A 53,762-nucleotide genomic window follows, 5' to 3' on the forward strand; every position below is an offset into this window, starting at 1 on the left:
AGAAAATAAAGGAAGAAAGAAAGAAAAGCAGGTCAGTCGTGCCCATGACAAGCTTCGCTTGCCCCTTTTCCCCGATATGGGAAGGGCTCCTGAATTTAAAAAAAACGGTAGTAAAAGCTATCGTTACTTCCTGTTTTACAGCGATTTAAACGATACACACAAACTCGATATTCAAAGACAGTTTTTCTGCCTTAGTCGTATTCTATTCGTAGTCGGAAATCGCGCGCACCCGTGTTTAGTAAAAAAGATTGACGATTCAGAGTACTGTGTACAAAGAACCGTAATCGAAAACAACAAATATTAGCTTCAGAACAATACTTTTGGAAGTTACCCTCACTAATGATTAGCAACCCGAAGTACTTAATCCCTGGCACACATATCAGATCCGACGGACCTTGTTGTTGCGTCAAAGAGCTGGCTTTCACCTCAATTGCATTTTCTACGACTGCGTTTTTCGCTATGACTTCCAAAAAAAAGGCTCTTGAGCCATGACTTCTGTGAGCGCACCATGGAGCCAGTATACCTTCGATTCAGGAAACAAGCCCTGTTTTATTTTTGCTATATATACTGCTTCAACGCAGCAAAATGGTGCTCGGATTCAGTCCCCAGAGCAAAGATCAAAATTCGTACCAGGCCCACCTTCTGCTCGCCGTAGCCCTCGGCTGGTGTTGCGTGTTTGTCTGCGTCCACAATGGCATCAGGTCACTGGGAAAGGTGAGTCGCCCTATAGTAGCCAAGATGAGAGCTATTCTGCAGCAATAGATTATTTTCCTCGCCTCAACCTCTCATCCTCGCCGGGAAGATTGATACGCAGTGAAATAGGCAAGCTACTACTTATCATGACACTTCAGTGGCTACGTTCTCAATAGTGTGTATACTGGTTAAGCAACCTTTTGATATGTTCGCGCGTGTGCTTGTATGTGTGCGTATAATATACGCATGCAAGGTTGCAAATATACACTCCAATGAGTGTATATAGGGCGCATCGCACACAATCCTAAGCTTCGTAATATCCAATGTAACATAACTGCTGTACTGATTTTGATGGCTCACTTTCGGGACTTAAACGCGGAAAACTTAACACAAAGTCCATAGTCGTGATTTAATGCACTGCACATGAGTTTCAACTGTGTACATGCAACTCAATAAACCAATGACTAAATAAGCGTTACTGCTTTCTGTGTATTACTTTTTAACTCAAAGTATCATATTGTTTTTTTTAATGTGCTTACCATGGCTTAAAGTCAGCGAGGAAAATTTATTTAGAGAGTTTTCTCGAAGTAGAACTGTGTTTGGGCATTACAGAGCTATTTGAACAATTCACAGAGCTATAAATATATGTTGCACTCTACCAAATTAGCATAAAACTGTCTGCGTTTTCTCGCCTTGCGCGCCGCTTCTGCCTGCTATCTCTCTTTAGATTCAGAGATCCTCGCATGTGTCCACGAAAAGTCATCGTTTTATTTCTACGCGCATGTCGTCAAGGTCATCTACATAACCACCACGCTGCCGTTCGGGCTACTGCTCATCATACTCTCTCGAGTGCTCGCGTTGCCAGGAGCGTCTGTGGGGCTGAAGTTTTTCATCGTGCCCAAGTGGAGAGAAGTTCTGTCTGTCACGGTACGAACCTCAGCGCTTTGTATTGCCTCGTTAACAGAAAACATGCGCATTCTCGTATTCTGTACATTTGTACACTTGTGCAGTTTGGAAGCTAATAAGCAATATTATCTATACAATTGCGCTGAGAACAACATGAAGTCGCAGGCGTAGCCTATACTACGCGACACCTACAAGATTTTGAAGCACACCACCGCACGCAGAAACCGAAGGAGACGAAGAGAGGCACACACAGTGGGCAAACGCAGCGCCAAGCTATGTTGAACGAACAAGCCGAATTGGACACACTGCAAGATTTTATATAGCGTGGTAATATCTTCAAATAGGCCATAGAATGCTAACGTACCCTTCATGCGGTACTTACATAGCAACCTTTGATATGAATTCTTTCGGAGGCACACAACATTCGAGATAGCGAAAGCCTTTCGACGTTATATTTAACCCCTCTAAGATGCGGCGAAACAGTGAGCAAAAGTGTCATGTTTAAGTTATCCGCTTTGTGTGTGCTCAAGCTTATAGGCATACCGTAGAAACGAAGTTTCTCGTAGAAACAAAGTCGGAGCGCAGCTTTTCATGCTGTGATTGTTTCGCGGCCGGCTAACTTATAATAGTTCACCGGTGTTCACGCGTTGTTTATTCATTTGTGTCAGATTGAAGAGTCACGAGATGCTGCTGATGAGTGACGTGCGTTCCGTTCTTCCATGCAGCTTTGGGGGAGAGCCGCCGAGCAAGTGATCCTGTCGCTAGGCCTGGGCTACGGCACCGTCATATGCTATGCTGGCTACGGCAGGATTCGGAACAAGCTCATAAAGTATGTACTCCCTCACAGGTGTCAGAGGGAGATTGGGACTGCGAAACAAAGGTTCACTGCTTTAGTATAGCGGAATGAGAAAGCCGTGAGATTGGGCAGGCAACCGCAGCGTAGGTCCAATTAATAGAGTGTCCACCTCTAATGCAGGGAAGTACTAGGTTCGATTTCCAGTGCCGCCAGGCGCACACAGGCATTTCAAATGGGGAGAAAGGTACCTCGGCCTGGCACTCGGAGGTGTGGGTACCACCCTCTCGAAGCTGCGCCACGCTCTTTAATGGTTTGCAGAAATTAGCAAGCTTGTTTTCTGTTGGTCGATCGGATCAACCCGCTTCGCGTCGGAGCGCTGCTCGTTGATCCGCCTATGGTCGGTTACATCCTAAGAAAAACAATAAGCTCCGCCTACAACCATTACCGTCCCACGCAAAAATGATTTGCATAGACGTATTTATAAAAAAGAAAAGAAAAAATGAGGAAAGATTTAGAGCACTATGCACTCTAGAGTGCATGGGAGAGCTTTTCTGGGCGTCCATATATTCCTCCATAAGCCAGCCGCGCTTAGAAAAAAACTGGGACGATTTGGCATATACTGAGTACTCTATAATGAAAGAGCGCTAAGATGTATCTACAAAACAGTCAAAGAGCGTACTGAATTAGAGAAGGCGTACTTGCAGAATATAACAATATCTGGGGTTTCACGTCCCAAAACCATATGATATGATTATGAGGGACGCCGTAGTGGAGGGCTCCGGAAATTTCGACCTCCTGGGGTTCTTTAACGTGCACCTAAATCTAAGCACACGGCAGGGCTGGGCAAAGATACTTTGAAATTGTATCGCGATACGATACAAGATACTCAGGCAAGAAGTACTGGAGATACAGATACAAGATACTACCGCAATAATTGTATCCGATACGATACTAGCCAATTGTATCTTAAAATACTTCGATACATTCGCAAATTTGTTATTATAAACTCCCTAATGTAGTAGCGAACGCCTATGCAGGAAAAGGTTTGCTTGAAAATTTCGTTAATGTGACCAATTTCGTTTCATTTTAATAGATAGATAGATAACTTTAATGAAATGTGCGTTTTTCAAAAGTATTGCCCTTCTTGCTCCAAGTGCATTAGTTTACTTCCGACAGAACTTATTTGGGTTTGTTTTGGCTGCTTAACAGGACAGCTCTTCACTGATAGCGGCTCTTGCTTGTCATTTTTGTAATTGATAGGAGTCGCTACTCAGCTTGCCGACCAACTAGCGGGTAATCACAAGAACTTCAATGCGAAGCCTTCGCACTATGGCGCAAATACCGGTGTGGAGTTTTACCTTGCCTGTATAAGACCGTTCACTCAATACCGAATCACCGGTGTACAGTAGCAAGAACGCTGCTCGCGATATTTTTCGTGACGCACTGTGTATGCGTAGAGCTCATAAAACTGCAATGACTTTTCATGTTCTACTTATCTGCTGGCGTAAAGCGTTCGTTATCAATATATCCACTAACGTGCAATCTTCTTACAATTTTTCTTCAACGAGAGGATATGTTCACCCCAGAAATGCCTAATACCTATTGTATTGTCACGTGGTGGTAAGGATAAAGAAGGCGGCAGTCACTCTGGTAGAAACGAAACTGCTCATAGGGCAAAGTTGTGCCCAGAAAACTAAGGAACTTATAATACAAGCAAAGTACTCTGTACACTGATAGAGGCAATAAATGTCGTTGGTCTTTGGTATTCCGATCATAGACGGAACGCGTGGTCACATCAGCGATCGAACCTTCCAGAGTTACCGATGGTGCTCGCGTCCTGCGCGTAATTTTAATAATAATTGTTGTGGTTTTGCATCCCAAAATCACGACATGATTATGATGGACGCCGTAGTGGAGGGCTCCAGAAATTTCGACCACCTGGGGTTCTTTAACGTGCTCCTAAATCTAAGTACACGAGCCTCAAGCATTTCGCCTCCATCGAAATGTGGCCGCCGCGGCTGGGATTCGCGCGTAATCTTAACACAACAATCTGAAACAACTGCGAAGCTTCCGAAACATCGCAGCGTGGCTTGAGCTGAGCGCTGCTAATCATGTTTTTGCAGTTTAAACCCGATCCCACCAAAATAAAGAAATGAGAGCGCGTGGCAGTATAGTTGCACAAATCGTCGCAGCCCATCGCTGATATTCACGGTATTGCCACCTATATGTCCGATTAACTGGCGATTAGCAATAATAAAAAATTAGGGAGGCCTAAAAAAAAGGAAAACAAATCAAATATATGTAAATAAAATAGAAAAGTCCTGTATTGAACATTCATCGTGAATAAGTATTGAAACACAATAGAGGCGGCACCCTTAATAGCTATGACAATTAATCATGAAGTATCTTGATCTTACTTGTTAATGTAAGACAGTAGAAACATTTGGTGCCTATCAAAAATTGACTGAAACGGCTCGTTGGGACGCTCATGAGAAAAACAGATCATTTGGTATCGCAACGTTTCTCGAATCCCCTTCCTAACAACTTTAAGATGGCTCACAATTATTTCCATAATTATAATGCAAACTCAATTTCGCTCTTTTACTAAGCAGTAAAAAAAGATGTTTGGTACTGCATACTCAGTGCGCGCCCACATGATTACATATTTGTTTTCAAAATCACCTCGCAGAACAGTAAGCTAAAGTGAAATATAAATGTGCAATCAGTAGCAGAAATAAAGCAGACAGTTCAATGTAAGAATAAAGCAGAGCTTATTTTGGCAGCACGTTACAAGAGGCATATTTGTGCGACCAGACCGGAAAAAAAAAGTTCAGAGCCCCCTGTAATGTAATGGATGCAAAAGAAGGACAACTAAGAAAGAACTTGTGCTAACAATCAAATTATCATTTCAAAAACTCTTTGAATAAAGATAGCAGGAAGATAATAATAATTGTTAGGGTTTAGCACCCCAAAACCACGATACGATTATGAGAGACGCCGCAGTGAAGGGCTCCGGAAAGTTTGACCACCTGGAGTTCTTTCACGTGCTCCTAAATCGAAGTACACGGGCCTCAAGTATCTTCGCCTCCATCTAAAATGCGACCGCCGCGGCCGAGATTCAATCGACAGCAGGAAGAAAAAAAAGATACGGTACACGAAATACCTTCTGTTAGACAAACGCTTCATCTAGCACCGGTACTAGAGGTGCTATCGTTAGGATCTTATTTGCACATAAATCAATCGCATGTAAGTCGAACTTACATCGACAAGATCCTTCAAATCTCTGATCTGTGAAAGCCACGACAAGCAACGCAACCTTATAGGCTCCGTGCAGATGCAACTCCGCTCGGCGTCCCTAGCGGCAAGAAGCGCAGATTTGGCGGGATGCTCTCACGCGCTCGCAATGCGGTGAAGTCGAGGAACTATGCCTTTTACGATGACTACACTTTTCGTGCTTCTCGCGCTTGGCTAGTGACCAGGGGTGCTATCGCGGAACGATTCTATTTCCGATTCCAATGCCTTTCGTGCTTTTCGCGCTTGGCCAGTGGTCAGAACGACGGTCCGTCCGCGTTATCAACGCGATCAGCCAGCCGTGAGTGGTGGTTGATAAGAATAGCATAGAATATGGCATGGAATCGGAAATAGCATCGTTCCGCGATTGCACCCCAGAGCGACGGTACGTCCGCGTTATCAACGCGATCAGTCAGCCGCAGGTGGTGGACGATAAGAATAATATAGCATACAACATCGCTCCGCGATTGCACCCCTGCTCGCTCCACGCTCCCGCTGCGACGGCGCGAGGTATTTTCGCGGGCAGTTCGTTTTGTGCCGGTTCCGCTGTTCGTAGAAATGCCGAACTCCAGGAATTCTCCAGGAATTCTCTGGGCACGCGTTTTTACCGGTTTCCATTTAGAGAATATGAACGGAATCGGCGTGAACGGTGGATCGCACTCGTTCGACGACAAAAGTGAGTTTTGTAAATAGATGGTTTTTTTTCTGGGGTTGCATTTGCCCATGACTGTTGATCTGCCGAGCAACACCTCTTCCACGACGCCGTGAACGTGCCCCGCTTCTGGGAGGTCCCTGCCCTTCTTCAGATTAGCTCCTCGGAGGAAACTATATCACGTAGCTCTCTCAATCCAAACGTAATAATAATTGGCACGCTTTGCAGTGCCATGGTAGCAAAACACGAGCCACGACGACGAACTCGGCTGCACTGATTAAGTCGGCGCCTGCCGCTGAGTTCGCTGCCGCGTTAGCCCGAGGGTGACAAGCTGTGATTCTTTAGTGAGCGAGGCGGCCCGCGTTATACGTGCGCAGTTTCGCTCAACGGGCTCGTCACCTCCGTTGTCTTCCGCCAGCTCATGCATTTAATGTTGCCGCGTTCGGCTGAGGATACACAAGGTCTGGCGAAAAGAAGCACCCGCGCTAACGCTACGTTCTCGGACAGCTGCTGACAATTTGACGTCTTTTGGAAGCAAACGGGAAAGAAAACGCCTCAAGCGAAGCACCAAAGCACGGCGCAGTGGCTTGCCGCCGCCTGCGTTGTCTGCTCCCTTATCCCGCCAGATCTGCTGCCGTGGCCGCTTTGGCGCTGGAGGCAGCGCGCGACTGTGGCGGCTCCTAACGTATGCACGGTGACCATACTTCAGATTTCGTAACGAAGCGCTACGCAGGGCAGCGGCATCAGAATTTGCGCGATAATCGTCGCACGCATTGTGGTATGCGGCGCTGGACAGTGGATGAGGGTGTCATGGCACTGACACAAGTAAAGAGAAAAAAGATCGAGAAAACGAAAAGCACGTGAGCTAAGCTAGACGTTCGCGCGCTTGTTCTGTCGTGACTCCGCGAGCGCTGTCAAGTTGCTCTGCTCCACCAAAGCGGACGCACACACTTCATTGCCTGCCTTCACTGGTAGACTTTGCCGGAAAAATAAAATTATGTCACTGCGCTGAGTTTTACTGAGACGGTTTAGTAGCACCAGTACCAGCTTGAGAAGCGGAGTTGAGCCAGCGATTATTGTTTCGTACGCTGGTGTTCCTATAGGAGTATCTTGTATCTTAAGATACACGATACATTATTGAATGTATCGGAAATACAGATACAGATACTCGTCTTGCGAGACGTATCGCGATACAGATACAAGATACCCAAAGAGTATCTGAGATAGTATCTAAGATACATGTATCTTCGATACTGCCCAGCACTGGCACACGGGCCTCAAACGTTTTCGCTTCCATCGAAAACGCAGCCGCCGCGGCCGGGATTCGATCTCATGACCTTCGGGTCAGCAGTCGAGCACCATAATCACTAGACCACCGTGGCGGCCGGGACTGGAGAAGACGAAGAACGATTTGGAGTACTGTACCTACTCTACCTTGGGATGTACGACGTCGAGGGCAGCGCTTAGAAAAAATGGTTTGACGATACAGAGTACTGTGTACTCTGCCGTGGGTGAGCGGTAAGCCGCATCGGCGAAGAAAAAATTCACAGCATATCCACGGAGTGAATGATGATGAGTGGGCGAAGCTGCGGAGGTTCATCGGAAAACCGTGAATCTTCCATGAATTCTGCCGAGTACATCATCACCGACGTGAGATCGGGCGCGTTTATACTAAAGGTTCGATGAGTTATGACGACTTGCAGCTCAATTTAATTTCACATCTACGCTGTGAATTTTCATTGTTTAGAAAACCATTGCTTTAGAAAACATCTGGCGTCTTTCGTTAAGCAGCTGGCGTCTTTTCGTTTTGCTTTAGAAACATCTGGCGTTCTTTCGTTTTGCTTTTAGAAAACATCTGGCGTCTTTCGTTGGTTTATTTCATCAATCAACGGCGTTTTGAACAAAATTTTTATTGTTTAATCATGCACAGGAGAAATCTCACCAGGCACTACCTTGGCGGTAAACAATGGCTGCTAATGGGAATGAGAGACAGAAGAAGTCGGCTTTTAGCTAACACTTACACTTCTACTTCTACTAACGTTTCCTACTGGAACATGCCAATGGCTGCTAATGGGGAATGAGAGACAGAAGAATTCGGCTTTTAGTTAACGCGCACGCTGCGAATTTTTTTATTGTTCAACAACGCACAGGAGAAATCTCCCACCGGCACCACCTTGGAGGTCAAGATCTGGTACTAGCGTTACGACTGATTACGCACTACGACTACGAGGGACGAACGGGTGCCGCTTTAAGGAGCTTCGCCCCTAAAAATTGCTCCTTTTGCTGTGCGTTTACAAAAAATTGCAGGCGACCCTAATCTTTCACCTAGTTGTCTGGTGATTGTGGCATTCGCACGTCCGCGTTCGTGTGCCCATGTGTTGTCTTTCGTCGCGCTGCCAAAGCGGATTATGGTGTAAAGCGCAAAAAACGGACGAAAACAGAAGTCAGCAAACTCACGAGTGAGTTTGCTGACCTATGGCTTCAAAGCGTTTCAGATCGTCCAAGTTTACCATACAGATGCACGTTTGCGTCGCTTGTCTTAGATAGAAAACTTGAACTTGCCGACAAATCTTTTGAAAGATTCTGACATCATTACTCAATCGAAAATAGTATTTTAATCACAAAACGCAAACTTTTATTTTCTAGTATAGCTTACAGTATTTTACAATAGCAGAAATAAAGTGATTGTGCTTCGAACGAAAACCAGCTGGCGCGACTTTCTATTAGGGGTAAACGGCAGGTGCCGCCCTTTTGTGGATCTTATACGTAACCGACTTCAGTAAAGACAGATTTCGCCGCGTAACTCCGGCTATAGTTCCTGTCTATAACAGTTCACTGTAACTCCGGCTACAGAGACTCTGGCGACGCTTTGCCGTCATTTAGGGGCGAAGCTCCTTAAAGCGGCACCCGTTCGTCCCCGTCGTAGTGCGTAACCAGTCTTAACGCTAGTACCAGATCTTGACCTCCAAGGTGATGCCGGTGGGAGATTTCTCCTGTGCGTTGTTGAACAATAAAAAATTCGCAGCGTGCGCGTTAACTAAAAGCCGAATTCTTCTGTCTCTCATTCCCCATTAGCAGCCATTGGCATGTTCCAGTAGGAAACGTTAGTAGAAGTAGAAGTGTAAGTGTTAGCTAAAAGCCGACTTCTTCTGTCTCTCATTCCCATTAGCAGCCATTGTTTACCGCCAAGGTAGTGCCTGGTGAGATTTCTCCTGTGCATGATTAAACAATAAAAATTTTGTTCAAAACGCCGTTGATTGATGAAATAAACCAACGAAAGACGCCAGATGTTTTCTAAAAGCAAAACGAAAGAACGCCAGATGTTTCTAAAGCAAAACGAAAAGACGCCAGCTGCTTAACGAAAGACGCCAGATGTGGTGGGCGACCAGCGAAGCTGTGTGGTGTGGCACCACTGGCACCACAGGGGGGAGGTCCCCGGAAAATTTTAAACTTTGCACACACACACACACACACACACACACACACACGCACGCACACACGCGCGCGCACGCACACGCACACACGCACGCACGCACGCACACACACACACACACACACACACACCGAACCTAAATAAAGGGTGGTTGACTCCCCCCCCCCCCCGAAAAAAATTTCTGGCTACGCCTTGGTGTGGAGCAGCAGTATCGCTGCAATTTTCACACAATCACATACAAGAACAACCACATCGATAGTTGGGCCAGCTTTGTCCTGTCGCCCTGTTTCCTTGTTGGTATTTCATCTCCAATCACATACAAGAAGCATCGTACCGTCATAACAGTCTCCAATAGCACCGCATAACTGTATCCGATCCTGCGTTTTGTTTCTTTATGGAACACTTTGCACTTGCTACTTTCTTGACAGGCCCCGCAGTGTAGTGATGAGTCACGTTCACTTGAGCACGTCATGTGTGTCCGAAAAGTACCATGAGCGCAGCATTAAAAATGTAGAGAAAACAGGATTACCGCACGTCATATAGATGACAAAAGATAAGTTCCCAAAATGGTGCAATTTTTTTCTTAGAGCATGTCTTTACGCCTTACGTGCGAATCATGCGCGACGCAGAATAAGCATCTTGTCATGAACATGAACTCATTTCGCTTTTCTTCGACCTCTCTACAGCGACCTAGAGATTATCATCGCGACGCAGTTTTTCGCCAACTTTGGCTTCGGCCTAGTCGTCTTCTCCGTGCTTGGGTTCCTGGCGTCAGATCTACAGATACACATCGAAGACATCATTACTTCCGGTAGAGTTCACAAATACGTTTCATATTTTTTTAATAATGTTCCGAAACAAACCGGTTCCTAAACCGAGGAGCGCAGAATTATACGTGCTCACTGTGATTGATTGATTGATTGATTGATTGATTGATTGATTGATTGATTGATTGATTGATTGATTGATTGATTGATTGATTGATTGATTGATTGATTGATTGATTGATACGCTTTCGATGGCCGCTCAGTTTGCATAGCACTTGTTCTTGCTGCTATCATTCGGACTTCGACTGCGCGATGCCGTTGTAGGCGAATATTGAAAGTGCGTGAAATCTGCACCTGATCAGTGGGCTCGGCTGATTTACGGGATATCTGCTGATCTGCCGCTAATCTGCGGGCTCTAATATACCTGCGCAAAACACCTGTCTCACGAATACTTCTTGTACTCTTTTTTTTTATTTTGTGCTGTTTCTAGTTATGAATTAGTACCAACTATAAGTAGTAAAATATAAGTACTAATAAATACCAACATAAGTACGACTTCAGGCACTTTAAAAATCACGTGTAGTGTACTGCTGTGTTCCCCTCTCCTCTCTCCCATAGTGATTCTCTATACTGACACTGAAAATTTAAAAAAAAATGTTCACGTGTATTCTTTCCGCCTAGCTCTCTGCCTGGTTTCCTTTTCTTTCTTTCCTTTTTCTCACCAGAGTTCACTTATGATAAATGCGTGTGGTAAGCGACAGTCAGCGACACGGAAGCGTTTTTTTTTTTAATTTTTTACGCATATATACAGCATACTGGGTAACGCTTGTTATAAAACGTGCCACCAGCTAGCTATAATGGCGGAACGGTGCTTAAGCGTGCAGTGTTTCTCGCAGGCTTCGACCTTGCCTTCGTGGCCTATCCGGAAGCCGTGAGCCATTTCAGGAACGCTTCCCTGTGGGTTGTCTGCTTTTACGTGGCGCTGTTCTGCATGGCACTGAATGCCCAGGTACATATGTGTATGATCTTTCGGCGCGTTCAATAGACAGCTAGAGGTCGCGGGTTCGGTTCCCGCCCACGGCGGCCGCATTTAGGCGGCGGCGAAATGCAATCCAAGCGCCTGTGTTTTGATTTAGGTGCACGTTCAGGAACCCCTGGTGGTCTAAATTAATCCGGAGTCCCACCGGCGTGTATCATAATCATATCGTTGTTATGGCACGTAAAACTCCTGGAATTTACTACTACTACTACTACTACTACTGTTATTATTATTATTATTATTATTATTATTATTATTATTATTATTATTATTATTATTATTATTATTATTATTATTATTATTATTATTATTATTATTATTATTATTATTACGGTTGACGTACTCTACTGTGACCTGAGCAAGGCTTTTGACGTAGTCAGCCACACACTGCTTATGGTTAAACTTGCGCAATTTGATGTTGACTTGTCGGTTGTGAATCTCCTGCAGAGCTATCTGCTCAATAGATATTGTTATGTAGCGGTAAATGGCCAAACGTCTTCTTTGTATAAAGTGACTAGTGGGGTCCCTCAAGGGTCAGTATTAGGCCCACTCCTATTTTTAATTTACGTTAATGATATTTCTTTTGCCATTCGTAATTCTTCTTTCCTCTTGTATGCCGATGACATCAAGATTTTTAAGGAAATTCATTCAGTTAACGACTGTCGCTTGCTGCAGTCAGATTTGCGCTCTTTTTCCGAATGGTGCAACGCTAATAACCTTTCTCTGAATGCCTCGAAGACAAAATTCATGTCTATCACTCGCAAAACATCTAGCGTGTCATTTCAATACTTTGTCAATTCTGTGTCCTTATGCAAGGTTTATGAGATCAGTGATCTTGGTGTTGTTGTTGATAGCACGTTAAACTTTTCTGCTCACGCTAAGCGTGTTGCTTTGCGGGGTCTTGGCACCCTAGGCTGTGTTTGCAGATTGTCTAGAGAATTCCGTTCTCCTATGCCCTTCCGAAAATTGTACACCGCGCTATGTCTTCCTCAACTGGAGTATGCGTCCGTGATATGGAATGGCATTGCTCAATCCAGCGGTAACACCATTGAACGAGTCCAGAAAAAATTCCTTAGCATATATAACCATCGCTTTGCTAAAAAATCTCGTTCAAATACTGCTGAATTATTATCACTGCCATCACTTCACTGCCGACGAAATCGCTCTGATCTCTTATTTCTTTACAAGCTAGTCCACGGTATCATATCCTGCCCTGTACTTCTCAATTGTGTAAATTTTCGAATTTCGCGTAAGTTGACCAGAGAGAACAGACCGTTTCATGTACCCGCCTGCTTCTTCCAACACTCTACCGTTCACAGAATACAAAGTCTCTATAATGTTAATTTTCTTGATCTTGACGTTTTTCATAGCCCACAATCATTGTTTTTATCCGAGCTTTGCACTGTTTTGACATAGTGTGGCACAATGTACAAAGTCATCCCTTCTCAGTCTTTCCACATAGTTGTATATATGCAATCTAATTTGTTATGCCCCGTCAATATTTCTCGTGTTGTCTTATTTTACTCCTCCCCTTTTGTGTTCATTTCTCTTTGTCTACGTGTTTTTGCTCTTTTTATTTCTGAAAACTGTCTGTATTGTATTGTTTATTTTTATTGTTTTTTTTTGCGTGCGCCAGCACAAAGACCTTACGGTTGTTCCTGGGCACGTTAAATAAATCATTGATTGATTGATTGATTGATTGATTGATTGATTGATTGATTGATTGATTGATTGATTGATTGATTGATTGATTGATTAATTGATTGATTATAGTGATAACGCAGTTCTTCCCCACTGAGCAGTCGTTTATGCTGCATTAACGTAAAGAAAAAAAAAGCACCTTGGCGCCTGTCTACGACGACTCGTTATAAAATGGTGCAACGTACAAATAAGTAGTTTTGTTTGGAAGATCACTTCCTATATGCATAGACTTTTATTGTTTATTTTTTTTACGCATTATTCGTTGTGCCACCCGTGCACGCGCTTATACAATATATCTGTCAATAACCACATCGTGCCGTGGTTTTTGGCGCGTAAAGCACCGCCATTTAGTCAATTTTTAATTTCGGCAATAGCGACCGAGACGTCGTGGAAGGATCGTGAAGGGCAGGGCTTGTGCAGCTTTAAAACCATGCACTAAAGAAGAGCTCAATGCGCGAAAAGAAATATAGCATCGGGAAAAGGCATCACGCGTCATTACAAGATCGTGTCCTCCAGCGTATAAGACAACCACCACAGCGGCAACGCCATTGTGGCGAAGCGCACTAATAGCAACAGAGTTTGCAACACTGGATGAGTGTCGGCCCCATTTCACTCCTTACGCAGTGCGCCACCGTTCAGGCCGTGCTCAGCCCCGTGCGTGACGAGTTTACCCCCACCTTGAGACCTCGTCGTTGGGTGCTGGCCGCCACTGGGTGCCTGGCGCTCATGTTCTTCGGTTTGCCCATGACACGACAGGTGAGTTGGATGCGTGTGCACTGTGAAGGAGAGTGTGTTCCAATTATGGCCAGTATTGGGGACAGTCTATATTGACAGCTATAGGAATATACTGCAGCTTCGAGCCTCAGCACCGCGCCCGAGTATAATCGAACGCGTTCTGAAAGATGGTACGTGCAGCGTGATGTCATCTGAGCGACTTGTTCCGGTGACCCAAGTAAGCCAGAAATTCGGGGTAAGATGCAAACTTGAAGATGATGAGAAATTCTTGAACAGTTGAGGCGTTGCTTGAGCCAGCGTTTCGACAAGCAGACTCGTCTTTGTTTCTGCCTCGACAAAGACAAGTCTGCTTGTCGAAACTACGGCTCCAGCGACAAGAATTCGACAAGTTCAAGAATTGTTCTGGTGACGCCGTACAGGTGACGCCATACGAGAGAAGGCTAAGAAAACACGCATAAACTCATTATTTGTTTAGCTTCTTTTCGCGCTGGAATTGACAAAAAAACTTAAGGTAGCTTTCATGAAGCGCGTAGGAAAGCGTGACGTCGTTTTCTTTTGACCAGGTCCATCCAATCCAGTTTCTAAGCCTTCTGCTCAGCAGCCATCCTGTTTAGCCAGCGAAGCTTCTTGTGTCGCTTATTGGCCGGGGAGTTTTCATAGACAAACACACTATATACATCGCTATAGCGTCTCTGATTCCCTAACCCACTGCGTGCGCCCATGCTGCCCATGAGTTCGCAGCCGGTGCCGTGACAGCACGGCGGAACGGTACCGACTGCTCAGAAGTTGTATAATATGCGCAGACAGAATAATTGCATGGTTGCTTCATTGACGCATTGTATAGCCCTTGTTCATCGAAGAACACGTGTCCCAGGTTTTTTTGCGATTCACAATTATTTAGCCTGCACTCCGTGTTTGGCGCCTCGAAACAAGTATAGGCCTATAACGTACGAGCTTGCTATCGCAGTGATAAATTATCTACTAGAAATTAATAAAATGTAAAATAAATGGTATTGGGCAGGGAACGTACAGTCAACCACAAAAGTTTACGGACCACGTGATCGCGTGGCCAAGAACCTCTTCGCGACATTTCCGATACCTCAGCGGCGATCGACAGGAGCGCTACGCCAAAGACGCATCCCTCCTTTAATCGATGGCCTGTCAGTCTTCTCAATGGGCACAAATATTTTCCACCTTTCACTTTTTAACGCGACGCGCTCTCTGGCAGCCCCGGCTACGTGCCTTTCTCGAGCAGTACATCGGCATAACGGGATTAACGGTTATCAGTCGCAATCATTCTCACAAAGTGATATCTGCCCAATGGTCACATACCGTTAGAGGCATGCCGTGATAGCTTTGATTCTGCTATCAAAGAAGTGTAACGGTCATACTGCAGATAAGCGCTTTACGTGAATGCTACGAACCAACGATGCGCCACGCGGCAGTAGAAAATTTAAAGACCAGGGAATAACAGATTGATTTCCAATCTAGCTCTGTGGTCGACGGTAGGTGGCGCGGACGGGCAGTTTAGCATAGAGTCACTGTATATGCTACCTTTAGGTAGCAGAGTAGCGCATAGGTCAGGCTAGAGCACTGCACGGGCCCGGGCCGGCCCGAAAGCCCGGGCCCGGCCCGGCCCGCGGGCCGGGCCGGGCCGGGTAAGGGGTTCTTGGATCGGGCCCGGGCCGGGCTCGGGCCCTTGGTCTTCGGGCTCGGGTCGGGCTCGGGCCTGAGCCAGGCCCGTATTAGGCCCGGGTCTCATACGTATAGGTATAATTGCGTGTGTACGTTGTGTGGCTTTGTTTTTGTTGTTTTGTGGGGTTTAACTTCCCGAAGCGACCCAGGCTATATGAGACGCCGTCGTTGAGGGCTCCGGGTAATTTAAACCACCTGGAGTGCATTGGCGTACATAGAAATTGCACAGTACAAGACGTCTACAATTTTGCTCCATCGGTATGCTACACGGGATTTCAAGAAACGCCTAATATAAGTTTCCGCCATTATAGTGAGTGAAAGACGTTCTTGGGTACCGTGTAAGGAAAACAACGGTAAACTGCCTAGATTAGTGTGTATAAGATGTGCGCGTTTGTATCTAGGGAAACATTTCGAGTATGCAGCTACGCTCGCATGCTCGTAGACTGGCCAACGCGACTTGTGAGTCATTAATATCTCAGGAGCTGTTTTTCGTGCATTTTAAGTGCAAGATGCGGAGCGGCTCTTATCCCAGGGCAGACGCCGTTGTTGATTCTCTCATTACTAAAGGCGATGCGCCAGACCATAGAGACACTCGTTTCCCCGAGTGGCGGTGACGGTGGCGGTGACTCGGGGAAGAAGGGTGGGACAAAGAACCTTGTTGTTTTGAACACGAAAACGTAGTGTAGGTTGGGTGCAGTTGCCTGCCGAGGAGTCAACACGACAGCTTTAATTAATGTAACGCTGCACAGCCTGGCGTATTCCTCCCAGAAGCAGATAGAGCACGTTTTTTCCCCCATTGCGTTGTGCAATAGATGAGGTTTGCAGGAGACTTGCTACTTTTACTCAACAGCCCTAGCTCGTATGCAGTTGATGTAGACTCAATTTAAAAATGTCTGCCATGCTTTTTTCTCCACTTTATGCAGGTATTATATTTTGTAGTTGTTCTTTGAAATGCAAAAATGAGATTGCGTGGTTAGCACTGCGTGCGTACATGAAAGAGCCAGCTATGACTCCAATTATATTTTATATTGCCCTGCAATCATTTCGCAAGAGTGTTACGCGCGTAGTTCACCGAAAGTATACACAGTACCGGTGAAAGTTGTGACACTGAAAGAAGTTCCTAAAACAATCTAGAAAATATCTTGTGTGCGGCAGGTATCTTCACAATAACCGAAGGCTGGACAGTGCCTCCTTTATGCTCAAGGCATAACTAGCTGAAACGGGCCGGGCCGGGCCGGGCCGTGCCCAAACCTTTCGGGCCCGGGCCGGGTACGGGCCACATTTAGGAAATCCGGGCCGGGCTCGGGCGGACCGGAGCATGGCGTTTTCGGGCCGGGCCGGGCCCGGGCCGGAAAAATCGGCCCGTGCAGTGCTCTAGGTCCGGCTAGCAACCACGGCTATGCAGTGAAGTCGCACTTCGTTTTTGCAGGCGACATGCCTACCGTGTCGCCGATTAACCTGTCTGGCGTGTCGAAGACGGGCGATAAACATTGGCTGTCGATGGCTAGTGTTAATTCAGTTCGCTGCAGCGGCGGCGACGAGAAATAAACAAATTGGCCTAAGCGGCAGCTTCTCCGCAATGCATGGTTGCTAGCGGCGTTGGAAGACAGATGCGCAACTCTGCTACCTAAAGGTAGCATATACAGTGACTCTAGTTTAGCATAAAGTTTAGCATAGAATTACTGTAGATGCTACTTTTAGGTAGCAGAGGTGCGCCAAGGTACGCCATCTTGGGCTCCGACGTCTTGCGGGAAAGCCACCCATCACCCGCGTAGGAGCCACGCTCGCGCGACAGAGTAACATTGTTCACTTAACAGAACACGTTGCGGGGCTAGTTGGTGATACATTCTTATTTAAAAATTGTAGCGCTATATTAGACGAGGACAAGAAGAAAGGTAACATTGTTGGTTTATTTTTTGCTTTCTTTCTATTTTTTTATTATGCTGAGAGCAAAACTCTATTAACAAGCTCAACGCTTACAAGCCTTGATTTTACGCTTACGTCCTAGTATGTAATCATGAAATAACATGCATCGTGTGACGATCACATACACCGGCGATATGAAATATAGCAGAAGTGTGGTTCGTTGAGCTAGTTGGTCACACATTTGCCTCGTCTCCTTTTCCGCTGTTTTTCCCATTTGCAGATATGAAATTATTTTTGCACTTTCGATCGCGATCGAGCTAGTTAGGGACGGAATTTCTCTGTCGCGTTTGGCTCCTTTACGTTAACTGTGGAAGGAAGCCAGCTGTAATCTAGTTTTCAACTGAATAAGGCTCTATAGCGATCGAAAGTGGCCGTGCGACAGCCGTATTATGCGCGCATGCTTACAATCACGGCCCGCGGCAGCGACAGGGCAGGTAAACAGCCCTGTTGCGTGCAACATTCCTTTCGCTCAAGGTTTGAAAGCTGCATTAAATTCACGTAAATACAACTCCCCGTCATAGCGAAAGAGCTGTCGATGCGTCTATCACATGGCCTGTTCATACAATCCACCAAAGAATCCACTTACACGTCTCTCGACACGTCTCTCGACCAGCGGCACTGAAGAAGCGCGGCGAGAATAACAACAATAACAACAGCGCCGATGTCAACCGCGCTTGAGCGGCCGCAATCTACGGAGTGTCGGCGTCGCCTGCGAAGTGTTGGCTTCTCCGCAGCGCAAAGGAGCCACCTATGACCACGTGATGGCGCTCGGCGAATAGCGTTGCTGGAATCACCGAAGGCAGAGCGAGCGGCGTCCGGAAAACAGTGGCGCAACTCTGCTACTTAAAGGTAGCATATACTGTAACTCCAGTTTAGCAAAGAGTTACAGCATATACAGGAACTCTGGTTTAGCACGCGCTCGCGTGGTCTGTAAACTTTTGTGGTTGACTGTGCCTGCACGCGCAAGCGTTTTCTACACTATTTTCCTACAATGGCAGTGAATTGGCCCACCTAAAGTCCCTAGATTTTTAGGCTCACCTATACATTCCATCAGTCATTTTCGGTCCAATCCACCTGGGCGTTGGCGTGACTGACGTCACGGATTTGAGAGTACTTTCTCGCATTTGAACCATTCTGGCGCGGAAGTTCTTGGTTGCTTCTTTGACGCACTGTATAGCTCTTATTCACCGACAGACATGAGCCCTCGCAGACGTAATGTCTGATCCCCCCCCCCCCCCCCCCCCCCCCCCCCAATCTCTCCTTGGGGTTCTTTATGCACGGGCGTCGTTCAAGGGTGTTTTTTTTTTTAACACGAAAGTGTTTTATGCCGGGGTCCACCAAGTACATCCGTCACGGATATGACGTTGATAAAATGGACGCCAACAGGTGAGAAAGAAAAAAACCAAGAAAAAGATACCCCGCTGGGAATCGAACCCACGACGTTGCGGCCGCGACGGCAAGCGCCCGACGCCCTACCGAGTAACCTAACTCGGGAGATGCTAGACACGGCGCGAACGCGCCTTATATCTTTCACACACTCTCTTTCGCGGCGGGCGGAGCGGGGCGGTGCTGCCGTCTGTGAGATGTGAACAGAAGTAATGCTTGACGATCGACACTTACTAGCGCTTACTCCGAGATTGCACGTGATATCGGAGGTCATGGTTAAAGCGTCTCGATACCAGAGGGGTAGACTGGCCGCGCTGGCGTCGCCGAGGCGCCCTTGACGCAGTTACGTTCTTTGCCTTTGGCTTCGTGTTAGCGTGCGTCGGCTCATCGGAGTAGTGCAGTTTCCACGTGCACCAACGGGATTTCTCCGCGGCCGACTGCTTCAATTGCGAGAGCACCGACTAACAAAACTGCTGCAATATGCGTTGCAGAAAGGACGCGATTTCGACGGGCGAATGTCGTGCCTTGGTGGAGCGAGTGCCGCGCCTGCGAGACAGAGGCCAGCGGGACGCACGCGTTTGCGGCTCAGGCTACGAACCTCTACCTCCCGGCCGTGTTGCTGAAACGCAGTGTGTGTTATGTATGCATGTGCACAAGCGTCGGCTACCCATTACTAGAAAGCGCACACCGTGCCGTTTCTCTCCTTAATTGACGACGCTTTGAAGAAGTGCATACCGGGTACCAGTGTTGATTATGAGCTTGTTGATATCATCCTTACGCGGGATTCACGATTCGCTGTGTCCAAATATATATGTTCACACCGTCAGCTACCACAACAGTTTAATCACGATCATGGGCGTTAGTCGTCGCGATAGAGACATGCTGTCAACATGGGTGCATCCACGTCAAACGGTGCTAGAGCTGCCAAACACGAATAAACATTGTACAAGCTCTCATATATCACTAAACAATAAGCACTACTTCTGTGAAGACACGTTTCACTTTCGTGTTATACCGATTCCTATGACGGAGGGATCATCCATGTTTTTTTTTTAATTAGGCCCCGTCGGATTGGGCGGCCGTCGAAGGTAGAAATCCAGCCATCCTAAAGGAAGATTTGCGTGATTTGTCAGGTTAAGATGTTGCCTTGTTCTATATAGCCATGAGCGTGAAACACATACTCTGGACCAACAGAGGGCTCATTGATATATTAACGCGATAGCGTTAAAGAGCTCGTTTCGCAGAAATGCCGGTGTCGGCGTCGTTGGTTATGAGCGAAAATCAGCTTTGTCCGTGAGCTAAAATACGTGATGGATGCAAATAAATAATAAAGAAATTTCAATTCGAGTAGGAATGGAACCCAGGCCTTCTTCGTGGAAAACAGCTGTTCTACCACAGAGTCATGTCATTGCTTGGAACTGCTTCCGAAAAAAAAAACCCTATATGAATGTCATGTAATGCGAGGGGTCTCCATAACGCATGTATAATGTTGCGCCGCAGAAGCATTGAATCGCGCTGTGGCGTGTCTCATAATCATATCGGGGTCTTGGCGCGTAATAGTTGCTTGTATTATGACGGCATTAGTGGGGAAAATGCACGAGCTCGCAAGTTGTGTAAAGGTCTTTCTTCGCTCGTTCTCTGCAGGACGGAATCTTCACATTGAAGATGTTCAACGCATATTTCGGGGACCTACTGCTGCCGATGCTGGCGTTATTCGAAACCTGCTTCGTCGTGCACGGATACGGTGAGTATAAGAAGGCACACATTAACGATGGGTGCAAGAAGGGTGCGTTAATGATGGAGTAACTTATTGAAAACCAGTAAACCAGCCGTGGACCTTGCAGCAAAATTGAATCTCCACGGTGGGCTATGAGGAACCCATGTGGTGAAGAGTTTTGAAATAACCTTGAACAGGTATAGGATTTTTCTACCGCGCAGTGAAAGTAGTGCACCCAAGCATTATGCACTAATCGCCCATCGGAATGCAGCCACGGCGTTTGGGGAATTGAACCTTTGACCTCGTGCACAGCACCACGACGCTCCAACTACTGAGTCACCATCATCATTAGCCTGTCTACGCCCACTGCAGTGCAAAGACCTCTCCCATGTTCCGCCAATCAACCCGGTACTGTGCTTTCTGCTGCCACGTTATACCTACAAACTTCTTAATCTTATCTACTCACCTAATTTTCTGTCTTTCCCTCACGCGTTTGCCATCTCTTGGAATCCAGTCAGTTAGCCTTAATGACCACCGGTTATCCTGCCGACGTGCTACGTGCCCGGCCCATATCCATTTCTTCTTCTTGATTTCAACTATGATATCCTAAACCCCTGTTTGTTCCCTGACCCACTCTGCTCTATTCCTGTCTCTTAAGGTTACACCTATCATCTTCCTTTCCATCGCTCGCTGCGTCGTCCTCAATTTAAGTTGAACCCTCTTTGTAAGTCTCCAGGTTTCTGCTCCGTAGGTAAGTACCGGTAAGATGCAGCTGTTATATACTTTCCTCTTGAGGGATAGTGGTAGACTACCATTCATGATTTGATAATGCTTGCCGAATGAGCCCCATCCCATCCTTATTCTTCTAGTTATTTCACTCTCATGGTTCGGCTCCGCGGTTACTACCTGTCCTAAGTAGACGTACTCCTTTAGAACTTCCAGTGTTTCGCCACCTATCGCAAAGCGCTGTTCTCTGCCAAGATTGTTCCACATTACTTTAGTTTTATGCATATTAATTTTCAGACCTACTCTTCTACTTTCCGTATCCAGTTCAGTAATCATGAGCTGTAATTCGTCTGCCGCGTTACTCATCAATTCAATGTCATCAGCGAATTGCAGGTTACTGAGATACTCTCCATTAAATCTTATCCCTAATTCTTCCCAATCTAGGGCCCTGAAAACCTCCTGTAAACAAGCGGTGAATAGCATTGGAGAGATCGTGTCTCCCTGCCGTACGCCCTTCCTTATTGGGATTCTGTCGCTTTCTTTATGGAGGACTATAGTGGCTGTGGATCCGCTGTAGATTTCTTCCATTATTTTTATATAGGCTTCGTCGATGCCCTGATTCCACAGTGCCTGCATGACTGCTGATGTCTCCACCGAATCAAATGCCTTCTCGTAATCTATGAAAGCTATGTATAGGGTTTGGTTGTATTCCGCGCATTTCTCTATCACCTGATTGATAGTATGAATATGGTGTATTGTTGAGAAGCCTGTACGAAATCCTGCCTGGTCCTTTGGTTGATTGAACTCTAATGTCGTATTAATTCTGTTAGCAATTACTTTTGTAAATAGCTTGTAGACAATGGACAGTAAGCTGATGGGCCTGTAATTTTTCAGGTCCTTGACGTCCCCTTTCTTATGGATCAAGATGATGTTGGCATTCTTCCAAGATTCTGGTATCTTCCCCTTCGAGAGACACTTCGTATACAGGGTGGCCAGTTTTTCTAACGTAATCTCTCCACCATCTTTCAACAGGTCTGATGTTACCTGATCCTCAACAGCGGCTTTGCCTCTTTGCATTCCCTTTAGGGCTTTCTTTACTTCTCCTGTCAATACTGGTGGAATGTCAGATTCCTCTGGGCTACTACTGCTTCTTACGTTATCATCCTGACTGCCTCGGCTGCTGTACAGATCTCTGTAGAACTCTTCCGTTACCTCAACTATTCTATTCATATTGGTTTAATGCATACATCTGATTTTTGCCTATGCACAGTTTTGTCTTCATAGCTTTGAGGCTTCTTTCGTTCTTTAGAGCATGCTCAATTCTCTCCATATTATACTTTCTTATGTCGGCTACTTTACTTTACTTTACTGAGTCACCATGCAATAGCTTTAATAGCGAAAGTTAATGCACGTGAGCGCCTTTACTATCTCTCATTTGCCTGTGGCCAGCTGACTTCGTTGTGTTGTGGAAAAGATAAACAATAATCCCAATATGTGCAGGAAAGGTCACCTGCTAAAGGTCACCTACACTAAAGGTCACCTGGTATATATATATATACATGCTGGCTTAGTGGCTACGGCATTGCTTTGCTATGCACAAAGGCGCGGGTTCGACTCCAGGCCACAGCGGAGACATTTTGAAGGGTGCGAAATTCACTCGTGTACTTGGATTTATGTGCACAATGAGAGAGCTCCAGGTGGTCAACGCTATTCCGGGGTCCCCGCGTGCTTTATAATGATATCGTGGTTTTGGCAAGTAAAACCCTAGTGTAAAGGCGTTTATTGACGGCTGGATTGATGGCGACGATGCACGACAGTCACGACGAAGCGCAGACTCTCACGAGCACGAGGAGCTCTTCGTCTCCGAGAAGAGACGAAGAGGGCGACCCACTAGAAGGCGCTGAAGAGGACGGCCCATTACAACGTTCCAATGCTTCTCTACAATTACCCCGGGTACGAAAAGGGAGCCGTCCGGCGACCTAGCAGCTGGTCACTATGAGCGGGTCATGGTAGGGCTTGAGGCGCTCCACGTTGACAATGTCGCGCCCTCGACGGCTCATGTCGGAAGATGGGTCGATGGGTTCAATCAGGTAGTTGACCGGGGATGTGCATTCGACGACACGGTAGGGGCCTTCGTATTTGGGCAGCAGTTTCGAAGAGAGGCCAGTTGCAGTGGTAGGGACCGAGAGCCACACGAGTGCTCCAGGTAGGAACGTGGGTGCAGAAGTGTTGGTCTCACCGCGGATGCTTTTCTGCCGCTCTTGGTCCTACGTAGTAAAGGTCTTCGCAAGCTCGCGACACTCCTCAGCAAGTCTGGCTGTGGCAGAAATAGGCGCACACTCAGATCGATCCGGCTTGTATGGAAGGATTGTGTCGATTGTGTGCGACGGGTGCCTGCCGTACAATAGGAAAAATGGTGAGAAACCAGTGGTGCTTTGAGGGGCGGTATTGTAGGCGTAGGTGACGAAAGGTAGAATGGAATCCCAATTTGTGTGATCGGCGGCGACATACATCGAGAGCATGTCTCCGAGCGTGCGGTTAAAGCGTTCCGTGAGCCCATTCGTCTGCGGGTGGTAAGCAGTAGTTTTGCGGTGAACAACGTTGCACTCTTTGAGGATGGCTTCGACGACTTCCGACAGGAAGACACGGCCTCGATCGCTGAGCAGCTCCTGGGGTGGACCGTGGCGCAGCATGAACCGGCGGAGCAGAAAGGAGGCTACATCGCGCGCTGTAGCCGCTGGGAGGGCGGCAGTTTCGGCGTATCGCGTAAGGTGGTCTACAGCGACGATGGCCCAGCGGTTACCAGCCGAAGTCAGAGGGAGTGGCCCATACAAATCGATGCCAACGCGCCCAAACGGCCGGTCAGGGCAAGGTAAAGGCTGCAGACCTGCTGGTGACTGGTGCGTTGAAGTTTTGCGGCGCTGACAATCGATACAGGAGCGAACGAACTTCTGCACGTAGCGGTACATGCCTCGCCAAAAGTACCGTTGGCGAATGCGGTGGTATGTTTTCGATACCCCAGAGTGCGCACACTGCGGATCAGCGTGGAACGATTCGCATATTTCAGAACGCAGACTGCGGGGTATTACCAGTAGCCACTGGCGGCCGTCGGCGTTGTAATTGCGTCGGTGGAGGAGGTCGTCGCGAATGGCGAAATGGTGGGCTTGACGACGCAAAGCGCGAGTGGATGGTGTTGCCGAAGGATCAGTGAGCAAGTCTAGCAGTGAAGCGATCCATCGATCCTTGCGCTGTTCGGTAGCGACAGTGTGAACGTCGATGGAACAAACGGCATTGTGAGACATTGAGCTGTGGGTATTGTCGTCAGGCAAGTGGGAGCGCGAGAGTGCGTCGGCGTCAGCATGCTGGCGTCCGTTGCGGTAAAGCACGCGGATATCGTAGTCCTGTAGGCGAAGTGCCCAGCGGGCGAGGCGGCCTGATGGATCCTTCAATGATGACAACCAGCAGAGTGCATGGTGGTCGGTGATGACATCAAATGGGCGACCATACAAATAAGGTCGGAACTTCGTAAGGGCCCAGATGATCGCCAGGCATTCCTTTTCGGTGACGGTGTAATTGGTCTCGGCTTTGGTGAGCGTACGACTTGCATATGCCACGACATATTCAGGGAACCCTGGTTTGCGTTGCGCAAGAACAGCTCCGAGGCCTACACCGCTGGCGTCCGTGTGTACCTCCGTTGGGGCCGTAGGGTCGTAGTGGCGTAGTATGGGAGGAGACGTCAACAAACGACGGAGCTTTGCGAACGCGTCGTCGTATTCGTACGACCACGAATGTAGGGGCCCGTTACTTTCAAGGAGCTTCGTCAGCGGCGATATGATGGTGGCAAAGTTGCGTATGAAACGTCGAAAATAGGAGCACAGTCCTACGAAACTGCGGAGTTCTTTGACGGACGTTTGTTTGGGAAATTCGGCCACGGCCCGAAGCTTGGCCGGATCGGGAAGGATTCCGTCCTTGGACACGACGTAGCCTAGGATTGTCAGCTGCCGTGCTGCAAATCGGCACTTCTTCAGGTTCAGTTGGAGGCCGGCGTTGGTCAAACGCGTCAAAACATGCCGCAGACGTTGAAGATGCATAGAGAAGTCCGGAGCGAAAACGACGACGTCGTCCAAGTAACACAAGCACGTGTGCCATTTCAAGTTGCGCAGAACGGTGTCCATCATGCGCTCGAAGGTCGCCGGCGCATTGCACAGACCAAACGGCATGACGTTGAACTCGTACAAGCCGTCGGGCGTGACAAAGGCTGTCTTCGGTCGAGCGTCATCAGCCATGGGTACTTGCCAGTACCCCGAGCGCAAATCGAGAGATGAAAAGTATTCTGCTCCTTGGAGGCTGTCAATTGCGTCGTCGATTCGCGGCAGCGGATAAACATCCTTGCGAGTGATCTTGTTGAGCCGTTGGTAGTCCACACAGAACCGCACGGAACCGTCCTTCTTCGCGACGAGAACAACGGGAGACGCCCATGGGCTGTCCGAGGGCCGAATAACGTCGCGTCGAAGCATATCGTCCACTTGCTCATTAATTACCCGACGTTCTGTGGGAGACACGCGATATGGACGTTGCCGCAGTGGCGGCTGGGCGCCAGTGTCGATGCGATGCGTAACGGCGGAAGTGCGGCCGAGAGAAGTTTGAGCGACATCGAAAGAAGAGCGAAATTCGTTCAATAGGCCCAGAAGCTGGGAGCGCTGGACCGGTGTAAGATCGTCAGCAATGGAGGAACCAAAGACATCAGCGGGTGATGAACCAGACGTCGAAAGAGCGCCGAGCGTACTGGAACTGCGGCAGTGCATTTCATCTGGTTTGTCCATAACTTGTGCGTCTTCGAGGGGTTCCACGCTGCCGAGACATTCCCCTCGGACCAACGTAACACTGTACGGAGATGGGTTGATAACAAAAATTGACGTACTGCCCTGAGTGACTTGCACGGTCGCGAAAGGCACCAGCATGCCTTTCCTCGCGCAAACACGGTCAGATGGCGAGAGAAGTGCAACGGTGTCGGAGAGACTGGCGCAGTACACTGACACCGCCGTCGACGAGTTTGCAGGCACCTTGGTGTCGTCTTTGACAAGTACCTTGCCCGCAGCCGATGGACTGTCTGCCGGCGCCAATTCAGAGAAGGGGGAGAGCTCTATTTCGGCTGGTGCGCAATGAATGACGGCGTCGTGGCGGGAGAGAAAATCCCATCCTAGGATGACGTCGTGAGAGCAGGCAGGAATTATGATCAATTCGACGGCGTACAGAGCATCCTGAATAATGACGCGAGCTGTGCACACCGTTGTTGGGTGAATACTTTGGGCGCTGGCTGTACGGAGGGAGAGCCCGGAAAGCGGCGTCGTCACTTTTCGCAGTAATCGGCTAAACTTGGCGTCCATGACGGATACGGCGGCTCCAGTGTCGATAAGGGCAGATGCGCGAACACTGTCCACAAATACGTCAATCACGTTCGAGGGGCTTCGCTGAGGGCTTTCGCAGTTCGATAGCGTCGCAGCCCTTGCCTCGTGGACTGCGACGAATAGTTTTCCTGGTCGCGTGAGCCCGAACGTGGCCGCATCGGCGACAGTGAGCGACGTCGTGGAGACGGTGAACGGCGGGTAGATGGTGCGGGGCGGGACGTCGGTGACATAGGCGGCGCTTGGTCATAATAAGGGCTGCTTGATGAGCTGGTCAGGGTTGATGCGACCCGAGGCGGCTGCACGCGATTGCAGTAGCGTGCGACGTGACCGGCGCAACCGCACGCAAAGCAAATGGGGCGGTTGTCGGAAGTGCGCCAGCGGTTCGCGGGTCCCATCCATGTCGCAGAACGGGATGGACGAGGCGGCTGCTGATATGAGTGCATTGTGGGCAGCAGTCGGGGCCTGGGGACGACGTCGACGTATGTAGGCGGCACAGCCGCGTCGAAGGCCTGTGGTCCGACGACGGCTTCGGCGTAACTCCGCGGGCCAGTCACAGGAATCGCTGGGGGCGGCCTGGCTACAGCTTGCGCGTAGCTTAGTGGTGCAGGCACTAGAGGCGGCTGGTGGTATTCGGGAATGACCTCCGCGATTTCTTGCTGAATCGCTCGGCGGAGAGGAGGCAGAAGTGTAGTTGGCGGCTGGTCAACATGCTGCGGTGGAGTGAAAGCCAGTAGAGAGACCTGGCGGGCAATTTCCTCACGCACGAACGACTTGATTTCGGCGAGCAAGGTGGAGTGGTCAGGAATTGCCGACAAGCCTGCGAAATCAGCATCGCGTGATGGCGGTCGACGGGTCATCAAGCGCTGCCGGCGCAGCTCCTCGTAGCTTTGGCACAGGGTAATGACCTCTGCCACTGTGCGAGGGTTTTTGGCCAGCAGCATAGTGAACGCATCGTCGTCGATGCCTTTCAGAACATTCCTGATTCTGTCAGACTCCGACATGCTCGCGTCGGCTTTCTTGCACAGGTCAAGGATGTCCTCGATGTAGCTCGTGAACGATTCCCCTGCCTGCTGAGCTCGTTCACGTAAGCGCTGTTCGGCTTGAAGCTTACGAACGGCAGGGCGGCCAAACACGTTGACGATGGCGGTCTTGAAATCGGACCACGTCGGGAAATCGGATGCATGGTTGTTGTATCACATGCCTGCCACACCCGCGAGGTAGAAAACCAAGTTGGTCAGCTTGCCTGCTTCGTCCCATTTGTTGGGGACGCTCACACGCTCGTAGATCGCGAGCCAGTCCTCGACGTCGGCGCCATCCGCGCCGGTGAAGACAGGAGGGTCGCGGATACGGGGGACACCGGGACAAGCGGTCGGGGCAGGAGGCGGCGTTTGCAGAGCGGCGTCTTGCGGCATGGTAGATGGCACGGTACGGGATCGGAGCTCCAGGGGCATCGAATGGAGACCGAAGTTGTGGTGACGGTACAGCACTCTCCACCACTTTGTAAAGGCGTTTATTGACGGCTGGATTGACGGCGACGATGCACGACAGTCACGACGAAGCGCGGACTCTCACGAGCACGAGGAGCTCTTCGTCTCCGAGAAGAGACGAAGAGGGCGACCCACTAGAAGGCGCTGAAGAGGACGGCCCATTACAACGTTCCAATGCTTCTCTACACTAGAAATAAATTTTAAATTCGTAAGCACTTCTATGCCGACTCAGCAAGAAAACTGTGTGTCGGTCCGTCCCTCTGTCACCCAAGACGAATCGCTATAAGCAAAAAAGTTGCGTAAAACGTATTCTTATGAGATGAGAACACGAAAGTTTTTCTTTTGGCTAAGTTGTTGTTACGGAGGGGGAGGGGGTGCGTTGCTGCAAAGTGGTGTTGCCGAAATGCTACGTCGGTGACCACGTATTGCAGACGGCGCGCTTACACAGTGTGCCCACTATTCCTATGCGCTGTCCTCCTCCCCTTCGAGTCGGTCTTTCCCTCCTGCCGCGGGGATTCTCCGTTCCTACGCTGCGGCTTCAGGTGGTTACTGCAGCAGTTGTTCGCACCGGTGTCAGTTCCTGTAACAGACACCACGTGCCTTCCGGATACTGTCTTTGCGGACGCCAGCCAGGTACAGCCAAGACACGCTTTGGCTTTCATATTCCACATGGGATCTTCTTTGGGAGTTGGCAGAGTGATGCGTAAGGGTAGTGTTTTGCTTATCTTTATAGGAAACTCTATGGTTTCGGCATTCCCTAGAACTTTGTTTTCGGGTGGCATCGGCACGGCGCCTTTCATCTTTCTATAATAGCGGACAACTTTTCTTGGCAATGAAGCGAATGCTACGGACTAAATTGTGCGAAGGCTACCGTTAATGCATGTATATATACTCCGTTTCATACATCATGGTGCAACGCTGTGGAAGAAATGTGAAGTCCGCGCGTCTCGTGGTCCGTCTTCGTCGTTGTAAACGCTCTCACGAGCCTCCGAGCGACGCGTCGCGGTGGCGTGCACATGAAATACCGAAACACGAAAACGAGACGCTAAGCGGTTTATTTATTTGTAAGGCACTAAACATCTTCATTTACTACACAGCCTAAAAACGAAAATAAAAAATCGATTCTGCGTGGTAAAAACACTCAACTATTTCTTAATGCGAACGCATACATCTACTGCAGAAAGTCTCGTTAGCCTCGACAGCGTTGCACCTCATGTGTGAAACTGAGTAGTCCCACACTTGCGTCCATGTTTTCTACGTGAGAATTAAAAAAAAAGAAACATTTTCTACAGGAAGCTCTTTGAGATAGGACGCAGCGCACGGCAGTGAGACATTTATATTTATTTTACTTTATACGTTGTCAATTCGAGCTTCCGCACGCGCGAGAAGGTCGCACCTTTTACGTGCACCACAAACGCTCAATGTTATCTGCGTCTTCGAGGGGCCGTTCGTCTCTTACAGGATCTTCCGTCTACTCGCCTCAGAAACTTGCGACGAATTTCGCCCGCAAATGGTTGCCTAAGCAGACAAATACTATGCAACGCTGATGCTGACCAACAATCGCTTTCCATAGCGGTACGAAACGCGCGCCAAACCGGACCACTTCGCGTAGGAGTATACACATGTGCAGAAGCTCCGACCCCGTAGCTTTCTCCTCATTGTCAAGAAAACTTGTCTGCGACTATCATGTACGTCAGTGTCTAGGACCGGCCCCACGAAAGGCCTCTCGCACGATCATCGCAACGCGTGTTTTGTGTTAAACTTGTTGTACCCGCTAACATCGTAGTGTCTACATTTTGGTGCCGTGAAACCCGGGAAAGGACCTTCAGAGGTGAGAGCGAGCGGACTTTACAAATTCTCGACCGCATCTGTAGCCTGGAGGACTTTTGTGAAGCCGTCGTTCGGTGAAGCTGATGTGCGAGGCCTCACCATCCCCGAGACCCAGATCGTGAAGAATGTCAGCACGACAGCTGATGTTCGTCGTGTGAGACTTTTGTGATGGATGCCACGTCGACTTCGCCTCGCAACGCTGCCGACCAGTGATTTGTTACGTTTCGGACACTGGACCGGATCATGGAGGCCCTAGTCGAAAGGCGGAATCAAGTACGGAAGGCGGTCACGCAAGCCATCGCAAGCATCGAAAGCCTTCTACACGCGGAGCGCCCATCAGTAAGTGAGTTGAGGAATATTCATCGAATTTTGACTGACCAGCACGAGCTTCTCAGAGGAATTGATAACGAGGTAGAAGACACAGTTGACATTGATCGTTTGGAAGCGGAGATGGAGGAAGCCGACGTTTATGTGCGCCAGATTCTTTTAGCAAAAGTCAGAGCAGAATATAAGATCGCGGACACATTAAAAGCTCGGCAGCTTCACTTGGAATCAGTAAGGCAACGAATTAAAGCAGAAGTACAGGGCAAAATACTCTGTCCGTCTACGTCACCACCATCTAGCCAATGCGTATTGAACAGCAATCTTGTCGCGCAGAAGAAAGACGAGTCGTCCTCCCAACCAATAGCTGAACTTACTGAACACCGACAAATGAGTACTTCTACTACTGAAAAGACCATTCGAGAAACACACACAGAAGGACAAGGACAACCTCAGCTTCTAAAGATTTCTTACATGCCTTTGGAACTCTTGTCAACGTGCAACACTCAAGAAGATAATGACAAGACAGCTGCAACAACACAGGTGTGCGTGGTGGAAGAAATTCCTATGATCGAAAAGCGGGGAGCCTTGGTGAATCCAAAAGGTCGTCCACGAGATTTTAGGAATGCATGCGAGCCAAGGACGACAGAGTCAGATGTTAAGTCCTCACCGCCGTGCATACAAATGCCTAGCGGAAGCAAATCAAGGCCAGTTCATACAGCGAAAAGAAATAGAAAGAAGACCATGACGACAAAAAAGCAAGCCCCTTGTACTGATCATAGCTGCGGCTCTTCGAGAAAGCTGCAGACGGCAAGATCGAAGGCAATGCGGATGATACGGCTTATTTCAGCTAAGATGCAAAATACTGAAACAGTGTCAAAGCCACGAATGAGACAGTCCAGACCAAGGCAGATGAAGAAGCCTGATGCTTCCAAGGCAAACGCAGCCAAGACAAAGAAATCAAGAAAATTTCCCAGAAATGGCTACACAAGAACCTCGTGGAAGTGTCTGCATTATGGACATTCATGCCATCGAAAACCGCTCATCGACAGCACAAGGTCACCAAAGGCGCCGCGTTCAAAAGCACGACTATGGAACAAGCGTCGGAAGCATCGCTGGAAGATCAGGTGCAGGAGAAAACCCGGATGATCCCACCTGGATTGACTTTGACTGGACACAAATACCGATGAACAAATATTGTCTACTTAGAATGCGTGTGTGTTATAGTGTTCATCATAAGACATCATTTGGGGGCGCGGAGGATGTTGCAAATTGTGTAGAAGACGAGGGGTGGCGCCATCGTCATGATTGAGATCAGTATGTTTGAATAAAGAAGAGGTCAACGGGGGGGCTTCACCATGGGGACGGCGGCTTGTCCTTTTCTCTACACTTGTCATTGTCGGCTTTACAAGTTTTGCTTGAGTGGGCTTGTATTCCACCATCACGAAATACTTGAGCGCCTTCGTAGAAGAGGTTCTCCTCTTACACTTGTTTTGTATAGCCGGTAGTGATGCAGAACTATTGATGGTACTATCGATACTATCGATAGCTGAGTCACTATCGAACCATCGAGGGTAAACAATACTATCGATAGCGCTATCGATAGTAAACTTTATGGTATACTATCGATAGTATAAAGTCATGAGCGCGAACTCATTGCAGTATAAACTTCGTTCCCCGCGCGCGTGCTACACAGTGAAGCCGGGGGAGCAGGCTGAAGGTCAAGAAAGTTGACATGCTTTTTTTCTTCACCAGCCTCGCTGACACATGATCATAAGGTCAAACTGTTCAGCTGTAGCGGAAAGGAAGCCGTTGCATGTGGTGGACCTGCGCGACTTCAAATGTAAATTGCATTTTATGATTGCAAAATAATAAAAATATCAGGAACTAAGTTTGTTAATTGTAAGGTGTAACTGGTTGCTTTTGGATATGAGTTTATTGATGGACATATTCCGCCATTTTTACTGCTGAAATAATTTATTTCACTTGGTAGCCCACTTGGTAAGACACGCGACTTCTGAGCGTGGACAAGTTCGAAACCCGGCACCGTCAAGAATATTGTTCTGTTTTCGACGCTTATTTCTCAACGGCGATACTTGTCTTGCGTGACAGAGGGACGGACGGACGCACAGCACCTCTCGTTATGTCGGCATAGGAGTGCTTACGCAAAAAAATATATATATATATTGTGGCAGCTACGCACCAGAGGTGCGAAGACTGAGGAGGCAGCGGAGCTGGTGGCGTTGCCCTCCTCCTTGCCCTCCTCCTCACCCTCACTTCCCTTTCCCACCCCTTACTATACTATACTATACTATACTATATTATACTATATTATACTATACTATACTGTATACATGACTGCGCTTGCTGTCTCTTTTTTTTAATCTCTTTTTGTGTACGTTTCTTTGTATCTCTTTCTCAATCTGTTTATTTCTTTCTCTGTCTTTCTATCTTTTTCTCTTCCTTTTCTTTCTCTCTATTTCTTTCTCTCACTCTGTGCTCGTTCTGTACGCCCATCAGAGTTATTTAATTCCCCAACGGACAAATCGACGCACGTGTTCTAGCAGCGAAGCAGACGATGAAGAAGAGGACAAAGAGAGTGCGTGCCGTTTCATGATGATGCCAGTTTCGGATTCAGCAGACACATTACGCCCGGTTTAAACAGCTGCGCTGTTAAAAAGAAAGACCGTGCCATATATTCGCGCGGTGATTTGGCCCCTCTCCCAGCATTCTAGGTTGAATGGACTTTAGAAAAAATTACACATCATCTCCCCCTACGGGCAACCATGGTGGGATGCGAAAGCATCGCGGGGGTGCGCATCGAGTTTCCGTTTCTCTTATGTGACTTATGAGACGGTGGTTGTCGAGGCGTTTGAATTACCGCTTGCGACGTTTACCGCTGACGTTTACGTTCGGCTTCCCGAGCCTTCCTCTGCTCCGCGGCGGTGGCGCTGCCGCTGCAACTAGCGCTGACGTAGACGTTGTTCATGGCGTTTCGCACACCGTTGCACAGAGAGAGAATGACGGAAGCACAGCGCACGCGCGCTTTCGCAGCCTCGCAGCTTCGAGATTCGCTTGCAGGCGTTGCCGTTTACGTTCAGCTTCGCGAACGTCCATAGCACCGTTGCGAAGGAGAGTGCAACAGGAGCGAGCGAGCGCCGCATTATATACGAGCGAACAACGAGCGGAGGCAGCGCATCCGCAGTATTGGCCGTGAGATCGACCTGTAGGTGGCAGCACCGTCACCGCGTTAGTGTGGATAGGCTGTCGGGGCGCGCATACAAATGCACACAGCGGCGCTTCGTTGTGAGTGGCTTGAGCCGATTATCGGCGAATACAATGCGTTGACTGCAGCTTACTGGTAGTATATACGCTCTCCATTGTTGAATCGATGCACGAAGATTGTCCAACGTTACTATTACTAGTGCATGCACGCGAAAGTGCATGGCCTAGAGCCTCGTTCTTGTTTACTACCGGGTCGGTAAAACGCTGCATTCACACAGTATTTAATGCTCCTCATGTTTGGGACTATGCCAAGCGCACTTTACGATGTGCTTGAACCAGAAAGCGGCGCCAACACTGAAATGATTCTGACGAAGGAAGGATGCGACACCAATGTACAGTCCTCTCGAAAGTCGCACTCACTGATCTTATTACAATGCGTATGCAGCCGAGCAAGCCCATTTGCTTCTACACCATGTTAGGTATACCTAGAAGCAGTTAAACTCGCGCTAACGTAACAGAACAAACCTCCCTTTGAGAACGTGCATGACGTACTCGCACATGCAAACACGACGTGGCCAGCAGACGACGCAGGGAAGAATCCACACTAGGCGCGCTTCAGCCAGTAGCCGCCAGGCGGCGACTCCGCTCGATCTCGCGGCCAGTAGGTGTGGACGCCGCAGAACGGACACTACCCCGAGCATAAGATGCTTTCGCATCTAAAAAAAGGTAAATTATTCGTATTACTACGTATTTTACCATGGGAGAGCAGTGCGCTGTCCCCTGTGACCAGTGAAATGATAGTGTTCAGACCAAATATGTATACAAATGGACGTACTACGTGCTTTGTCACGGTTACTCATATAATACTCACCCCAAAACATTTCGACGTTGCTGCCTTGCACCCCTTTGTGAGACTAAGCACTCAGTATAGGTAAATGTGCTTTTCTGGGTACTTTGTGCTTTGCTATGGGACAGCTGTATGCAGCTGTCCATGGCTGTCCTTCATTCCAGAGTGCGCTTAGAAAAAATGATCGACGATTTAGAGTACTGTAAGCTCTCCGTGAGAAGTTCTCCGCGTCTCTACAACTGCATCGTTGGAGCCATGGTTCATCGCCCAGCCTATTCCATTTGCCACTTTACACACTCTTCAAAAATGCAACAGGCATTTTGTTTGAATTTGTTGAATGGTATGTTGTATCTAGCTATTGTTTAATTTGATTTTTATCGCCGTATTTCAAGAGTGTTTCGGCCCCTGCGTATGACCTTTATCTCATGCTATATAGTGTCCATGCGGAAAGGAAATAAATCTATCACTGGCTTGTGAATTTCGGTAAGCTCCGTGCTGAGGACGCTTCAGTGTGCGAAGGGAGTGGTTATTAGAAAATTCAACCTGCGCGTAAAGAGAGCAGAGTTGTGCCCATTTTTTTTCCTCCGTGGTTGTGCCGCAGAAAACTCTGTGGTCACGGCGTTCCCTGGAACGTTGTTGTCGAGCGGCATCACCCTTTCATCTATAAAACTGCTTCAGTGTACAGAACGGCCCCACGAAAGGCCCATCCTGAGATAATGAAAACGCGCGTTTGGCAGTGCACTTCCACGAAGTCAGAATTTTCCTGATGTGTACAACGATTCTTGTTGGCGTCACATGTTGTCCTTGAAAGGGATGTTATTCCACCATTGCGAAACACTTCAGCAGAGTCTTCACAGAAAGTGTTCACATTTGTTTTGTACCACCGGTAGAACGCATTCATATAGTTAACATACATCCACATTCTGCTCGCGTAACTGTTTAGCCCAGTGGCGCAGACACTCGGCATCGGAGAGCGTGGGGCCCGTGGTTCCAAATCCAGCACCGACAAGAAAATGTATTTTGCTTCATACATTTATTCACTTCGTTTTAGCGATTGGTCTTATGCGACAGCGACGGAAACCGTTTTCTCGTCGAGTCGGCATAGAAAAGATTACGCATTTAATCAGTGTTCTTAGTGGTGTGTTAATAGTTCTGAGCAGTAGGCACAACTTGCCAGCTCGGACACGGAGCTGGCACGGACCTTAGCTCCCGAATCCATCCCACTTTTTTTTACCCCTTTCCTTGAAGTAAAGGTTTGTTCTTCTGCGTTCAGTTTCAACGTTTCAACGAAGCCCTTTACGAATGCTTTCTTGGGGCTGTTCCACACGTCGACGAACCCTATAGAAAGAAGATGATAGACGCCGTGACGAGCCCGCCTGACATAAACGTTGTAGGGAAGGCCGCAACCATATAGTTTGCTCCAATAAAACTGCACGCTTAAGCATCGGTTATACCGGAGTCACACGCACATTTGGTCGCTATCAGGGCCTATACGGATTAGGCTCGATCCGGATCAGGTGCTGCTGCATGGCCACTTTTAATCGCGATCAGGCTCTCTCTGAACCGCAACGATCGCGATTCTGCGCATTGCGGTCTGCATGGCTCTCAGATTGCGATTTGGCTGGCGTCTGTTGCCGAACTAGATTGAGACTAGTTTGGACCGTGCAGCAGCGATCATTGTTGACCGCGATCAAGAAATCGGATCCGTATCGGCCCTCATCACGATCAAAAGTGCCCCTGTGACACTAGTATTAGACACTTCCCAAGAGAGGTTCTGCGTGGAGTTTCTTTATTTACACATTAAGGTCGTTACAGGGACGCAGGGGCGTAATTACCCATAAGATATGGTAAGCGAGAGGTAAAATGAAAGATGAAACACAGTAACCAAGCATACCACCTTAACTTGCTAATAATTAGGTCGGGATGGAAGAATAAGAAATACAAGTATGTGTGCATGCGCATCTAAGCAGCCCGATTCGTTTTTCACGTCTGGATATAAAAACTCACAGGCTCCCTTATACATTCGCCTAGGAAGACTCGAAGGCGAAACCTTCTTCATTTCTTCTCAGTCGATGTATTGATCCTCCCCCTCCTCTATGTTTTCTTCACCTAATGGGGCTTTGCACTGCCTCCGTGATCGGAGGGATTGCAAGCATCCTGCACCTCGGCTGGTTTTGCACTGCCTCCGTGATCGGCAGACTTTTGACCAAGCGACGATGTCATGGGATGACGTCATCGGGACGCCGTGATGACGCCAAAGATATTGGCGATCTGTGACGTCATATGGTGACGTCGCCATGTGCTGATTTTTTTTTTCATCATCACTCGTGTTGACGCCGACACCGGCGGTCAATTTTCGCGCTTGATGAGACATTTTTGAAAAAAAAAAGAGGTCATTTAACGAGCTGTACAAGTTGTGGGTATTGAGCTTGCGTGTGGCAATGTGCACGTTAGCATGCCATGCAGTCTGTTTCTCATGCTGTGCTTAAGTGTACGGCTCTGATCTGCACTTATACAATCTTTCCTTTTCTTTTCAGGTTTGAATCGTTTCTCTCAGGATATTTGCTTTATGCTCAAGAAATGGCCGTCGTTTACGCTAATATTTTCGTGGAAATACGTTTGCCCTGCCATTCTGCTGGTGAGCTCATAACCTATTCCCGCTATCACTTTGTTCAGTTGGATACCATCTGAACTGTCCAAGTGGAACATGCGCACACAGTGTAACTAGTTAGGCTTCTTATTTTTATTTATATTTTTTTACGATGCAGACTTGCCCATGAGGCATAATGCTTGGTGTGTATGTGTGTATTATACGTTTGCTGTAAGGTCTGTGCTGTGCATGAATTGAAGCAGTGTTTTGTGGAATCTGTTAGCGCATCTAACGGTCATAGCTGGTTGTGGTACTGTATCTTAAGCAGTCAGGCTTAGTCTTGTGCGCTTGATGTATATATCTTCTATACTCTTTATTTCATAAACTTGTCTGCAGTGTCAAAAAGGAGGGAGATATTGTAGTATGCTTATAGTCGTACGGGGGTTAATTCTTCATGGTATATGTGTACATTGTCGAAGGGCAACTTATTGCTGAGCTGGTATACCAGCTCAGCAATAAGTTGCTCTTCGACGATGCACACATATATTGAATGGTTTCGATGCGCTCTATATTTCAGGCCATTTGCATCACAAACATCGTGTTCTTCGAGAAACTCCACATAGCAGGATACGACTTGCCTGTGTGGACGACCTGCGTTGGCATAACGCTCGTATTCATAGGCCTGGCGATAGTAGTCGCCTTCTGCGTCTATCACCTTTATATCTGTGAATGGGTGAGTGATTTCGAGAATTGGTGCGGATCTTGCTTCGCCTAATGTGTAGCCGTTTCAACAGATAGTTTGCCAGCGTGCGCTAAGCGTTGGAGAACGCAAAACGTAATGGGGCCATAAGAAAATGCGAAGGATCTACAATGGAGTTCTGCGTCCCCCCGACTCTTGGATGGCCTAATGTAAACCTCTCGCAACTAAAGCAAAACGCGTCTGGCGAAGATGGGATCTAATACAGGAGGCCATAGCCTTCTGGACATACCGTATTTTCCATGTAACCCGCACCACTAACTAAAACCACGGGAAAATTAATATCCCCGCGCATTGCCGTAAAGCTGCCTTCCTTGCGTTAGCGTGAAGCGGTGCCGTGAAAACGCACACACCGACTTCAGCTTCGAATTTCTTGCATATATTGTGTGAATTATAGGCTAGAAAAATGACAGCAGTTGCTCAGATATATCACCTCTGAGCGCGAAGGAGGCAAGATAGTCAGCAAGTCACAAGATGCTTCGCGTAACATTGATTCCTGCACCTAATCTTTCTTATTTATTTGTTACAGCGAAAGCTGTTATGAGATCACAACAAGGGCCGTTTTTGGCGCCGTAGTTGTCCGCCGCCGCCGCCACCGCCGGTGTCCGTAACCACTATCGCGCAAAATAAGAAAAAAAAATACTAAATAAGAAAAAATATTCGGGAGGGAATAAGGTTCGAACCTGGGCCCCCTGCGTGGGAACCCAGTATTCTATCTCAGAGCCATGCCGGTGCTTGAAACTGCTATGCAAAAAGGCCCTATACAGGCTTCATGTCGGGAAGGAACCACATTAACATATGTAATGTAGTGAGGTAGAAGAGTAAAATAACAACCAGGCGTCACACAATGCGAATTGCGCAACGAGGGGGTTGTTGAATGCTTCCAACCCATTACAAAGGCCTCTGCCATAATTCTTCATCGTCATCAGCCACAGCATCAACAAAGTGCGCATAATGCCTTACAGGTGTTAAGCGGGTACCAGGGTTCTCCGCAGAATGACGAAAAATTGCATAGTAGCTGCTTCCCTACTTCACAAAAATTATGAAGATTTATAGTGTAGTGGGTTCCTCGCAGGTTCACTTCTATTGGTTGCCAAGGAAGCCCATAAGGCTCCCATGATCCATTTCCTCAGGGTCTGAATAAAGTTCATTTCCTCTCTATCTTTCTTGCTCACGTTCGCGTATGTTATAAAGCGCGGTGGGAGAGTCAAATAGCGTCCGGGCGTCACGCAATGCGAATTACGTAACTAGTGGGTCGTTTAAAGCTTCCAACCCATTACAAAGGGCTGAGCCACAATTCTTCATCGTCATCAACCGTCGCATCAACAAAGTGCACATAATGCCTTACTGATGGTACCTCGCTTCTCTGCAGAATGACGAATAATGTCGTGGTGGGTGCTTCCCAACTTCACAAAAATTATAATTTGTGGCGTAGTGGGTTCGTTGCTAGTGTACTTGTATTAGTAGCCACAAGAGAGCTTACAACGGGATCTTGAAACGCCGCTCTTCCAGCTTTCGTTGTGACTGTACTGCGCTTCCCGCGCAGGCCTGGCGTTTATTTATTTATTTATTTATTTATTTATTTGTTTATTTATTTATTTTGTAGCGAAGCATTCCTACTCAGTAATGGGTCGTCCTGTCGAGCGCCTTCCAGTGGGTCGTTCTCTTCTCTGAGAGCACGCCCCTCGTGCAGAGAGTCGGCCCCGCTTTGACTGTCGCTGCCGTGCGCCGTCGCTGAGTGCCCGTTAATAAACGTCTTGACAATTTGGTGGAGAGTGCTGTGCCCTTTAAACAACTGCGGTCCGCATTCGATGCCCTTGGAGCTTCGATCCCGTACCGTGCCTGCTACCATGACTCAAGACGCCGCCCAGCAAACGCCTCCTCTTGCACCGACGCCATGTCCGGGTGTCCCCCGCATCCGTGACCCTCCTATCTTCACCGGCGCGGATGGCACCGACGTCGAGGACTGGCTCGCGATCTACGAGCGTGTGAGCGTCCCTAATAAATGGGACGAGGCAGGCAAACTGAGCAACCTCGTTTTCTACCTCGCGGGTGTGGCAAGTCTATGGTACAACAACCACGCATCCGATTTCGCTACGTGGTCCGCTTTCAAGACCGCCATCATCGACGTCTTTGGCCGCCCTGCCGTTCGCAAGCTGCAAGCCGAACAGCGGTTACGTGAACGAGCCCAGCAGTCCGGCGAGTCTTTCACGAGCTACATTGAAGACGTGCTCGACTTGTGCAAGAAAGCCAACGCAACCATGTCTGAAGCCGACAAGATCCGGAACATCATGAAAGGCATCGACGACGATGCCTTCACCATGCTACTCGCCAAAAACCCTCGCACTGTGGCAGAGGTCATCACGCTGTGCCAAAGCTACGAGGAGCTACGCCGGCAGCGGCTGATGACGCGTCGACCTCCATCACGTGACGCCGATCTCGCTGGCTTGTCGGCCGTGTCGGACCACTCCGTCTTACTCGCCGAAATCAAGTCATTCGTCCGGGAGGAAATTGCCCGCCAGTTCTCCTTACTGGCCTTCTCTCACCCGCAGGATGTTGTACAGTCGTCGACCACACTGCTGCCTCCCCTACGCCGGGCTATTGAGCAGGAAATCGCGGAGGTTATGCCGGAATACCACCAGCCCCCTCCTGCGTCTGCGCCGCTCAGTTACGCCCAAGTTGCAGCCAGGCCGCCCACAGCGCTCCCTGTGGTGCCCCCGCTAACATACGCTGGAGCCGTCACCAGGCCTCAGGCCTTCGAAGCGAGTGTGCCGGCTGCGTACGCCGACATCATCCCTACACCCCGACTGCAGCCCACCATGCAGACGTCATATCGGCAGCCGCCCCGTCCCTCGCGTCCTGCCACGTGGATGGGACCTAGCTCGACAAACCGATGGCGCACTGCCGACAACCGCCCGATCTGCTTTGCGTGCGGTTGCGCCGGCCACGTAGCCCGCTATTGCAACCGCGTGCAGCCGCCTCGAGTCGGATCAGCCGTCACCAACCAGTCCAGCCGCCCGTATTATGACCCGCTGCCGCCTATGTCACCGACGTCACGCCCAGGTCCATCTACTCGTCGTTCACCGTCCCCACGACGCCGCTCACTGTCACCGATGCGGCCTCGTCCGGTCGCACGAGACCAGGAAAACTAGTCGTCGCAGTCCAAGAGGCAAGGGCTGCGACGCTATCGAACAGCCAAAGCCCTCAGCAAAGCCCATCAAACGTAGTAGACGTGTTTGTAGATGGTGTGCGCACATCGGCCCTTGTAGATACTGGAGCTGCCGTTTCCGTTATGGACGCTAAATTTAGCCGACTACTACGAAAGGTGACGACGCCACTTTCCGGGCTCTCCCTCCGTACAGCCAGCGCTCACAGCATTCACCCGACAGCGGTGTGCACAGCCCGTGTCGTGATTCAGGACGCTCTGTACGCCGTTGAATTCATCATAATTTCCTCATGCTCTCACGACGTCATCCTGGGATGGGATTTTCTCGCCCGTCACGCCGCCGTAATTCGTTGCGCACCAGCCGAAATAGAGCTCTCACCATTCTCAGATTTGACGCCGGCGGACAGTACACCGGCTGTGACCAAGGTACTCGTCAAAGACGACACCACACTTCCTGCAAACTCCTCAACGGCTGTGTCAGTCTGCTGCACTGGACTCACCGACGCCGTTGCACTCCTCTCTCCATCTGACCGCGTCTTCACTAGAAAAGGCTTGTTGGTGCCATTTGCGACCGTGCAAGTCATTCAGGGCGACACCGACATTTTTGTTACGAATCCATCCCCGTACATTGTTAGGTTGGTGCGAGGGGAATGTCTCGGCGGAGCTGAAGCCCTCGAAGACGCACAAGTTATGGACGCACCGGGTGACACGCACTGCGCCAACTCCCATTCGCTCAGTGCTGTTTCCACATCTGATTCGTCACCCACTGATTTATTTGGTTCCTCGATTGCTGAACACCTTACGTCGGTCGAGCGTTCCCAGCTTCTATGCCTGTTGGAAGAATTTCGTTCTTCGTTCGATGTAGCGCAAACTTCTCTCGGCCGCACGTCTGCTGTCACGCATCGCATCGACACTGGCGCCCAACCACCACTGCGGCAACGTCCATATCGCGTGTCGCCAACAGAGCGTCGTGTAATTACCGAGCAAGTCGAAGACATGCTTCGCCGCGATGTTATTCGACCCTCAAACAGCCCGTGGGCGTCTCCTGTCGTTCTCGTTGCGAAGAAGGACGGCTCTGTGCGGTTCTGTGTGGACTACCGACGACTCAATAAGATCACCCGTAAGGACGTCTATCCCCTACCTCGAATAGACGATGCCATTGACAGCCTGCAAGGAGCAGAGTTCTTTTCATCGCTCGATTTGCGCTCAGGGTACTGGCAAGTCCCCATGGCTGATGACGCTCGACCGAAGACAGCGTTTGTCACACCCGACGGCTTGTACGAATTCAACGTCATGCCGTTTGGGCTGTGTAATGCGCCTGCGACCTTTGAGCGCATGATGGATACCGTTCTGCGCAACTTGAAATGGCACACGTGCCTATGCTACCTCGACGACGTCGTCGTTTTCGCCCCGGACTTCTCAACACACCTTCAACGCCTGCGGCAGGTTTTGACGCGCTTGCGCGACGCCGGGCTACAACTGAATCTCAAGAAGTGCCGATTTGCAGCACGGCAGCTGACGATACTAGGATACGTGGTGTCCAAGGACGGCATCCTCCCAGATCCAGCCAAGCTTCGGGCCGTGACAGAGTTCCCCAAACCTACGTCCGTCAAAGAACTGCGCAGTTTCGTAGGACTATGCTCCTACTTTCGGCGCTTCATCCGAAACTTCGCGACTATCATATCACCGCTGACGAAGCTCCTTGGAAGTAACGGGCCCCTCAATTCGTGGTCGTCAGAGTGCGACGACGCTTTCGCAAAGCTCCGTCGTTTGTTGACGTCTCCTCCCATTCTACGCCACTACGACCCTACGGCCCCTACAGAGGTACACACGGACGCCAGCGGTGTTGGCCTCGGTGCTGTCCTTGCGCAGCGCAAACCTGGGTTCCCGGAATATGTTGTCGCATATGCAAGTCGTACGCTTACTAAAGCCGAGACCAACTACACCGTCACGGAGAAAGAATGCCTGGCAATCATTTGGGCCCTTACAAAGTTCCGACCTTATTTGTATGGTCGCCCGTTTGATGTCGTGACCGACCATCATGCACTATGCTGGTTGTCGTCATTGAAGGATCCCTCAGGCCGTCTTGCCCGTTGGGCACTTCGCCTGCAAGACTACGACATCCGCGTGCTGTACCGCAACGGACGTCAGCATGCTGACGCCGACGCCCTGTCGCGCTCTCCCTTGCCTGACGACAATGCCCACAACTCAGCGTCTCACTTTGTCGTTTCTTCCATCGATATTCACACCATCGCTACCGAGCAGCGCAAGGATCAATGGATTGCCTCACTGATAGACTTGCTGACTGATCCATCGGCCACACCATCCACTCGCTTGTTGCGTCGTCAAGCCCACCATTTCGCCGTTCGCGACGACCTGCTCCACCGACGCAATTACAACGGCGACGGTCGCCAGTGGCTACTAGTAATACCCCGCAGTCTGCGTTATGACATATGCGAGTCGTTCCACTCTGATCCGCAGTGTGCACACCCTGGGGTATCGAAAACCTACCACCGCATTCGCCAACGTTACTTTTGGCGAGGGATGTACCGCTACGTGGAGAAGTTCGTTCGCTCCTGCATCGATTGTCAGCGTCGCAAAACTTCAACGCACCTGTCGCCAGAAGGTCTGCAACCTCTACCTTGCCCTGACCGACCGTTTGGGCGCGTTGGCATCGATTTATATGGGCCACTTCCCCTGACGTCCGCTGGTAACCGCTGGGCCATCGTCGCTGTAGACCACCTCACGCGATACGCTGAAACTGCTGCCCTCCCTGCGGCTACAGCGAGCGATGTGGCCTCCTTCCTGCTCCACCGATTCATGCTGCGTCACGGTCCACCCCAGGAGCTGCTCAGTGATCGAGGCCGTGTCTTCTTGTCGGAAGTCGTCGAAGCCATTCTCAACGAGTGCAACGTTGTTCACCGCAAAACTACTGCTTACCACCCGCAGACGAATGGCCTCACCGAACGCTTCAACCGCACGCTAGGCGACATGCTCTCGATGTACGTCGCCGCCGACCACACGAATTGGGATGCCATTCTACCCTTCGTCACATACGCCTACAATACCGCTCCTCAGAGCACTACTGGTTTCTCACCATTTTTCTTATTGTATGGCAGGCACCCGTCGCACACCATTGACACAATCCTTCCCTACAAGCCGGATCGATCTGAATGTGCGCCTATTTCTGCCACAGCCAGACTTGCTGAGGAGTGTCGCGAGCTCTCCAAGACCTTTACTACGAATAGCCAAGAGCGGCAGAAAAGTATTCGCGGTGACACCACCAGTTCTGCGGCCACGTTCCTTCCTGGAGCGCTCGTATGGCTCTCGGTCCCTACCACTGCACCTGGCCTCTCTTCCAAACTACTGCCCAAATATGAAGGCCCCTACCGTGTCGTCGAACGCACATCCCCGGTGAACTACCTCATCGAACCCACCGATCCATCTTTGGACATGCGCCGTCGAGGGCGCGACATTGTCAACTTGGCGCGCCTGAAGCCCTACCATGACCCGCTCATAGTGACGAGTTGCTAGGTCGCCAGGCGGCTCCCTTTTCGTAGCCGGGGAAATTGTAGCGAAGCATTCCTACTCAGTAATGGGTCGTCCTGTCGAGCGCCTTCCAGTGGGTCGTTCTCTTCTCTGAGAGCACGCCCCTCGTGCAGAGAGTCGGCCCCGCTTTGACTGTCGCTGCCGTGCGCCGTCGCTGAGTGCCCGTTAATAAACGTCTTGACAATTTATTTATTTATTTATTTATTTCATAAAAATTCTGCAGTGAGCTAGTTGGTTAGGCAGAGCAAAACTATAGCGCGAAGTAACGAAGGGACATGACAGTGTAGACAGAAAGCAAAGCACGACAGTGAGCGCGAGCTATAAACTGCTTTAATTTTTCAGAAAATTGGGGCAAAAATATAGCCTACTCGAACACATACTTCATTCATTCATTCATTCATTCATTCATTCATTCATTTAATTGGAGGTCTGCCTATTACATGAGAGAAAAAAAGTCACATGGCCCCTTATGAATTTCCCTAGAACGACTCGAAGGCGAAAGCCACCTTCTTTTTCTTCTCAGTCGATCGTGTTGATATCGCCCGAAAGCTTTCCGCAGCCAACGTGGTCTCGCACTGCCTCCGGGATCGGAGGAATCGGAAGCTTTCTGCACCTCACGTGGTTTTGCAGTGCCTCCGCGACTGGCCCACCTTTGACCAAGCGGCGATGTCATGTGGTGACGTCATCGTGTGACGTCACGTGATGTGAGATAATAGTGGCGTCATGATGACTTCACGTCCGCCGCGGTGGTGTAGCGGTTACGGTGCTCGGCTGCTGACTCTAAGTCGTGGGTTCGATCCCGGCTGCGGCGGTCGCATTTCAATGGAGGCGTAATGCAAGACGCCCGTGTGCTGTGCGATGTCGGTGCACGTTAAAGAACACCAGATGGTCAAAATTTCCGGAGCCCTCCACTACGGCGTCTCTGATAATCATATCGTGGTTTTGGGACGTAAAACCCCAGATATTAATATTGTATATGATGACTTTGCAAATTTTGGCGACATGTGACCTTGTGATGACCACGTGATTTTTTTTGTATCCCTCGTGCTGACGCCGACGGTCACTCTTCGCGTTTGATGAGGCTTTCGCCTTGATAGGGTACACGTAACTGCGACCACTGCCTGATACAGGACTACGACGCGGCGCTGGCGATCAACGAGGATTGGGGTCCTCGGGATCCCGACGAGCACTTGCGCTACCTCGCCTTCCTCAAGAGCCAGGGCACTGAAGCTGCGGCCGAGGGGCAGAGTGAGGACACGACGACGGACGCTCGCAGCCAGGGACAGTCATCCGGCGAAGAAGGACAAAGCGGCATCCAGGCTGCTGTGGTCGTCGCTCTCGAAGAGACTGTGAGTGTCACATGCTAACGGGCGAAGTATAGGAAGAGAGAATCGCTTTAGGGCCAGTCTGAAGCTGCGAAAAAAGAAAAGCACGACAGAAAGAGAGAAAGACATTCTGGGCTTTCTTTAGGATTCCAGGGAAAACAAGTTCTAGGATTCTACGCTTAAAGAAAAAAAAAATGGGGGGGGGGGTCATTTTACTGTTTTCGGTAAGTCCTGACACATACATAACTCTCTTAATGATACACGTTAACTCCCTTTTGAAGATCATTATATTCCGTTTGGAGAGTCCTGCGAAGCGTAGGCTAACTCTCATAAAGAGAGATCACGTGTATCTTTAAAGAGAGTTATATGTGTGACAAGTCAGGCATCGCAAGCTTTCTACACCTTACCTGGTGTTGCATTGCCTCTGTGATCAGCCCCCGTTTTACCAAGCGACGCTGACATGTGATGACATCATAGTGACGTCGTGATTACGTCACGAATTTCGGCGAGCTATCACATCATGACGTCATGTGGTGACATCACCACGTGATGACTTTTGTCATCGCTCGTGTTGACGCGGGACGCCGGCGGTCAATTTTCGCGTTTGATGAGCTTCCGCCTTAAAACCTCGCAGCCACCGGAGATAATTGCTGTCTTGTCGGACTCACCGGCGATGCCCACGGCGCCTGGAGTTCCTTCGGAGGGCGGCGCGCAGCGCTCGCACAGCGACCGGAACGCAGGACTGACGCGTACGCTGGTCATCTCCGAGTCGGGTGTCACAGTCGTCACCAATCCGCTGTCGGACGGCGAGGAAATGCCACCCAAAGCCGCCAGCGTCTCCTAGGCGGCTTCTCTTTCTCTCGACCCGCGCTTGTATATTGCACGTTGCTTCGATTTCCGTTTTACGTAAAGGCATCCAATTTTGTTCAAAAATTATTTCGTCTCTTCTCGCTGTCTTTTTGTCCCCGACAATTGACGGACCCGTTTCTTGGCCATTAGATGGGCTTAGAGACGCTCGTAATTTTCCTCACTTTGGAAAACAGATCTCCGCACCCTAGGGGATACAAACTGTTTGTTTGTTTGTTTGTTTGTTTGCTTGTTTGTTTGTTTGTTTGTTTGTTTGTTTGTTTGTTTGTTATACAAATTTTAGTAGCTGAATAGCGTACAAAATGTCCTGGTATTGCCTCCCCCCCCCCTCCACTTCTACTATCGTCAAACACAAAAGGTAAATTTTACAGAACAGTGCCTGAGGATGAAGCATTGCATGCGACACTGGGGAGATATGGACGTTAGCGAGGCTGAAGTCCCCTCTGGCACATACACAGCACTTCGACCAAACATAGGAGGAAGGTGGGAAGTCCTCATTTATTCGACAACCGTCACATATATAGTGTGACCATTTGTACAGACACGGAAACATGGACAAGGAAGCACTGAGCAACACGACCGAAGCCGTACAAATCGGGCCGACCCAGCATGTGACTGTTGCGTCAGAGCACGCGGTTGGCTTTAGTTCTACTGTTCTGCGGGCTGAGATATACAGGACAGTAGAACACGTGCGCGTCGATTAAGAATTACCGTATAGAATAAACGTTTTCAGGCAATATGCCGATGCGAAAAGGCGCGATTAAAACGACATGCAGAACATAGGACACAGGGCGAAGTGCTACTGGCAACTGACATATTTGTTCCTCGCGCTCATGACGTTGTTTATCGACTGACTTTGTCATGCGGGAAGGTTTACATTGGGCAAACCGGAAGGTGTCTTAATTACGTCTACGGGAGCACTGCAGTTCTTTGATTCAGTGCAACGCATCTGGCGTTGCACTGCAAGTAGTGCAAGGAGGGCAGTTGCAAGCCCCTTTTTCGGGAAAACAGCGGTAATGTAAAGCTACGAGGGTTCCACATAAATGGAGATGGTCGAGGCCTTCCATATAGGCCGGAAGGGGCCTAGTTGCGTAAGCCAACCTTCGCTTAATTGGCAGGAAGCTGAGGTGGCCTTTCTCGGACGTCGCGTACAGTGTTGGGCTGAGCGTAATTGTCTGGTCTTATCTTTTTCAGTCGACTCGATTGGTTTATCTGGAATAGCTGCGTTGTAAATGAATGTTTTCCTGAATAAAATACGTCAGTTCCTACTAGCGCGTCCTCCTGTGTCCTTCTATACTGTGTATCGTTTTAATCGCGCCTTTTCGCATAATAAATCAAAACCAACTCGCCCAACTTTTTATAGTGCAATACGCCGACTCGCGAAGGTCACACGCGGTTGGACCAACACTATAATAAAAATAAAACGTAGGTAATGGTGTCACGAATTCGCCTGCCAAGGCTGGCGGTGTGACGTAATGTTCTCTATTGTAGTTTTTCTTTTCTTCCTACATTGCGTATAGTACTGTGGACAAAGACGCAGTCCACTTAAGCGACTCTCTGCATCGTGGGACGTGCAATAGATGTCTGTAACGCCCCACGCGGTTGGTATAATATCGCACTCGACTCTTCTCCAACTTGCTGGAATAAAGATAGCGAAAGATGTGACCGGAGGACAGCGCGGACGAGGAAAAAGACGACGCTTTGAAGGAGAAAGGCGATTCTTTTTCGGCGTGAGAAAAAGAAAGAATAAAATAGCGTCTGTATATACTTCTTCGCGAGCCGCGCCTGTCACAGTCGGGTGCATCGCGTGCGGCCGCCGGGGCGGGCCGTATTTGGGCCAGCAGTCGGCGCGAGCCAATTCCCAGGCCCGGCCGTGTGCGCCGAGTGGCCGGCTTCAGTCTCTCGCCTCGCCTCGCCTCGCACTCCGCGCCGTGCAGTCTTTTCTCTGCGCGCGGCGCGCCTTGAATATTCTGGAAGACGACGCCGCTCACTCGACGACCGCCGCGTAGTATCCCGTCATCCTGCATGACCGCTCTGTGAGCACACTCGCAGCCAGCTGCCGCGCGTGACAGAATGAGATCAATGCCGACGCCCTCCTGAGAGGAAACTGGTTGCACTGTCCGGTGTGTGTAGTACGCAAAACGCGTGTCTACTACTATACTATATATATATACACGTCGGTACGGTTGCGTGAAAATATGGCGAGGCACGCGTCAGTGGGGCGTAACTGGTGGCGACGGCGACGTCCAGTTCGATAAGTGTTCGATATGTGTCCAGACGTTAACAGTGCCGCAGCCCGCAAACTATAATCTGGTGTGCGATTGTAAAGCGTGGAAAGATAGCCTGGGGTCACCACAGGCACAGGGTAACCGATTTTTTTTGGTAGGTTAATAACCTCGGGGAAAGCTTTTGAATGCTTCTCAAGGAGCGTGATAATTCAAGGCGCCCGTTGGCGGTAATGAAGCTTCACAATGCTTCTGTTTGTACGGCTACAGAAGCGCTCGAATGTTTTCACGGTTTCTTGAAAGAAGGAGATAACACGCCTAGTTTATAGATAGCATTAATAGACCATGCGATAGGGGTGATGTACCCGGCAGCTTTCGTGTGTAGTTTAATTACTGTTATACCGTTCAGGTTACGTAAAAATATGAAAGGCTCGCAAAGTTGGCACACTTCCTGAACCAAAACGGGCAACCGCTCCCGTTGAAGAAATCTGCACTGTTTTGATTGAGTACAGACAAGTTTATTGTGCGAAACTACTGCAAGCCGTAATGCTCACTCTCAAATTAAATACTCCCACGTGTTTAATTTGCCTTACTTCCTTAAAAGCTGTATGACTGTACTCTGCCGGCGAGGGACCTTATACCAAGAGTTAACAAGAACAATTCCCTCTGTTTTCTTCACGGCTAAAACTTCACGGCTAAAGCCGGACGTTCCCACTTAGGACGTCGCACATTTGCCGCATAGACTGCGTCGAATTTGGCGGAATGTGATTAGCCAGTTTTTTAATGAAGCAGTTTAACTCATTTGCTGCGAATGACCCTCAAACTCGTAGGAAATTTTCTTATTGGTGCACGGAGAAGATGACGAACACCGGCTGAAGTTGCCCCGAGCGCACAAAGTGCTTCTCTGCTTTATAGTCTCCACGAGCGAGGCGCCCCGTATACTGTACAACTTTATTCGGGGTCGCGCGGTCCGCCGGTCTAACTTAAGTGGACAAGGATGGCAGCGGAAAAGATAGAAAGAACCGAGGCTGAGACTAATCCGCATGCATATACCAGAAGCGGCGCAGTCGAGAATTCAGCTACCGAGACTCGGGCACACGTCCTCAAAACGAACAAACGTCGGACTGTTGTCGTGATGCCGGCCTCGCCGACAACAGGGGAGCGCCTTGTACACGGGAGGCTATACTGCTCTCGATGTATGTGGCGCAGCCGTCTGCGTGGACGATGGCCGGTAAACCAGGGATATGGAGGGTCTGGTTCCTTCGTGGCAACGCGGTAATGTGTGGCATAACTCAGGCTGAGCTATAGCTTTCGAGGACACACGCACTGCAGCAGAAAACAAAGCGCGCGTCACGAGATAAGGAGCGACGCAGGCTATGCGGCGAACCTGCGTCGGTCTTTATCTTTCTGAGGAAATCTAGGGTATGCCCACTGAGGCGTGAATTCCAATGAGAGAGGCGTATCGAGAAAATGAGTTTTGATCGTGTATGTTGCTCGAGCCAACGCTGACCGGAGCTGAGATGAGAAGTCGTGTCGGTAGCTGCGTGTCGAAGCGCCTATGGAAGAAGTAAATTTATCTTCGTCGTCTATACTTTCTGTTCTCATATTTTCTCTTCTTTTTCTGCTTTTTATGTTTTTACACCACAACTCCTGCTAATACTGTACTTATTCCCATTTAGTTTGTTTTTTTTCTCCCTACTACTGCCTGGTCGTTTGCCTTTTTTCCGTATAGTGGGTTGAGCCGTTGAGCAGCACTCGCGCCTATATACTATGCAATTGCATCCCCTTAGTGCAATAACTGCGGCTACTCCAATACTAATATTGAGGTTGTTACTTACTTAACTAACTAACTAACTAACTAACTAACTAACTAACTAACTAACTAACTAACTAACTACTACTAACTAACTAACTAACTAACTAACCGACCTACCAACCGACCCAACTAACTTAGCAACTTTGTAACTAACCAACTGTGTTGTGTGGTCTTATCGGTGTCCTGTTTCTACGCTGTTTGAAAAACTATATGTACATACCAACAAACCCGCTTAACCAGCATTTTGAAGTTAACTAACTTACTAACCAATCAGGTGTAGCCTGCCACTTTTTTTTCTTCCGCTGCAGTTTCAGAAGTAGTAAACGTACGCATGAAGCACGAGGTCTCCGGCCGGATCCCGTGAGCGCGAAAATCGTCCAGTCGCGAGGGGTGCCGCGATAGAGAGCGGGAGAGGAGGGTGCGTCGTCAACGGGCGTACTCGCGCGGCCCGCGGCAATGCGGCGGCGCCCAAACAACGGCGGCCGCCCGCCGGAGTCGGCTCGCAGAGAACGCGTTGTGCCGCCAAGAGAACGCGATGTCGCCGTGGCCCGTGGATAAACGTCGACGTCGTTCTCGTCGGGGATACCGCGCCGCCAGCAGCTCCTCCAACGGAATAAGGTGAGCAGTGGACTGCGACATTATCTCTAGACAAAATTGAATTCATTAGACGTTGTAGAGATGGTGTAGCGTAGACTTTCGATACCATACTTATTTGCGCTCATATAACGAACCTGCGGGAAAGCCACCACCGCTGGTGAGCAGTGATGGTGAGCAGTGGTGATATTCGCGCATGAACAGCTCATGTTCAAGGATTTCGAACATTGTTGTTTCCGTCATATCTTTAATTTAACCGCAGCACATCGTCGTATAACTCAGCGGGTAGCAGTTAAAAAACTACACAAACCAAATACAACTTTAACAGAGCAGTGAAGTTACGGGTGCATATGTTATTAAATCGATCAGTCAATCAAATGCGTACGTTATTAGAAGGAAGTACTTTATTGAGGTTGCCAGCTGAAGCCGGTTGCAAACTGCCTATATATCTTTCGACATATATATGATATGCTGAGTTAACATTGTGTTGCAGACTTGCAATGAAGGTTAACAGATAGCGGAAGTGGCAATATCAGAAATCCATGGCAATGTTCCAGCCCCAATTCCGCTTCGTTTGCGCGCGTTGGTGAAACTGCGGCTGCAGATGGTAAAAATGTGCTTATTAAGGTTCTATATCATCTCTTCCTTTGTGGCTGTAATTTTCCCAAACTGCGCGCCAATTTATTTCCGTCAGTCTTTATCACGGATTTCGATGCTTACGACCTGCAGCTTATATGCCAGAGCGCTTTACCACCTCACGACCATTATCTTTGTTAAGAGAGGACGCGCTGACGACGTGTTCAAGCTCGTGCGGTATTTTCATTATTGTTGCTAGCGAATGCCTTTACCTCCTCTTCAAAATATGCCAACTGGAATGTGCGTAATTGTTAATTAACGACCACTGCTGGCGTCCATATCACGCGGTTCATGAGCAGCCGACCTGCAGGGCAGCACTGAAACGATAGTAATTACCAAGCTTACTTTTCCTTCCATAACGAGATGCCGTGCGATAGCTCTAACAAATTCTAAGTACAGGGCTGTGTTACGAAACACATGTGTTGAATGTGCGAATTCGAAATACTGAACACAATTTGACTAGCCCGTGTATATACAGAATGTGAGAAGGGCTAACCTGCACCACTAAGTTCGTGTATACAGTAAATTCAAGTTCTAAAGGTTCAAAATTGGTTATGTTTCATTTTTCGTCGAATATATAATGAATAAGAACACTTACTGAAGCCGCGAGGAAGAAAGATCAATGCAAGCGCGAACTGTTTGTGTGATTTTGTAAGGCGAGTCGCAGTTAATTGCTTCGCAGAGCGAACGCATGAAGCAGCTGCTGAATAACTTCGAGCCATCTGATTAAAATTCCTCGCTTTGAGCAGCTTTGAGCAGCTTATGAACTTCTTGTCTCAATTCAATTAAATCGGGGTGTTATTTCCTACTCTCACGATATTTACGCCTCCGCAAAACTATGTGCAGTGCTTAATTATTATGCGTCAGTGGACACAACGCTTGGAGAGCGTCTGTGGAGAGGTGCTACTCTCATGTTTTCAATTGAACGGTGCATCAGATAACTTAAAGTGTCTTGTAGTTCAATTAGTTCGAACGAGATTACATGTACATATAAATAACGTAAATAAGCCATTATTATTATTTATCAAACTGTTTTCACGCAAACATATTGTTCACATCGATGACAAGTGACAAAGTCGTTTGAGCGATGTATTCGTATTTGATTAGGAGATTTGTCTTTTCACTATTTGTACATCCTTAACGCAAGCTCTGCAATGAAGCTTCTTCATTTCGCATGGTTTAAACTTGATGTCACTGCGGTACGATGGAAGAGCGCGCTCTGCAGGGATAACAACTGAAGACGCAGCACGACGAATTCAGCTTTCTGGAGCACATACATGGTAGCGAATAAATAATCTATTACATGGTAGTGAATAAAGAGCTCCTTCTGATCTCTTAAAGTGTACCAACATGGCCGCCGTGGTAGCTTGGTGGATATGCTGTCACGTGGTTAAGCATGAGGACGCGGATTCAATTTCGGCCCCGGCAGCCGCATATCGGTATAGGGTTGAATTGTAAGGACATTCGTATACATAGATCTACGTCCACATTAAAAAAAAAGAACGTGGTGGTCAAAATTAACTCGGAGTCCCATACAACGGCGTATACATCGTAATCATATCGTGGTTTTGGCGCATGAAATGCCAGCAGTTCCTTTTAATGTTCATCAATTAACCTATTCGCTGAGACTGCTTTTTTATACCGTGTGGAATTAAA

General features: G+C 48.8%; 1 protein-coding gene across 1 annotated transcript; it reads left to right on the plus strand.

Moving 5' to 3' along the window:
• Window positions 1-583: 583 nt before the first annotated feature.
• Window positions 584-46,812, plus strand: LOC119377604 (sodium- and chloride-dependent glycine transporter 2). Its single transcript, XM_037646985.2, has 9 exons — window positions 584-714; window positions 1,486-1,620; window positions 11,435-11,547; window positions 13,903-14,034; window positions 20,665-20,764; window positions 37,119-37,219; window positions 37,749-37,904; window positions 45,774-45,992; window positions 46,603-46,812. The coding sequence occupies exons 3-9, from the start codon at window positions 11,530-11,532 to the stop codon at window positions 46,810-46,812; spliced, it is 936 nt and encodes a 311-aa protein (XP_037502913.2). The 5' UTR covers window positions 584-714; window positions 1,486-1,620; window positions 11,435-11,529.
• Window positions 46,813-53,762: the final 6,950 nt, after the last annotated feature.

The sequence above is a fragment of the Rhipicephalus sanguineus genome, unplaced genomic scaffold, assembly GCF_013339695.2.
Source record: "Rhipicephalus sanguineus isolate Rsan-2018 unplaced genomic scaffold, BIME_Rsan_1.4 Seq4984, whole genome shotgun sequence".
NCBI lineage: Eukaryota > Metazoa > Arthropoda > Arachnida > Ixodida > Ixodidae > Rhipicephalus > Rhipicephalus sanguineus.

Coding starts and splice junctions, on each gene's coding strand:
- LOC119377604 (XM_037646985.2), top strand. Junction 20,765..37,118: donor CTTCGTCGTGCACGGATACG/GTGAGTATAAGA, acceptor TTTTCTTTTCAG/GTTTGAATCGTTTCTCTCAG. Junction 37,220..37,748: donor TTTGCCCTGCCATTCTGCTG/GTGAGCTCATAA, acceptor TCTATATTTCAG/GCCATTTGCATCACAAACAT.